This window comes from Nuphar pumila, chromosome 12 (assembly GCF_984573655.1).
Source record: "Nuphar pumila chromosome 12, dmNupPumi1.hap1.1, whole genome shotgun sequence".
Taxonomy (NCBI): Eukaryota; Viridiplantae; Streptophyta; class Magnoliopsida; order Nymphaeales; family Nymphaeaceae; genus Nuphar; species Nuphar pumila.
Genome location: NC_143260.1, coordinates 102,946,701 through 103,018,789, shown reverse-complemented (window position 1 = coordinate 103,018,789; position 72,089 = coordinate 102,946,701). Strand labels below are relative to the sequence as shown.

General features: G+C 39.2%; 2 protein-coding genes and 1 long non-coding RNA gene across 6 annotated transcripts; 1 reads left to right on the top strand and 2 right to left on the bottom strand.

The window, feature by feature from the left end:
• Positions 1–2,045: 2,045 nt before the first annotated feature.
• LOC149821392 (putative transcriptional regulator RABBIT EARS) lies at positions 2,046–2,885 on the bottom strand. Its single transcript, XM_089981946.1, has one exon. The coding sequence runs from the start codon at positions 2,883–2,885 to the stop codon at positions 2,046–2,048; it is 840 nt and encodes a 279-aa protein (XP_089838072.1).
• Positions 2,886–20,164: 17,279 nt separating this feature from the next.
• On the top strand, positions 20,165–27,298 carry LOC149821391 (uncharacterized). The gene is made up of 3 exons (XM_089983393.1): positions 20,165–21,036; positions 24,871–25,413; positions 27,057–27,298. Exons 1-3 carry the CDS (start codon positions 20,218–20,220, stop codon positions 27,159–27,161), a joined length of 1,467 nt encoding a protein of 488 aa, XP_089839519.1. The 5' UTR covers positions 20,165–20,217; the 3' UTR covers positions 27,162–27,298.
• Positions 27,299–37,928: 10,630 nt separating this feature from the next.
• LOC149821390 (uncharacterized) lies at positions 37,929–70,856 on the bottom strand. Of its 4 annotated transcripts, none has more exons than XR_016426575.1 (8): positions 70,689–70,856; positions 70,474–70,608; positions 68,556–68,607; positions 67,979–68,115; positions 67,708–67,780; positions 42,126–42,207; positions 41,204–41,264; positions 37,929–40,232 (listed from the first exon to the last, which is right to left on the bottom strand). It is a non-coding gene; the product is annotated as an uncharacterized LOC149821390 (long non-coding RNA). The 4 variants fall into 4 exon arrangements; XR_016426573.1 differs by lacking the exon at positions 37,929–40,232 and adding an exon at positions 40,454–41,088; XR_016426574.1 differs by lacking the exons at positions 37,929–40,232; positions 68,556–68,607 and adding an exon at positions 40,454–41,088.
• Positions 70,857–72,089: the final 1,233 nt, after the last annotated feature.

Below are 72,089 nucleotides of genomic sequence, written 5' to 3'. Positions count from 1 at the left end.
GAAGGGCATGAAACGGGGATGGAGGTGGGGGTGAAAGTTAAAGTCTATCCCTGTGTGAGGATGGAGGCGGGGATGGACTTACACTTTTCCCCGCCTCGTCCCCGTCTCAATCCCCGCCTAGCCCCGCCCCGTCCTGTCCCGTTCCTAATCCTTTAAGGGATGATTATAAACTAAGGGTAAACGGAGCCCCGCCCTGCCTTGCCCCCTTTTGAACCGGGGATGGAGGACATGAAACGGGGATGGAGGTTAAAATCCATCCCCGTGCGGGGATGGAGGTTCGGATTTTGAAACGGGGCGGGGGTGAAGACCTTGTCCCCCGCCCCGCCCGGGTCCACTGTCATCCCTACTTTGTACCCTATGTTAGGATGGGATCCTTTTTGGGGTGGAACCCAGTTTTGGATTTTCAATAAGCTTTACACTCAGCCACGCCAGGCTCAGCTATAAAGACATGACATCCCCTCTGATTTCATTCAAAGTGGGGGGCAATTTCATCACTTGAATCTTGAACCCCATTAAATGTCCTATTTTGATGATACAACTGTGCAAAAAAAAAAAATAGAATTCAAGCTTCATTGTTAGTACTTTTCAAAACTTAGATCTCTCTCTCTCTCTCTCTCTCGTAGCTTTCCAAAACTTAGATTTCATTACTCACTCTCTCTTAAAACTTTTCAAAACTTAGATTTCATATCTACTCTCTCTCTCTCTCTCTCTCTCTCTCTCTCTCTTTTGTAACTTTCCAAAACTTAGATTTCCTAAGTACTCTCTCTCTCTCTCTCTCCTTTCCAAAACTTAGATTTAATAATTATTCTCTTTCTCTCTCTCTCTCCAACACGAGAGCTATTAATGGCTACAACCACCCCCACTTCCATTCCTTGCATCCTGCTAATGCTTAAAGTCAAAACACAGAGGCAACCAGGCTCAGTTTTAGGTCGTATCAAGAGGCAGGCAGGCATGCAGACGAGCGGTTTTTAAATTTGTAGATACGTGATGGCGTCTAGGGCTTACCGTCAATAATAATACATACACAAGTAGAAACAAAAGGCAGGGAAGGGGAAAAGGCCTTCCGGGTATGATGTAATAATATTCCCTTTGTTGTTTTAATAAAAGGGGTACCATCATACTATATTCAATTGATTCCTCCAAAGGGAATAATTTTATCCCCTTAGCCGGTGGGTGTGATTTACAACTTTTAGGTGTGAAGTGAGATAGAATTTATATATACAAAGATGCCCTTCTGGAATTGAGCATCTGTACATGCTAAAATCCAGAGAAAAGGGAATCCATGTACTGTGTGTGTGTGTGTGTGTGTGTGAACAAACCCATGAAAACACATGTTGGTTTTATACCACTGGAATGTCAGTGTGCTCTTCTCAGAGTAGAAAAGAAAAAGGAAATTAAAAAAGGACAATCTCTGCATGGTTTTTCCTTTTTCACATGCAGTTGGCTAACTATTTTATCATATAACCTCTGCATGGTTATTCCTTTTTCCCATGCAGTTAGTTAACTATTGTGTCATATGCTAGAGTATAGTAACTACTGCCTTTTTTGTGATCCCCCTTTCTGATTTTTTGAGTTTAATGTTAGTACTGTTGTGACTGTGACCACTTGCACTGCAGAAGACCCCAAAGGATTTTCAATTTCATGAATGTGTCTCATCATCCTTCAAAATAAGTAATTTGGTACAGGTTTACTGTACATGTATGAAGGCTACACTGATACAAATATGCAATCAATAATTACACTGGATGCAACTAAGAAAGATTTCATGAGACTACATTACGAAGTGGAAAATAGAGAAAAAAACAACCCCCCAATATTGTTTTAGAGAGGAAACTTAATAGGAAGGAAAATTTTGTGTTGAGAAGATGAGATTTCTTCAAATTATGCCTTGTGGCTCATGAGATTTTTACATACTTTAAGAACATCATCAAAGAGAAACAAAGAAATCCAACTAATAGCACTTTCATTACAGAGATAAGCAAACAAAGGAAGAAATTAAAAATCACAATGTTTTTCAATTGAAACACAAAGAGATCTGTGGATTTTTACTTGACCTTGGGCCTTTGACCAAGCCTGAGCTCAAGATCCAACTCCTCAATGACTGTCTGGGTTCGACCGAGCACCTCGGTTTCAAGATGGTGATGCCCAAGAAGGAAATGATCAGATGGCACACTCTGCCTGATGAACAAAGGCAAGGTACCGCCGTTGCAGTTCCTTGCTCTCTTCCTACTGATAATGCCTTCATCATCACTCTCAAATGTCTCCTTGTCAAATTTCCGGTGCCGAGAGAACGAATCTGACGAACCTGTCACGGCCTCTTGCTTTGAAACATCACAATTCAGATCTCCCTTGAACTTTGCATCATCAGGAATAGCAAGTATTTGAACAGTGAAGGGGTTGGAGATCTTGGTAGAAGGGGGATAAAAGGATCGCTTTTGGCAGGAACCAAGGGTGAGAGTCTGCTCACTGCAATTGTCATTGCAGCAGGAGGCAGTTGGTGCAGAAACCTTAGGGGATGGAACAAGACCAGTGCTAGGGTTAGGGTTAGGGTATACCAGGGAGCAAACTTCAGGTGGGTACTGATGGAGATCCATGAACCCACAAGGGTTTTGATTTCCTTCACTCTTAAAACTGGGTGATTGCCTCAGTCTTGCTCTATCTCTTCTATGAACATTCATGTGACCACCTAAGGCCTGAGCTGACCTGAACTCCCTCCTGCAGAAGGTGCAAGAGTACGACCTAGGAGGCCATACGCACCCCGCAAGCAGTCCTGATGAGTCTTCTGCAAAAGCTTGTTCCTCCCAAGAGCTATGATATGAGGCAGATTGATCCTTTGAAGCACCAAAATTTCTCCTGCTCCACATCCAATACCTAGTGCTCTCCATATCTTCCTCAAACCACAATATCTCCTGAGTTTTTTCTCAGTAAACCATCAGAAATTTGATTACAGATGGAATAAAAAAAATGAAAATATGGATACAGACAGAAGAAGCATCTGCAACCTGGCTGGAGATTGCATAACAGACCACCTATCACAGAAGTACCCAGCAGAACAAAGAAGCCTTCTTTTTGCTAATTTTGTGAGAATGCCAAAATAGAGAGAGACTTTGACACTGGGTGCATTACGAAGCCTTTCCTTCCTTTTTTATTAGTATGGTAGAAAAGACACCACCAGAAGGGATTAACTTGGGTGAAATAATCTAAGACACTGTCATCTATTCACTGTCTGTTGTGGTAGACCCACAAGAGTTAGCACACAAACATTCAATCATTCTCTTTATTCAAACATCATGGCATCAATAAAATAATGCTGATTTATTGGTACAAACTTTGATTAATCTTTTCTTTTTGTCCTCCTAGTGTATGTGTTTGGAATCCTTGCTCATCACTTGGAGAAAAAGTCAAGACCCTGAGTCAAGTAAAGCAATACTTTTGGACACACAGCGCCTTAACATATGTATATAGGTACAATGGTGTCTCAGTGGAAAATGAGAGAATCAACTTTGAGTTGCAGTCGAAATTTTACCTGAAAATGAGAGAAAATTTAACTTGGCAATTGTTTTCTATGAGAAAAACAAACACTTCAGTTAATAAGCCAAATCAACACGCAAGGTACAATTAAAATAAATCACTAAAAACAAATATGAAATTAAATAACAAGAAGTACTAGTTGTTGGGATAGAGAAAAACTAATCAAGTCTCTCAATCAACATGTGATATGGCCTTATTAACCACAAGTAGTGTTAAGGGTTGACAGAACGCTTGTCCTATGAAACCAATAAATTTTTTTTGAAAGAAACATGAAACCAATATCTGGTTGTGGTCATTTAGAGGAAGGAACTAGACAAGGGGGAGGTCTAGAGGCCACCCGACAGTGTTCTTGACTTATGAGTTATCTACTAGGATAGTGACATAGTAGTCTTCATTGTTTGATTTAATAGTAGTGAAATGTCCTTTTTCAAGGAGTTTCTTGCAGGGTTGTCTTGATCTACCACTTGCTGCAAGAAATGCAACAAGACTCTATGAGGAAGTTGATGTGGTTTTATCCTAAATGTGTCATTATTCTTGTTTATTATCCTGGTGGTGTTCTATGAGTAAATAATTGATGTTTCCTAAATTTTTGGTGAGTTATGAAAACATCTAATATGATATTTATGAAGATTAATTAGGTTGAACATGACAACTGCATGTCTAGAGCTTAGTTTTTTGGGGAATTCTGTGCTTTTATCCTAAATATGTTACTTATCGTTGATTATTCTTAGTTGTGTTCTATGAGTTGTGTTTGGCGTTTCCTAAATTTTAAGCTAGTTATGAAAACATCTAATATGATACTTTGAAGATTAATTAGTTTAGATATAACAACTGCATGGCAACAGCTTAGGTTCAAATTTCGAATACCAATACTTGTCTCCTAGTAACAGATCAAAACACAAAGAAGGAAACCATATTGAGGGTTTTTAAAATTTACTTGTGAACCATTAAAAACTCCCTTTTCCTCCAAATACACTAAATATAGCACCACAGAATCTAGTTTCCATTTGTTCAGTCATTCATTATTACCTCAAGATGTTGAAGAAAAATACTAGCAATGTAATTGTCTAGGAAGCATTTCAATTATTAGAATTTTCAGTTTTTCGACAATATCGGAATCAATTGCATTAATTCCAGTTAATGCAACTTGCTTTAAACAATCATGGATGCCTGTTAATACTAGGAACATGAGCAAAGGGCCAAAGAAATCTTCAACTTCCAAGTACCATGAGAAGCAAAGTGAGACTTAAAAACAATATATCTAATGTTGAATATTGAGATAAACATTATCCCTGCTGTAATGAAAGATAATGATAACAAGTCCTTTTGCAAATCAAAGAATCCTCCATATGGCCTTGTAACATGTGTTTATGTCATTATCTTATAAATCATTGATGAAATGAAGGAACAAATAAGAATGGACTTCTCTTTCCCGCGTGGTGGGCGGGATGGTTGTGAGGGTGATGAGTTGAAGGCACCAGATCAAACCTCACTGGCACACCGGGTGTATCCGTAGCTTTCAGAGGTGGGCCATGTAAGGCTTGGGTCCCCACCTAGGGTTTTCCTCGCTTCGGTGAGGGTTCCCTGTCGTAAAAAAAAAATGGACTTCTCTTCTGTTACTGTTCATTAAAATTCTCTTCTAGCTAGTCCTATAAATTTTGCAACCTGGGATACCATCTATGGAGAAAAAATATTGCAAACAAGTGCACGCCCTCCCCCCCGGGAAAGTACAAGTGTAATTTTTGGTAATTTTTTTTTTAGTTTCTCTTTTATTTTAACCATATGATGGTTATTGAAGAAATGAAGATATATACTGATTCAAACGTTGATCTAGCAAAACTTAAAATTTACAGTATGAAATACCATTTTTTTGTTGGTGAGTCAATTCGTATGTGTTGTTTGGAAAGTGGACCCAGTGATTTATTAGATTTTAGATTTAGGAATATTTGCAATAATGTGCGACAGTCCGAATGAGTTGGTGAGATCTGTATCTTCACAACTCAACACCACATTACTGTAATGCATTTAGTGGAAAACAACAGTATATATCAAGATGTTAATCCACTTCAAAGTTTATAAAAATACATTGAAGAAAAAAAAAGAGACTTGAGCTCGTTACTCTATGTTGGAATTGTATATCTAAGACGAGAAGTTGTTAGCAAGAACAATAATTTTTGTTTTTGGAGTAAGTTATATATGACAACTAAGAAAATTCATCAAAGAGAAGGTTATGAATATGTTGTCAAGACTCAACAGGTTAGAATAGTTTGAGAAAGGACACTTACAAATATTATTTTATAAAAAAAAATCCAACAGAGATCTGTTGATTCTGATATCTTTAAAAGTTTAGACATGTGTCAACACCTAACATGAAAAAAATGAATCAAGAGGTCCCATTAGTAATTCCACCATATTTGTAGAAGTAACTTTCAAAGAGGACTTGTATACCAATTTATACAGCACAACTAGATTTATAAAGACTATTATACTTAGAGACAAGCATTATACCTAACTGAAAATATGTAAAATATCCTTATCTACATGATTCCTGAAAAAAACAGACATTACTTAGACTAACACGCGCCCTTTTGTTTTTCAAGTGGAGAAAGGTACATATGAACTGTTCAAAGACAATGACCTTTGGTAGCTGAAAACAAGATGAATATTGAAAGATTCTTCAATTTCAATTTTGTGTGTTTTTGAGAAATAAAATGTTATGGTATTTTCCATTATATATATATATATATATATATATATATATATATATATATATATATATATATATATATATATATATATAGGGAGAAAAGAAACCGCACCCAGCACGAAGACCTGTTCGCACTAGCTCAGCCTGTCATACCTACTGTCGTCGTGCCAGCTGCGTAGAACTCTGAGGCTAGGACCCTGCCCGGGGCTTATGCTGGCGTCGGCTTGCACAAAGAGAAAACCCTTATGAGAATCGAACCTTGACCACCACTCTAGTGGACAAGGCCCCACCCTAATACGCCAACCTCCTTGGGGCTGAGAGAGAGAGAGAGAGGGGGGGGGGGGTCGGGGTTGCTAGGGTTTGTTAACGTCCATTGTTTTTCATGGATACTGAAAAGTCCTCACGCTTTTAATTACAAATTTTTGCATTTCCAGGTTAGGGCTTTGTACAGGATACCACCACCAATGATATTTTCTAAACTTCTAAGAAGAATATATGTCCTCGTAGAGTTATATGTTTCCAAGGCAGGATATCATTGTATAGAAATTATACAAAAACGCCCTTGGTTGTTCATCCAACACAAATCATTTCCATGTAATCCTGTGACTTTCAAGGGTAATAAAGTTTGGCATATAATATAGAATGAGTCCGTGACCAAGGGTAATAAAGTTTGGCGTATATATAGAATGAGTGGTAGCTGTACAACCCTTAAGTGGGCAGCTACCTCCGAGACTCTGCTGGTCGTCCATCATAGCTTGATGGACAGCCAAAAACAACTCAAAAAAAGACTAAAACATGTTTTTTTTGCATTTTTTGCCATCCATCAAGGCCGCAATGGACGGTCACTTTGTTTGCGCTGGTAGCTGCGGAGCTATCACATTATATATATATATATATATATATATAGTGATGGGTAGGTGCTAAACCCATGTTTAATCAGGCTTACCGTTCATCGCTTGCATTGATTGACGGTCAGTGTGTACAAAATAATCGCGTCAAAAAATGCTAAACAGCACCAAATCATGCAAAAATGTGATTTTTAGTGGCGCTTTTAAAGCGCTGCTAAAGGGTCACAGGGATGCATGCAGTATTAAAAATTTATAATACCATGTGCATCCTATGACCCTTTAGCAGCTGTTTTTAGCACCGCTAAAAGGTTTTTTGCATGTTTTAAAGCTTTTTAGCATTTTTTTTCGTTTTTTGCCTGATACCGTCCATCAATGCACACGATGAATGATCAGCACGATTAAGCATGGGTTCGGCACACGACTAAGCACGGATTCAACACCTATGCATTAAGCACCTACCCATTTTCCTATATATATTTATATAAATTAGAATATGTAACCCAACAAAATATGTAAACTAGTGTGAACCATAATTTTTATAAGTTTGTTTTGCAAATGTAACCCTACAGATGCATTCGGCATAGTCCATTTGCTTGAAATTGACTATTAGATCATCATAATCAGATCGAGAAATGTGATTTTGTATACCTAAATATTTATAAAAATTGTGAGCTGTTGATTTTAAGTCTTAAAAGAAACCTCTTATACATCATAATTGGATGATCTAAGAGTCTATTTCTATAAAACCAAGCATCTAGATTGCATCCGGTAAAATAAAAAAAAAAAACTATAAAAATCTCGGTGCATACCAGTTTACATGTTTTGTTGGTTTATATATATATATATATATATATATATATATATATATATATATATATATATATATATACACACCTACTTCCCAGGGATTCTCTAATTTACTCTCCTGTCGTGTCCTCTTAGGTACTATTCTTAACAGAAAATCGCAAAAGAAATGGTGTCTTGTGTTTTTTTACGTGTCCTGATGACAGATGAACACACACAAGTATCGTGGAGAGAGAGAGAGAGAGAGAGATGTGATTAGGAATTGCTATTAGAATGTGGATAAAAGAAATTGAGAAAATATATGGAGGTTCTGTACCATGATGCCATTCAATGGTACTCTCTTGTTTGTATAGATGTATCCACTAATTGTTTTATCATGTCTAACACATTAAAACTCATAATTCATGAAAATAAAAGTAGTTTAAAAATGGTATAATACCATCATTTTCCAGTGAACTTTAACATAAAAAAATAATTAATAAATAAAGCATGTTTAACACGATATAACTATTAGATTTTGCTTTTGGAACTTAGGTTTAGGTCTATGTTGTGTGTACCACCATAGAAGCAAAATTTATGTATGCATCATATCAGTTAGAGAAGGTGGCTTAGTCGGTAAACCCCATACACACACAAAAGTCAGAGAGACAATAGCAACTTGACAATTAACAAAGCTTGGTATAATACATGTTAACTCATAATTCTCAGAGGAGAGAATTGCATAAACAAAGTGAAAATGGGTCAGATAGGGATGGGTCTTTGCTTAGTTCATGTCCCTCCCACATCAACAAGACAGTGACAGTTCGATTATTGCTCGGTTCATCTAGGCTAGCTAGTACTTGCTATGTCACAAGGACACCAACAATGTAACGTGAGACATGCATATGCAATTTTTCCATGTAAATATAAAAAAAAAAGAGTTGTTTGTTACATGCTACCATGCTGGAACACCCTTAATTTGCCTAGAAAGGGACGCACTGGAAGAAAAGTTGTTCTGCAGGGGGAGGTGTGAATCAATTTTGATTGTAAAACAACCCTCCATCATTTAATAAGTGGGTCAAGGCACCTAATTTCCACAGGAGTTTTCATTGCACTCCTGGTGAGAAAGAGGCCGTCTTTCCTATGAAAGATGGCCTCTTTTATAGCATGTGGTGTGAAAGAAACACCCAATTATTCAAGATGCATGCAGTTGTTTTTTTTTTTTGGAGAGAAGATGCATGCAGTTGCTTCGTGATATCTTCTCTGCATCCTGAGAATCTCAAGATTGTGGTCTCTCTAGTTTTTTGCCATGTTGATTGAGTGATTGTTCGCGCCCCCACTATGTTATTATCTTTTTTTTATAAGATTATTTTTTTAGGTAATTCAAGAGAAAAACCTCCTTCACCGACCTCACATTGGCTGGCCTTCGATTGGTAAAGCACTTGAGGTCACTCTAGCTCACTCGGGGTACACCCAGCTTTGACCTTGAGGCAAGGAATGCCATCCGTGGGTTTCGAACTTGTGATGTCCCGTCAACTTGGTCACATTCACAAGTCGCCTCCTACCAGATGAGTAGAGCCCTTGTGGGCTTTTTATAAGATTTTTGTCGATAAGACGCCGACACTAAAAAAAGATAGCCTATCTTATTTGGTTTTTAAAAATTGTCCTCTTATTCTCAAATTTTAGGACCACTCTTGAGCTGTGTGACGTCTAGCAACCCTAAGGATGGTTTGGTCATGATTGGCAAAAAAGGGAGGGGTTGATTTTGAAAAATTGGATAAAGGAAAGATGGTTTTGGGATAGCAAGGTAAGGAAAGATGGTTTTGAAAAAAAAACTCTTTTTTTTTATATATATTAATCTTATGAACAATTAGGGGTGGCAATTGTGTCGGGTTGGCGGGTCAGCATACCTCAACCCGAACCCGACCCGTTTATTAAGCGGGTCGGCTGTGGCAAACACGAACCCGACCCGTTTAATAAACGGGTAACCCGACACGACCCGCCAACCCATTTAATAAATGGGTTGGGTCGGGTAAACGGGTTCTCAGGTTCGCGGGTCAGGTTGACAGGTCAGGTTGATGGGTTGACGGGTCGACGGGTTGGCGGGTTGACAGGTCGGGTTGGCGGGTTGACAGATGGGTTGGCGGGTTGACCCACCCGCCTAACCCGTTTATTAAATGGGTCAGCCGGGTTGGCGGGTTGGCATACCCCCAACCCGAACCCGACCTGTTTAATAAACGGGTTACGCGGGTTGACCTGTTTATTAAACGGGTTGGCTTAAGCCCAACCCGAACCCGCCTAAGAGGCGGGTTGGCGGGTCGGGTTGGTGGGTCGTGTCAGAAATTGCCACCCCTATGAACAATGACGTAGATGCCACTATTTTTTATTGCAAATATCATAACTGATTGCAAACTAGAAAATATAACAAACATGATCATTTTATTGTTTTCTTTAACAGCCCTTTTGTTAATTTGATTGAAATCTTAGCACTTGATTTTTTGAGAGACAACTTACATGATGCCTGTGGTTAATTTTTTTTCAGGTGACAACTTAGACAAGTGGTTCAACAAGGCATCTAACTTTTTAAACAACAAAAGCTAAAACCATCAAGAAAAAAAAATCAAATAGCCACATTTGTCTTATCTTGAATAGTGAATTGGCCATCTTTGACACATTTTCTCTAGTTTTGGCCAAAACACGGAATGGTGCCAAAAGTGAGTGTCATCTACATCGTTGTCAGTAATATTTCATCTTCTTTTTTGAAAAAAAAAATTTGTTTTGAGGTTGAATCACATTTTTTAGATGTAAACTGAAATGAGAACTCATTTCCAACTCAACTTCCAGAAGAATGGAGTTAGTAGCACAACAGTTATGAAAAACGTGCTGCCTTTCTATTTCTTTCTTTCTTATATGCAGCTTTGTTTTTGACAGTCGATTCCTTGAAATTTACATTAATGGTTTTACAATGAGGACTACAGATATTTTCAGTTTTGCTTAGGACTGTTGTTATCTTGCTGATGGGTAGATTGATTAGGCCTAACCCAGATCAAGCAATGGCTCAAGTTTGTAATGAGCCCATAAAACTATGCTAAACATCATTCAATGGCTAGTGCTCACCTTAATCCAGTGAAAGTCCGGTCAAGTTGTGCAGTGCCCACCCTGACCCGACTGCCCACCCAATGAGATATCTGGTTAGGGTGGACACCACCCGACCTGACTTCTTTTCATGCCAGAATAACATAACGAGTGGGAGTGGAAGGGTTTTGATTTAGTTTTTTTTTATAATGACATAAATATTTAATTATAATTTTAGGGGTTTTTGTATTTTTTAATTACTATTAGGATGAATTCATGAATAATGAATGCTTGATTTTTAGTAGAATATTAGGGGTTTTATTTTTTTTATCAATTACCATAAATGCATAAATTATGATGTTTATAGGAATTAGGGTTTTGATTTGATTTTTATAAATTTTTATGAATACTTAATTATGGTTTTATGGTTTTTATGTGTTTTTTTTAATTAACATTAAACATGAATCCGGTTAGAATATTAAGGATTTCATTTTTTATCAATTAGCAAAGATGAGACCTCTATGATTTTTATCAATTGCTATTTTTTTAATGAATTAGCAATGTATCAATTATGAATTGTTTTTTAATTAGTAAAAATCATTGTTGTCAATTGTAAAAGGTACACTTTAGATAACTATTTATTTTTTAACATATTATTAGTATAGTTTATTAATAATTATTGTTTTTCTTTTTTACTATATATTTGTGCCCACCTTAGTTTAGATTCTTGGCCCCCATCTCCTTGAATGACACGATAAATGATGACTTCTTAGTTAAATTTAGTGATATAAAAATACATGCTTTTATACAATTACATTGTACATGATTGGCTCATGGTTCAATACAACTATATATAGGTAAATATTGTTTACTAACGAAGGCAAGACTCTAATGAGTAGAAATTACTCTTCAAAAATTTCTAATTTTTTGTCCCTCAAATGTTGGATGTGATCTATATGGTTTGTTTAGTAGGAAACTCATTTTGAATCATGTGATTATAACAAGTGTTTAGGTTTTTAAAGAGGTCCAACAATCAATGGCCCACATTGTGCCAAAATTTCATAACTCAAAATATCATATATTTTCATTAGAAAAGCACCAACAAAGGCTTGATCCTTAGCTAACAAACCATGTTGAATACATCTATATGGTTAGATTGAGTCATATAACTTGCACCTATAATTTCTAGCTCATTAGTTTAATAGCAAATATTTTTCCATATATGTCTTTGTGTGTCCGCTACAAACAAAAATCGTACAAACTGTAGGGCAAACTAAAATTATTCTTTTAAATCACTACAAGAAATAAGGCATTTACTGGCGCTAATTAAGCCCCAGTAAAAGCCGGTAAAGGTTTTTATTGGTGCAAATTTAGCTCCGATAGTTTTGCCTATAAAAGTCTGGCGCTAATACATATACTAGTACTAATAATTTGAGCCAATAAATATCCTTTTTACTAGCCTTAAAATAGAAACGCACATAGAGAGAGAGGATGTTTGCTGTGGTGTCTCGTGAACACAGAGAGACATAAAGAGAGAAGGAGAGAGCGGACATTTTTCGAGAGAGAGAGAGACCATGAAAGAGTAGGGATGGCAGTGGATCGGGGGAAAGCGGAGCCCCGCCCTGCCTCGCCCCGTTTGGACCGGGGATGAAGGGTATGAAACGGGGATGGAGGCGGGGACGAAGGTTAAAATCCATCCCCGTCCGGGGGTGGAGGCGGGGATGGACATGCACTTTTCCCCGCCCCGCCCCGTCCCCGCCACGATCCCCGCCCCGCCCCGCCTCATCCCCGTTTGAACCGGGGATGGAGGACATGAAACAAGGATGAAGGCGGGGATGGAGGATAAAATCCATTCCCCGCCGGGGATGGAGGCGGGGGTGGAGGATAAAATCTTGAGGCGGGGCGGGGGTGGAGACCTTGTCCTCCGCCCCGCCCCTTCCCGCCCCACTGCCATCCCTACTAAAGAGTGAAAAGACAATTGCTTTTTGAAATCTGTCTTTTTACTGTCGCGCCTTTTTTGTGCACCAAGAAAAAATGACTTTTACTGGTGCATTTCTATTGTGTGCCAAAAAAAAATTAGTATACTGGCACAGTACATCACCTGAAAGTATAACTCATTTTTTTTACTGGTGCTAAATAAAATAGCGCTAGTCAAAATGCTCTTTTATTAGCACACACCAAGGGAGACACGTCAGTAAAAGAGCTTTTTCTTATAGTGAATCTCAGTATATATGCATTCTACATGATTGATCTTGTACAAATCAGCTCTTGAATCATCCTGATCATGACATATGAGCACGTCTTTAGAGCTTCAAATTAAATCAACAGTATCAAATTTTCACAAATATTCAAACTCAAAAAAATCATATTTTTTTTCATAAAAACAAAATCCATGTTAAATTAAGAAAGTCTGAATTGGTTAACAGTGAAGAGGAGGTATATGATCTCATTCTCAACTATGGAAAGAGATATTTCCCTCCACTATGGAAAGCACCTTCTTCTGTGGAAAGACTTCATTCAAGGAATGGTGATGAAGCTGTGCCTCATGAGGAAGATCTCAACGTTCTTCATATCTCACCTTTCCTTCATTCATTCCTTCTTCTCCAACAATTTTCTACTTCATATTCCATTTTTCATTGGTTTTTTCTGTTTCATCTTTCTTGATTTTAGCATCTTATCTGATTGACCTTTCCATTGTTTTCTCATGCATTTTCCTACAGTTTTCTTTCTTTACTTTTTTTTTTTATCCTTCTTTTGTGGTTGATGTTCTTGTATTTTATATACTTCATTGTGTAGTTTGAATTGTAATGAGATGTCTCAGTTACTTCACATGGTATCAGAGCAAGGGTTTCGTGATTGAGCTCATTCTTTAGTTTTCGCAAGGAGCAAAGCAATGCCAACCTTCAAGGTGGATCCGAAAACCTCTCTTGTTTGGAGTCCATCGAGAATCTCTTATACTTACACCACTCGACTATCTGGGCCAATCGTTGGTGCCAAGTGTGCTCACCAGAAATAACTATCCATAGTGGAGTCGTGCCTTGACAATTGCCCTTTCAGCCAAAAATAAGATGGGATTTGTCGATGGGTTTGTGCTCAAACCAGAATCGGCATCTCTCAGTTTTGACGCATGGATTTAGTGCAATATATATATATATATATATATATATATATATATATATATATATATATATATATATATATATATATAGAGAGAGAGAGAGAGAGAGAGAGAGAGAGAGAGAGAGACTGCCATGAAAGGTTTTTCCAAACCAATTGACCACTGATTTTTCAAATCCAGCAAGCCATTGTGACTCTACGACAAGAAAATCTCTCGGTAAACTACTCTATTATTGATATAAAATAACGGTAAAAAATATCTGCCATTTTTCAAAATCTCATGATTTTATTGTGAGATTTTGAAAGACTGATATAATCCCAAAAGAACACTATATTTTTCAAATATCATGTTTTTATCATATTACCAATGCGAGATTTGTACTTCTATATATTTGTATATTTTATTTCTTTATTCATATTTGATATATTTTAAAATTAAATATAATGAGATTTTTCAAACAACATAAATTTTTTAACTTATCTTGAGATTTTCCTTTGTCCAGAAAATCCCAATAACGAGATTTGTGGCTATGTATAAAATAAATAAAAAATAAAGAAAAACATGATGAGAGGCCACCACAAAAACAACCAAAGCAGCATTGGGCATTAACCAAAGTCAAATTAGCCACAATCTCAATTTGCCGAGAGGAGATCCAGCGGTCGCACCGACTACCTTGCAAAGTACTTGTTAGATAGGTGATGGCGAATGAGTACATTAATTTATAAGTAGGGATGGCAGTGGACCGGGGGAAAGCGGGGCCCCGCCTCGCCCCGTTTGGACCGGGGATGAAGGGTATGAAACGGGGAGGGAGGCGGGGACGAAGGTTAAAATTCATCCCCGTCCGGGGGTGGAGGCGGGGATGGACGTGCACTTTTCCCCGCCCCGCCCCGTCCCCGCCTCATCCCCGCCCCGACCACTTTTCCCCGCAATATCTCCTCCCCGCCCCGCCTCCATCCCCGTTTGAACCGGGGATGGAGGACATGAAACGGGGATGAAGGCGGGGATGGAGGATAAAATCCATTCCCCGCCGGGTATGGAGGTGGGGGTGGAGGATAAAATCTTGAGGCGGGGCGGGGGTGGAGACCTTGTCCCCCGCCCCGCCCCGCCCCACTGCCATCCCTATTTATAAGGTACTTAGCCGATAACTGGATCTACTCTCCAATTTGATGATCCATGATATATAGGAACTGCACCGTTTAGTTGATGCTCCTAGAGACTAATCTCTGCTTACTGTTAGTTTTAAGTGAACAAAGTGAGGGTTTTTGCAAGTTGACCATGCACACCTGCATGCATCAAGTGAGATGTACGGTGGTGATGGAATATAACCAGTGTTTGGTTGTATACAATATGACCCTAACTTGTCTCGATCACAAAACTTGGTGGAGCCCACGGAAGGACATGGGTTGAGCAGCCAGACAGGGCAGCACCATTTTTTTTGTGCATCGTGATTGCACCTGATCGGCTATCTAGCTAATCGTGCATGATGCCAAACTCGTCAAGATTCAAGAAAAGCAATGGTGGTGGCGTGAGGGTGGTCAATCTATTAACAGCAAGGAAAGCAACAAAATAGCAGCATTAAATACATTTTAAATCAAGTAAAAACGGTTTTGCCCTATGAAACCCTACGATCATGACTTTGAGCTCTACAGCCCTACAACCCTCTTGTAACCCTCTCCATTGATAACCTTCTTTAACATAGATGCAGATAAAAAGCACATCTCTCTCTCTCTCTCTCTCTCTCTCTCTCTCTCTCTCAAGGATGGAGAACAAACCAGCTAAGGAATCCCAATGCAGTGATGCCCAAGAAGACTCGAGCTCAGACGACATAGGCCAGAGCCATACTAGACCTTATGGGTGCACCTTTTGCAACAGAGACTTCTCAAGTGCTCAGGCTTTAGGTTTCCATTTCTCCATCCTTCTAACCGGAGCATCATTAGGCCTTCGCCGAATATGCTCAAACCATCATAAACGATTCTCACTTATCTTATTTTCAATGGATGCAACGTCGACCTTCTTACGTATTTCCTCGTTCCGAATCTTATCTTTTAGTATATGTTCACACATCCATCGAAGCATACGCATCTCAGTTACACTCATTTTTTTGAAAATGATGTCTCTTGGCAGCCCAACATTCCGTACCATATAGTAAAGCGGGTCTAATTGTCGTCTTATAGAACTTCTCCTTCAACCACAATGGCATTCTACGATCGCGCAACACTCCAGTTGCACTTTTCCATTTCATCCACCCAACCTTAATCCTCTACGAGCAAGGAAAAACCCCGGGTCAGGCCCCACGACCACCCTACCTTACTTAGCCCGCCTTCAAAAGTTATAAACACACCCATACGCCAGTGTATCGAGTACCAATGCAACTATGGTTCCAGTTCAGTTGCCATTTGATGAACCAACTAGAAGGCACTCAAAATCTAGACAGAAAGTCACTCCATTCTACTGGTTCTGCTCACCTGTTGTTCCAGTTGGCATTCTTAGAGTTTTTCATTTAGACCTTTTAAGGATAGGATGAATTAAAGGGGATCAAATGATCCTATACTCCCATGTCTTATAGGGTTTTTTTTTTTTTTAATATTTCCACGGAGAAACCACTCCCAGGATCAGAGACCTAGCTGTGCTAGCTTGCCTGCCATACTTATGGTGGCTGTCCTAGCAGCATAAATTAAACTCTGCAAGTTTATCCCTTGCCCTTAGAGATTCTCCACGCTTTTGTTTGCGCAAGGGGTGATGTCTATGGGATTTGAACCTAGACCACCTGCCTAGCGGCCTAGGTCCCATCCACTGCACCAAACCCCTTTGGGGAGGAACCTATGTCAGTTGGATGTAGGTCCTACTCAAAATGGTGCCACATTATTGGTCCTGTGACCTGAGTTAATTATGAGACATGAGAACAATTGGATCCTAAATCCTTTTTCTATTTTTTTTTTGTAAGAACACGTAAACCAGGAAAATTTTCTGGTTAAATGCCATCCTATTCTGATCTTATCATCCAAATTTTGGCATTATTTTTTACATCTTTCATATCGAGACCTGGTAGAAAATACTCACCACATCTGAAAGAAATCGAAACTAGAATTCCGTGCCCTTTTCTTTTAAATAAATGCATGTTGCCTTAGAGTTCATGATTTCTTGGCGCTCATATAGAAATTTCTCAATTTCATTTCATAGGATGTCATGTTAACAACTTCAGATGTACCCCTCTTTAGCCAATGCAGATCTCAAATCAGTGTTAGACCGGACGATATCTTTGTAATGCAAGTTTTCAAGCTTCATGGACTCCAAGGGGTTGCCCACATGGTTTCAGGCTTATGGACAGGGAGACATCCCCCTACCCTAAGTTATAATACCCATGGTTTTTTTTTTTATGACGAAAGAAAACCCTCATCGAGAACCTGGTCGCTTAATGGGCATGTTTCCCTGTAAGAATGGCAGTGGACCGGGGCGGGCCGGGGGACAAAGTCTCCACCCCGCCCCGTTTCAAAATCCGAACCTCCATCCCCGCCTCCATGCCCGCCCGGGATGGATTTTAACCTCCATCCCCGTTTCATGTCCTACATCCCCGGTCCAAACGGGGGCGAGGCGGGACGGGGCCCGTTTCCCCTTGGTCTATAGTCATCCCTTAAAGGATTGGGGACGGGGCGAGGCAGGGAGGGGCCCCGTTTCCTCTTGGTCTATAGTCATCCCTTAAAGGATTGGGGATGGGGCGGGGCAAGGCGGGGATGAGGCGGGGTGGGGGAAAGTGTAAGTCAATCCCCGCATCCACCCCGGCACGGGGATAGATTTTAACCTTCATCCCCGCCTCCATCCCCGTTTCATGCACTTCATCCCTGGTCCAAATGGGGCGGGGCGGGGCCCTGTTGTCCCCCGATCCACTGCCATCCCTACTTCTCTGTGAGGTAAAACCGGCATTGAGGACACAACCACTCAACCTTAGGTGCCTCAACCATGAAAAAGCAACAACAGCCTTCATGCGGCAGCGGGATTCGATCCTGGGCCTTCAGCTTGACATCACGGTGGTAATCCAATCACATTTGTATATAACTGATCTTTCAGTTATGCTCATTCCTCACCAAACGACTCAACTTGTATGAGATGTGGCATTGGCCACACTTCCAGACTTTTCAAATAAGATGCAGGGTTCCCTAGTGAGATGTATGGTGGGGACTAGGAGTGTAATCAGGTTGGGTTCGGGTCGGTTTATTCAGACCCGACTTTGAATCGAGTTTTAAAGTAACATGCAAACCCGACCCAATCTAATTTTGGTTCCGGTACCCCCAGAAACTGTAGACACATATGGGTTAACGAGTTCAGAGATCCATTGGGTCAGGTATTTAGTAGACCCATTTTGATTTGGATCGGGTTCAAATATGAGTATGGCATATAAGTCAACGGGATTGGGTATCAACAGCTCGGTTCTTAACAGGTTTGGGTTTCAGCTTGGGTCTTGATATGATCCCTATTCTAAACTTAATTATCCACAATAAAAAATTTGTAAATTAATAGAATAAACTGTTTATTAAGAAGATTATATGCTAATAAAAATAGAAGCTTAATGACAATTTTAAATAATGTCAAAATCTGAATATAAAAAAATATATCTATGTCAAACAAACATTTTAAGTTAAAAAAATAATAATAATATATCATATTCAAAATGTATCAAATTCAATTAGTTATCAAGTATTATTTTGGGATTCACTTCAATCTGACAATTTACATGACAAAAGAGCAATAAGAAGTATATGAAAAAAAATGAATGAAAGTTTGATTACTAAAATGCAATGCATATTAATTTTAAGTTTATCCACACCTTTAAATGTTTAATTGAATCTATAATATTTATCAATTGGAAACTTTCATATGGTTTGGGTATGGGTTTGTTCAGTTATATAGTCGGGTGGGGTACAGGTAAGTTCGGGTATGGGTGTATGGTCAGTTCAGGTACAAAGCGGGTTTAGGAAAGTAATTGGGTCGGTTTCGCCTTTAAAATATAGAGAACCATTTGAGTTCGGGTGCATAATGGGGTTGGGTCTGTTTGGATTCGTGTCTTCATTTACAATACCCAAGAGCCAACCTGTTTTTACAACGGGCCTATATTTTGGACCCAACCCAAAGACATGGTCCACTAATATTTGTTTGGGTCGGGTATACCCGACCCAGTTACGCCCCTAATGGGGACTCAACATAACCGCACCTCAGTTATATACTATATGACAATATGCTCTCAGCCTCCCACTTAGGGGTGTGAATGGGTCTGGTTAGACCCAAACTCAACCTGTAGCAAACCCTATAGGGTCAGGGTTTGGTAATAAATAAAAAGGTTCAATTAAAATCTGGGCCGGACCTGAAGGATCTGATTAATATGTAAAGACGGGTATGGCTTGTAAAATTTTATGTCAGACTTAGGCGCGACCCGAGTTCCGACTAAGATTCACAAATTTTCAATGTAAAAAAAGACAAAAAAATTATTATTTTACCAGATATGGTCCCTGTATGATTCATATAATCCTTATAGGATCCGGGTATGGTTCCTCTTATGCTGGGCCCAATCAAACCCGAGTCAGGACCAGTACGGCAGTACCATCATCTCAAATCAAGTTTGGGTCTGATTTCACTTGAGTCCGAACTAAACCCGACCCGTTGGCACCCTAGTCCCACTACCAAGTCCATTCATGGCAATTCGGTAAATAAACAAATACCAGAGCCTGTTTTGGCAAACTAATGCACGACAAACCTGAAGCAGCGGCAGGGGCAGAGCTACCCATAGAAAACATGGACCTCATCTTTGGCATCGCGTCCCGGTTTTTACCACGAATACCATGGTTAGGTATTTGGTTGGATCCAATTTGGTTTTAATTTCTTTTATCCAAATCCGGATCCGAATGTATGAAATCTGATTATGTTAGATCTGGTCCGAATCCGACCCGTTTCAGATCCCTGTCAATGCAGATGGGTAAATAAGCCAATCTTTGAGCCCGTTTTCTCAAACGAAACATATAACAAAAGATGGAAATGCTAACGAGAAGGGAGTCTATTTTTAGCTTTGTGCACCGATTTCCCAGGAGTTCCCAATTCCTCCCGTTTTCTACGCGACCGATCGGGGAATTCAGATTCCCCCGTTTGGGTTTCCGATCGCCGGAGAAATGTTCAGGAATCGGGAGGTAATCGCAACGCCGGTGGTGGCGTGGGCGCTCGGCATCTTCTGGGAGAAGATCGTCGGCTTCTTCTGGCGCGGCCTCAAGATCGCCGCCTCCGTCTTCCTCTTCCTCTCCTTCCTCTACATCTTCTACTCCTCCCTCACGCCGGCCCGCCGCTACGCCGGCTGCGTCGACTTCGTGGCGGGGCCGGCGGCCCCGGCAGACGCCGCCGAGCAGGACGTGCTGAACGTGAGCCACATCGTGTTCGGCATCGGCGCGTCGGTGGAGACGTGGGAGAGGCGACGGCAGTATGCGGAGCTTTGGTGGAGACCCGGAGAGACTCGCGGGTTCGTCTGGCTGGACCTCCGGCCCGAATCGTGGGCGGATCGGGGCCCGCCGTACCGGGTCTCGGAGAACGTCTCGGGCAGGGGGTTCTCCGGATCGGCGTCGGCGGTGAGGATAGCGAGGATCGCTGCGGAGAGCTTCCGACAGGGGTTGGCCGGGGCACGGTGGTTCGTGATGGGGGACGATGACACGGTGTTCGTGCCGGAGAACGTGGTGGCGGCGCTGGCGCGGCTCGACCACCGGGCGATGTGGTACGTCGGCTCGCCGTCGGAGAGCGTCGAGCAGGACGTGGTGCACTCGTACGGGATGGCCTTTGGTGGCGGCGGCTTCGCGCTGAGTATCGGCGCGGCCGCGGCGCTCTCGGCGGCCATCGACGGCTGCCTGGAGAGGTACGGCGCGTTCTACGGCAGCGACCAGCGCGTCCAGGCATGCATGAGCGAGCTCGGCGTGCCCCTCACCCGGCACTCGGGGTTCCACCAGGTCCGTACCAAATCCTTCTCTCTCTCTCTCGTGGTAAATGACCGCTGGGTCCTTTTCGTTTGTGATCCCAAAAGGACTATTGGGTCCTTTTCTTGGACCAGGTAGGATAACGCAATATCCTGAATTATCCTAGTTTTTTCGTAAATAGGTTATTCCGAGGTACATTTTGGTTATTGATCACTCATGTGGTTACACGGTCAGAGCTCCTTTGGATGCCGTCGATCTCAAGATGAACGGCATCCAGAGACCTGTACGAAAGAGATGCCTATTTCATGGATGGCCCCACCCTTTTTCCCGATGTCGTTCATATTTTGGATGGTCATCATCTTAATGGTTTAAAAATGAACGAGCCCTGTTCACCATTCATTGGGTGGTGTTCATGATCCTCTCTCAATTTTGGTTATAGTTTGAGTTTGCAAGCAGGCTTGAGAAACAAGACGATCTGCTCGTGATTCGGCTTATGATCAATTCCTAAAAGAGGCCTTCTGACCTGTAAAATAGGTGGGGGCCAAGCCGAATACGAACAACCGTTGTTTTGCTTTGAGTCTGAGTTTGTACGGTAGTGTTAAGATATATTTTATATCGCATAATATAGTATAAAATAAACAATCAAAATGTCGTTAAGTAATGTTTTAGTCAAAGATATATTTTATATCACATAATATAGTGTAAAATAAATAATCAAAGTGTTTGAGTTGAAAGCTTAAAAGCCTCATTCTTCCAATCTTTGAAACAATGTATTTTTTACATAAAAAAGTAATCTGTTTGAGCTTGACTCGAAAATTTTAAAACATTTTTGTTTAGATAATCCAAATAAAAAATCCCTTGTCACTCGCTGCACATTGGTTGGCCACCAGTTGGTATAACCCTTGAGGTCCCTCTGCCCACTGGGGAGTACACCCAGCTTCTACTCGCGTCACACGAGTCAAGGAACGCTACCTTGGGTTTTGAACTTGCGACATTCTGTCAACGACGACATTCACAAGTCATTCCTATTAGGGAAGGGAGCTCTTGTTATGAGATTGTCATGATATTGATCACTTAGTGGATTGTGTGATCAGATAAAGTATTCGGGGCCAGTTGAATGGTGCCATTTGTTTTGGGTCCTCACTCTTTGGCTTTTAGCAAGAAGGATATAGTACCCATGGCATTGGATAGAAATGAATGTAGGAGAAGGATTCATGTGGAAGACCCATAATGATTTTCTTTGTTGGTTCATATCGCCGACCCCAATTGTTTTGGGATGAAGGCGTAGTTGATTTTCTTTGTTGGTTCATATCACCGACTCCAATTGTTTTGGGATGAAGGCGTAGTTGTTGTTGTTGTAGAATCGAACCCTAACTCTGTCTGACAGCTTAGGCCCGTTCCAACTAAGCTAACCCATCGGGTCGATGGTTAACCAGCAAGAAATTAGTTTTGATCCTTTTCTGGCTGACAACTGTCCTCATGTAGATTGAGCTCGAGGGCAAATGGTGGCATTTGAATGGGTCGAGTATTTAACTAAAGTGTTAGCCCTGAGTACCGGGTCGGGTTGGTTCATCATACATGGGGCGGGTTCAGTAGTCAGTGGGCTGCCAGCAAGGATGCTATGGACCGAACTGAACAAAAACTTTACTGAGCTCAAGGGCAGACCCTGTTGGACTTGTTGGGGTTGGGTGAATTTCAAGTAAAGTTACTGGTCCCCATGGTTAGTACCTATTAGGCAGTACTAGTACATAAGGTGGATGAAGCCCACGGTAACCGCTAGCATCTATTTTGTGAAAGCCGCTATTGCCTAGAGGAACCTTGCAGTAACAGGTGGTGCTATCCATGGTGGCTTTGCATGTTACCAAACTGAAGAGAATTTAAGGGTCTTCTAAGTCTGATCCATTGTTATCAGTATCGGTGCGTATCGGCCGATACGCATTGGATCTTCAGAATTTCGATAGGCTGAAGGCCTGAATCGGTTATTTTTTAATAAAATATAAAAAATACTAAAACATTTTTAATATTATTTAAATTTTATTTTAATGGTTTTAACACGTGTCATGTTATGATTGATATGTTATAATTTTTTTTATTATTTTGGGGCCTATGCAGAACGATTCAATATGGTCCGATACAGCTGAATCGGTGGCCTAATTAACCATTCAGGGCCGATACCGATACTGACAACATTGGTCTGATCTGTTTCTGTTAGAAATTTAATCAAGTAACCGACTTACCTAGCACCCTACCAAACCATGAATAGGGAAAGGTCTCAACTTGACCAATGCTGGCAGTATCAGTATCGGCCCTGAATCGACTTTGGGCCACTGATTCTGCTGTAACGGCCGATACCGATGCTCAAGTGAATTGTTTTGTACATGCCAAAAATAAAAAATAAAATATTATGTGTCAATCAAAATGTGGCATGTGTTAAAATTATTAAAATGATATTAAAAATTTTATTTTTAAATATTTTTATATTTATTAAAAATAACCGATTCAGGGGTGATGTGTATCGATTTTCTGCTGATACGGCCGATACACACCATACTGACCATTGTCAGAGACCGAGAGGCAGTTTGGTATGAAAAGAACGCACTTTAAAATTAATAATAAATAACACCCGCTGGGTGGCAGCGGGTTCGAGGAGAAGGTGCTGACCCTTTAGGCCCAAGTTCATGCCTTAAATTGGTGGGCTCCTCATGGATTTGGTTATCAGTGACCCTACCCGGGATTTACCTAGCAGGGAGGTGGGCTCATTAAGTGACTTAGTTGTCACCAGGGGTGTCAATGGGTCGGATTTGGTTCGGACCCAGTTAGTACCAGACTTGAACTTGATTTTTTTAGTATAGTATCGGGGCTGGACTAGGGTCTAATCAGGACTATTATAAGAAAAACCATAACCACATCAGATAAGAATTACATGAACCAGACCCGAACCATACCGGGTAAAACCATATTTTTTATCATTTTTACATTGAAAATTTATGGGTCTTAATCGGAACTCGAGTTGGGTACGGGTCTGGTATAAAATTTCACAAACCATACCCAGGTGCATGTATTAATCGGACCTTTGGGTCTGAACTCGGGTCTTAATCAGGTCTTATTTATCACCATACAGGGATCCTATAGGGTTTGGTTTGGGTCAGGTTCGGGTAAACCAGGTCCGATGACACTCACTTGTGTCGATGATGGTTATTTGTTGTTTATAATAATAATAATAATAATAATAAAGAACGTGAACTTTGAAAAGACAGTTGCTCGTCAATGATTTACTTACTTTTTATTCAAATGCTGATTAGATATTTGGTTTGAAAAGAGTGTGGGAGACTGAGTTTTAATTTTAGGTTTCAAATAATTAAAAGATTGTAACGGTAATTTACATAAAATCGTTTATTGTATGGCAGAATTAAGTTTTGCCACTCAGTTTCAATTTTTTTAAGATGAAGGACTAACTTTTTGATAAATTGCTCAAATGATTGTTTAAGTCACCCAACTTAACATACTAAAATAAGTGTTTAAACCTTTTCTTTCTTTTAATGACTTTCGTAGGTGTCTAATTTTGTTAGCAAATAAGAAATTTTAGAGTAAATATAACACATGAAACCAACTAAACAATTTCTAAAAAGGCTAAGCATTTTTTAAAATATTAAAAAAATATTTCATGTTAATCATAACGTGACATGCATTAAAACCATTAAAATAATATAAAAAAATAAAATTAAACTTTTTTTGCATTTATTAAAAAATAGCTGATTGAGGTCAGTATTGTATCGTATCGGCCGATACTAACAACATTGTACGAATCACCTGGTTCACCGCTGAAAGAATGTACTGACTTGAAAATGCCTAAATTGTGATATGCAGGTCGACCTGCATGGCGACGCCTACGGGCTGCTGGCGGCGCATCCAGTGGCGCCGCTGGTCTCGCTGCACCACCTCGACGCAGTGCAGCCGCTCATCCCGTACAAGACCCAGCTGGACTCTCTAGCATCACTGATGGGCGCAGCCAGGCTCGACCCGGCTCGGGCCCTGCAGCAGGCCTTCTGTTATGACCAGGTTCGCCGGTGGACCGTCTCGGTCTCGTGGGGCTACACGGCCCAGATATACCCTTCGCTGTTGGCTCCCTACGAGCTGGAGACATCCCTCAGGACGTTCCGGACGTGGCGGAGCAGCCAGAACGGGCCCTTCACCTTCAACACCCGGCCGGTGCCGGACGAGCCCTGCACCCAGCCGGTGATCTTCTTTCTGGACCGAGTCGAAAACGTCACGGGCAATGCAAGCATCACGACGTATCGGAGGTACGTACCGGATCTGGATAAGGTGTGCCGAGACAAGAAGTACCCTTCCTTGGCCATACAGAACGTTCAGGTCTTCTCTGCCAAGATGCCACCCTCAGCTTGGACCAAGGTGAGTGGTGATAGAATGGTTTTTGGTTTGAAATTGAATTCCAATCTGTGCGTAGTGTGTTGGGAATCTGGCGTGGGGCCCACATTGATTGGTCTGGTTTGTGTTGGATACCTGGCCTGACCCGAACTTGAAGTTCGAGTGTAAGTCATAGGGGTTGGGTTTTGGATCCCATTTCTTCACCCGACATGACTCGGGTATGATACCCAATCCCGGTTTATTATTCGGGCAGGTTTGAGCGAATCATGATGGTTAGGGTATCCGAAGTTTAACAGCCCTAAATTGTGGTGTCAACGGGTTGGGCTCGACTGGACCACGATAAAAATAAGTAATGTGCAAAATGTAGCCCACAAGGGCTATACCTTCTTAGCTAGGGGTGAGTGTGGGTTTGTCACTTGAAATAGAGAGACAAAGGCATTCTTTCTTTCTTTTCTTAAGTCTCATGTGGCAGAGGGATTCGAACCTGGGCCTTCAGCTTTGCACAGGACCTCGCGATCAAGGCATCCCTTGGTGTAAGGTTAAAGCTGGGTGTACTTGCAGAGGTTTAAACTTGGTCAAGTTCAATGTTGTCAGTATCGGAATTGGACATGTATCGTTTGGCCAATTATTCAGGTGTATCGGCCGAATACTCAAGTGTATCGTTCTGAATCTGCTAAAAATAATTAAAAATTATTACGTGTCAATCAGAACGTGACATGTGTTAAAACCATTAAAATAATATTAAAATTTTAATTTTAAACAATTTTTTACATTTATTAAAAGATAGATCTATCGAATTTCTGGTGATATGATACGTATCAGCCGATACATGCCACACCCGATACTGACAACATTGGTTAAACTAGAAAAAGAAAAACTATTTTAATTTATATTCCAGAGGAAAAAAGTTCTGGTGAATAATAAAAAATTAACATAAATGCCCCTCATGAGGCAGTTTCCGCATATGCAGCTCAGGCTGCAAACAGGTCAGATATGGTCAGATGTCGGATCTGAATCTAACATGTTTTTTGGGGGGACATGGATCCTTTAAGTAAGATCTAGGGCTGGACATAGGGCTGCATTGGGCCCGACATGCCTGACTACGGCTTGACTCAGTTATAATTGGGCTCAGGTCAGGCCGGGCCCTTACGCCTGGTCCAGTTAATCAGTCGGGCCCTGTTCATTTTGCACATGGGTCCGGCCCGACTTTATTCAGGCATGGGCTGCAAAGTGCAGTATGAGCCCCACCTGATTCGGGCCAGGTACCCAAAGCCCGATGAGCAGCCCGGCCCAATGGCCACCCTTAGTAAGATCCGAATGTGCATTCAGATTCTATTCAGATCTGTTCAATCAGATTACTTTTGGATTTGGGTCAGATTGTGATCAAGAATGGATCTGATTCAAAATTCAACCTGATTACAATTTTTTTACATGTAAATAGCTTGTTTTTGTTCTTTTTTTTTTTTTTTTGATCCAGTGTTAGGATCACATGCATTCATATTAGGATTCAACCTTACCAATTTTGGGATCTGATATAGGATTTGGATTCAGAATAGTATTTCAGATTCGGATTTGAATCTGGCAAGGGTGTTTTATTTCGTTTATGTTGTTAAAATTCTCTCTTTTTATTACATATATTTAGTCTGACAAAGGAAGAATAACCACAGGCCAAGAGAAGACAGTGCTGCGATGTAAAGTGGGGCACATGGAAAGGCACAATTGATGTTCGATTGAGGAACTGTGGACCACGTGAAACGATAACTCCACCCTGAGACTAGCTAAATTTTGCCTGCAAGACTGTACATAGAGAGGATGGATTATAGGATTTTTTTTTTTTTATGAGGAAAGAAGGTTATAGGAAATTGTCATTCTTGCAGTTTAAAGTGCGTGTTACATGTTGAAAATAAGAATATTTTTTTCTCATATTTTTCATTATCTGCTGTGCGGTTTGTGTACACATATATTTGCATAGTGTTTATTTATTTATTATAACAAAGGAACCCTCAACGAGAACCGGGTCACTTAATGAGCCTTCCTAAACTCTGGGTTGAGGGAGGACACGACACGACCACTCAGTTTTACGTACTCCAACCACTGGTTGCTCTCCAAGATGAGGAGTGTACCCTCAGCGAAGTTCTCGCTGGCATTAAACTAAATTTGGGCAGCTTCCTCTCGTGTGCTTCAGTTATTTTGGATTTGCGGGCAGCAAGGATCGAGGGTCCTCTCTAGGGGTGGCAAAACCTGACACGACCCGCCAACCCGCCTCTTAGGCGGGTTCGGGTTGGGCTTAAGCCAACCCGTTTAATAAACGGGTCGACCTGCCTAACCCGTTTATTAAACGGGTCGGGATCGGGTTGGGGGTATGCCAACCCGCCAACCCGGCTGACCCGTTTAATAAACGGGTTAGTCGGGCGGGTCAACCCGTCAACCCGACCTGCGAACCTGAGAACCTGTTTACCCGACCCAACCCATTTATTAAATGGGTTGGCGGGTCGTGTCGGGTTATCCGTTAAACGGGCCGGGTTCGTGTTTGCCACAGCCGACCCGTTTAATAAACGGATCGGGTTCGGGTTGAGGTATGCTGACCCACCAACCCGTCGGGTCGACCCGCCAACCCGACACGATTGCCACCCCTAGTCCTCTCCTCACTAGGTCCATGGACCATGACTAGATCTTTAGCCCGCAAGTGAAGTGAGGCGTATTTCATATCGATGGGGATGATTGTCAAGATTCGGTTTTGATGAAAGTCGTGATATAGAATGTCCACGGGTTGGGCAGAAACGTCTCACTCTAGCTAGGCAATGTTATTAGAAAGAATAGGTTGGAGGTTATTTGTATCCAAGAAAGAAACAAAGATGTAAGACTTTGATAGTTCTTTTGTAGAGGAATTTTGGTGGGATGCATGCTCCTATGCAGTGTTGTGAGAGGCGTACGCCTCAGTACCTGAAGCGTACGCCTCAGAGGCGAGGCGCACGCTCAAGGTACTGAGGCGTTGCTGTGATGCGCCCCTCATCAACCTCCGACCAGTTGTGACCACCGACCACCGGAGTTGCTGTGCTGCAGCTGCTGCTCAGTCTTCTCCGACCACCGGACGACCGGCATATCCCTCGCTTCCGTACCAGCTGGGCGGTGGTCCTTCTCTTACTGCCTCCCCTCCCACCGCTTCACTTCCATTCCAGTTGTGAGAGGCGTACGCCTCAGTACCTGAGGCGTACGCCTCAGAGGCGAAGCGCAGGCTCAACGCCTCGCTTCGCCTCATCGCATTTAACAACCTTGCTCCTATGCGGTTCTCCCATCGTCAGGCTATTCCAAAGGAATTTTGGTAGCTTGGAGGGACGGTTTGGATGGGGTTGTCATCAATGTCTGTAATTACTTTGTTTCAGCTTTTCTTTTCCGGGGGGAGATTGCCTACCATATAAATTTCTTCTCACTTTGGTAATATGGTCCTTGCACCAGCACGCTTAAGAAAAGGTTTTGGAATGAATTGCACGATCAAAGAGTCTCTTTGACTTATCTATATCCATCAATTGGTGGAGATTTCAACTCCATTCTTCATTTGGCTGACTCTAACGTCATGCAATTGCTCACTTTGCCTTCATTGATGTACATTTATCGGATATCTCAATGCAAGATCTGAAATTCACATAATCCAACAAACGTAAGGTCATGAGGAAGTTGAATCGTTTCTTGGTCTCTAACAACATGGTGCAACGATTTCATGATATGAAAGCTTGGGCCAACCCTATTGAAGTATCAAATCATTCTATGATTTGTCTTTCTTGGGGAGAGGGGATCAACAGGAGGGAATGAGAATTCAAATTAGAAATGTGGTGGTTTAGGGAGAGGGGATCAACCGGAGGGGACGGGAATTCAAATTAGAAATGTGGTGGTTTAAGGTGTCGGGATTCCTAGACCTATTATGTGAATGGTGGAATTCAGCCCCCTTGATAGGTGCTTGGGCCGCTCAAAGAATCAATGCTAAATTGGGTTTTATGAAAGAGAAGCTTATTGAATGGAATAAAACAAAGTGCATTGTGAAATTTAAAGACTTAGAAGCTTGGGGATCAGAGTTACTTCATCTACAAAATTGTGAGGAAGCATCCAATGATTTGGTGGAGGCATATACTTGAAAGTGAATGACAAAAGCTTGTGAACATATAAGTGAATGGTGAATGCATGATTGTCTGCGGTGAAAGCAATGTGCCATTGGCTCACTTCGAAAGAAATGAATTCTCACAACTTCCACCTATGTGCTTAAACACGTAGGAGAGTAAATGATATCGCATCTTTAGTCATTAATGGAGTAAGGAAGGAGGGTTCTCAAATCTTGCCAAGTGCAACCGATTACTTCAAGGTGTGTTTTGCTCATGTTGTTTATGCAAATTATGATATTTTTTTATTGGGTTTTAATTCTCTTAATCATGAGGATATAGTGGGCATTTCTTGTACATTCTTCTTGGAGGAAATCAAAATTCCATTTGGTCCCTCCCTCATGGTAAGACCTCGGTCATTGATGGCTTTCCTATCGAGTTTTATAAGTTTATATGAGATTTTCCAAAAAGAGATTTGCTTCAAATGATGATGGATTTCTATGCTCACGCTCGCCTACTCGGAACCTTGGGCAAGTCTCTGCTAATTCTCATTCCTAAGAACTTAAAATCGAAGGAAATTGGTAGATACAGAGCAATTTCGTTGGTGGGTACTCTTTTCAAAATCATTTAAAAGATATTGGCATCTAGGATGAAGGGGGTTATTGGTCGCCTTATATCGGAGTCTCAAAGAGCATTCATTCTGGGTCGGCGACTTCATGACGCATGTGTCATTGCCCATGAGAAGATCCACTTCATTAAGTTTCAAGGTACGCACTCTTTTATCTTGAAAATTGACTTAGAAAAAGCCTTTGACTCTCTTGATTGAAGGTTTTTATTGGGGTGTTTGCAACAAATGGGGTTTGACGATAGTTGGTCTAAATGGATGAAGGGAATGCTCTCCGCAACCTCTATTGCAATGTCAATTAATGGGAAGAATGGTGAGTTCTTCATTTATTAATTTTTAGGGAAGTATCATAATCTAATATGTGGACCTTGTGGATGACTCTCAATTGTTTTTCAAAAATCTTCGGTCTTCGAATAAACGAAGGAAAGAGTTAAATTATGTTATTCAATGACTCATCGAGGGCGGTCATCTTTTGGCCACTTCTATTTTTAATTGTGAAGAGAGGACACTAGCAATAAAATACTTAGGCCTACCACTTCACTTGAGGGTCTCCAGGGAATCTCATTTGAATGTGGTGGAAGACAAGATACGTCAAAAAATCTAATTGAATGTCTTCCGCTTGTTCTCTAGAATGGGTAGACTTAGTCTTGTTCGCTTTAATATATCTTGCTCAGTCTTGCACTTTCTCCAAGTGTTTAAAATCTCAAAGAAAATGAAGAAGTGATTGAATTCTCTATTTCAAAACTTTATTTGGCATGGATCTTTGGAAGGAAAGTCTAAAGCTATAATTAATTGGACTTCTATCTCTTAACCTGTGGATATAGGCGGGTTGGGAATTCATAACTTGGAAAGATTCAATAAAGCTTCACTAAAGCTTTACTAGCCAAATGGATTTGAAGAATTTGTAAGAAAAAAAATTCTCTTAGTATTGTTTTTTTGAACAGTTTGGTAGGGTGTTCTTCGCGATGAGTGGAGAACAATAGGTGAGTTAAAGGTTCCGGCATTTGAAAGGGATGGATCTCGGTTTTGGATTCATTCAATGAGATGGTGAGTGTGAAAAGTTGAAAATAACGAAAATACTTTGTTTTGGCAAGATGTATGGTGCGGTGACATAAAGCTAAGAAACTCTTATCCCTTAGTGGATGCTCCTGCTAAAGGCAAATATGAAAATGTTTGTGACTTTTAATATATCACGGGAGGGCATGTAAGACATTGTTTTGCTTAGAGAGCCATTTAAACAATAGACTGCACTCATGGCTTCTTTTTCAAGTATCCCTATCTCACACCGTGAGGGCTGAGATATCTCATCACCTCCCAACTCAATGCTCAGTTGATGTAATCTTATACCACTATATTCAATACATATTTATCTTTCTTTAAAAAAAAAAAAAGCAACTTTCACTCTCATGCACCAGCGAGATTCGATACTGGACCTTAATAGGACCCCGCTGATCACATGGGTAACCCACCACCATGGTGGTGCAAAGTGTTTATGATGCCTAATGATAGACCAATTGAACCTAGAATTAATTTGGTACCCATTAAGAAAGGTTACGAAAGGCACGATCTAGCGAGAACTTTTCTAAGTGCAAACACAACGCCCTATGATGGTTAGGAGATTCTAAATCTTTGATTAGTAGCCAAAAGATTTTTGTTTTATTATTATTATTATTTTTTGAAAGGCAAGCTGAGGTTAGGCAGACTCCTAACAGTTATACAAAGATACCATTGAGATTTGAACTTGCAGTGTCCCAACGCAAGGTGACGTGCACTAGCTCCTACCAGACAAGCAGAGCCCCCGTTAGTTTTTTTTTTTTATTACCTCTTACCTAATGAAGCAGCATAAAAAATGTTTTTCTAAAAATATAAGATAAAAATTAATGTCATAAAACTCTCTCTCTCTCTCTCTCTCTCTCTCTCTCTCTCTCTCTATATATATATATATATATATATATATATATATATATATATATATATATAGAGAGAGAGAGAGAGAGAGAGATGTGTTTGTAGACCATTTATCTCCCAGACTGTCCTAGACTCTTTTAAAAAATATATTAAAATATATTTGCATGTATTTTTGTTTAATCTAAACTCATGGATGTGATCTCTAACACTTTCTTTTGTAGAAAATATGTATTAGTTTAAGCATTTTTTATGTTTAGATATTTTTTTAGCTCAATGAAAAAAAATCAATGGTATATATTCTATCAAAAATTTAATTAACTGAAAATCAATAATTTTTGTATAATTGATTCAATCCAAAGCATAGTTTGAGAGATAAATGGTAAAACACATCTAGCACACAACTTGAGCAAATATGTTTTTTAAAGAGGTCTACGGTTTGAGAGATAAATGGTACGAAAGCTACACATTTTTTCTCTGTTTATATATATATATATATATATATATATATATATATATATAGAGAGAGAGAGAGAGAGAGAGAATCCTTGGTTAATGTATTTTATAATGAAAATGCATGATTTTGTTATTTCCGACCTACAATATAATATATCCATGTAAAAAAAATCTCATCCATGAATTGGTCAGGAATCACTTGGATGCAAACCAAGAAAAAATGATTAGTTACATCAAACTTGAAGTTTCTTGTTGGTACTAATATCACCCATCACCAAAACAAGCAACTTGGCTAAAATTCAACAATGCATCTTTGTTCATTGGTTGAAAATTAAAAAGAGCCCCATCAACTAGTTGGGGGGATCATTTCCTCCTTTGATTTGAGAGGGTGGAATTTCTTTTGTCCATTTCAGCCTCAGTGAATAATTTTAACCTTGTGGTGAAATTGGGGGTCCTAGCAACTTTTGATGGGACCACTGTCCCTTCTGTCATTCAGTGGTGCAGCTTTTCAAATTCGATTAAGTATGCCTAGATCCGACCCATTGACATCACTGCAGAGAAGACAATTTAGTGAATTCAAAGAGGTACATACGACAAAAATAAGCCTTGTAGCTTAAGAAGGGAGCCACCTGTCAGCTTTCTATCAATTATTATTATTATTAGTATTATCATTATCATTATTAGTATTATTACTATTATTAACTTGGTTTCTACATTAGGCAGAGAAGTAGGGATGTCAAGGGGTCGGATGTAACCCAATATTCAACCCCGATTAGTTGGATTCGGTATTAATTTTTCATTGAAATCCACATGTGACTAAAGATCCGAATTTGAACCTAGGCTGCCCATCAAAAGGTCTAGGCCCCATCACACTAAGCCAAACCCCTTGAGTCTTGCTTGGAGCCTTCTATTTGTAGGATATGTTAATTTCTGTCTCCCAGTAAAAATGAAAGGGATATGTTTTTTGTCATGTTTCGTTGTAGAAAGTTGGGATGGCAATAAGATCTGTCTACTCTTTCTAAATAAGAGAAAAACAGCTGCCAATAGGGACAAAACGTTTCTTTCTTTAAATATCAGCAGCCAATTTCTCGTGATAAAGTGTTTTTTTTTTAATTTCTCTCACGTTTTTTGGCAAAAAGGCCAAAAATTAAATTAAGATTAAAAACACAAAATTTTATTATTTTATTAAAAAAAACATTAAATCAATTTAAATTTAAATATAAATATTCTGGTGTTTTTATCACAAAAAACAGCTATCCAAATTATCGAATTTTTTGAAAAAAAAAAAACACGCACCAAAATTTGTGAGTACGATTATGCCACATGTGAAGCATATAAATTGATGTCACACTTAATGATGAAAATGGTTATGTTTACGTGATATCTGATCACTCTTTTTTTTTTAAACTAAAGTTGGGGTTGACACGGAGACTTTTCTTGTTGTTATTGCCCTATTTATCACTATTATAGGTCTATAAGGGCGACAAAAAATAATCATTAATTTTTTTGCTTCAATTGAATAATAATGGTGACATTTATAAGTCACTGTTAATGTGTGACCCAACACTGATGAAAAATCTTGCAGGAACTCGAAACACCAATAGTGGTGACCCACCCTATAACAGTGATATTTTTGTGTTGCGTTTACAGCCTGTAACGAAAAAAATTAACTCACCGTTATAGTCGATAACGGCGAGAAGTAAGTCATCAATTTAGGTTATGAAGGCAACAATTAAGTCAATGTTATAGGTTCTAACGACGACATAAGGTTAAGGCCGATAACAACAATACAAGAATGTCGCCGTTATAGGCTTTAAACCTGCAAAAATAAATTTTGCCTTTGGGTGGAATGACAAATGCACTCATCACTCTTAGATGTTCAGACTGCTCTCCAATGATTTTGGCAAAGATGTCTCGTTGCGACATCGATGAGCTTCCTTGTGAAGAACATGTTTCATCACTTTCAATCTTCACATAGTGCAGCTTGTTCTGCACGACATTAATATTTGGTTATTAATAACTAATGATAATGTACAAAATAGAATGAATGAATGTGACTTCTGTTTCGCTGCTACAAAGTGTGGGTTACTTATAAATGTGTCTTTTGCTTAGCTGCAGATGAATATCGTGTGATCTAAATTGGTGTGCGTCTCTTTGTAGAACTCACTCACTGTCGGTCCGTGCCCTTCCAATTCAGTATAAAATAATAAATTTGGAATTTATTAAATCAAACATAGTTAGCACCATACTACTATATGAAAAGAAAAACTTAGAGAATAAGAAATTTACCCTCTTATGAAACCTCTGGATGTACAAAGATGATCCATTGGTATGTTGGATTGTCTGTTTTGCTCTATTCGCAAAATTTTTCTTTGACGTCCGCTATTAACCAAAGAAAGATCAATTAGTTTATGAAAATCTAAAAATTTAAACATTTATTTACTTATGAATATATATTTAATATTTATCATCCAATAGTCTTTGATAAAAAGTTGTGAAGTCTTTCCATACTTCAGAATTGACTTCCTCAATAGGATGTTTTGCTACTTTATTGTGGGTTTTAAACATCTTATAATGCTTGTAAAAACTTTCTCGCACCCTTGAGTATAATAGTTAAAGTTGCTTATCTAGGGTAGCACAATGTTTAGTTATATCCTTGTCTAAATCAAACTCGGCCTGCACTAAATTATCAAAATATAATTAATAACATTTTTTATGAATTAATCTTTTTATCAAACTATAATTAGATAATATATTTATATAAAATACCTCACGCAACACCATCTTCTCATCCTCTGAGATCTTTATCTATGACTTGTGAGTGATGTTGGCGATGATACATGAAAGCTTCCTATATAATAAGGAGGCACTCTTGCCCACGACTCTTTGTGTCCCAATAAATTAGCAAATGAATATTAATAGGAATGACAGTAATAAATTTTTAATTGTAATAAAAAATACTGGATTAATATTTACCTGAGGTCACCGTAGACGACTCTCGAGCAGTGATCTGAAGGCCATATCATTATACCATTGGGTTTTGAATATGCAACATTCCAACTCAAGGAGACGTACACTGGCTGCTCCTACTAGACAAGTGAAGACCCCCTTATTTATCGGTAAGCAAAGTAATTCATGAATGCTATGATTGCACAAATATTTGTGCATTAAGCACCTGATCCCCCTCCAACTTGGGGACAGGCCTGTCAGTTGTGGAGCCCAAGGCCTGATGGAGGGCATCAGGTGCTTAATGCACAAATTTGTGCTATGTGATTGCACCCAATTCGGACTCAGTTTATTTAAGCGATCACCTAGATGGATCTGAGTGTTTTTTTTTTGTTCATTTAAAGAAAAACACAAAGTTAAGATTATAAAAAGTAAAGGATATTGTGGATACACAGATGCCCGGATCTATTGCATTCAAAATCGATCTGTGTTAAAGAGAACCGTATTAGTGACGCATAGAGGTATCAACTACATATAGGGCTGGTAAACGAGCTTGAATTGTTCAACTTGGTTCACTCTTGTGGCGATCCAAGCAGACTTCAAGCTCATAATCAGCCCGAGTTAAACGAGATGAGTTTGATCTGGCTTGTTTATAGAAAAAATACACTGTTTTCTAGCAGGAAGAAATTGGATTACCAAAATATATCTAAAATATATTTTATACTACCTAATGAGCTTATATGAGTCAAGTCGGGCCGAGTACCTATTCTTCATATTCAGCTTGCTGAGCCTATTTTACGAGTTTGAGCAAGCTGTTTACGAGCAGAACATGAGCTGAGCCACGAGCAGCTCGGCTTGTTTTTCAGCACTAATTGCAGCGTAATGATATAATCTGCCCGGACTAATGAAGCATAGAGACCGAGTAGTGATATAATCTGCAAATTAAACAAGATTATCGCTATTCAAAAACTACAAATAAATAAGGGATGATTGTATTACAAGCTACCTTAGGTGGTATCAATCAATACAATGCACGAGTGGGTGGTAGCTGCCTAAACCCCCTATGGGTGAACAAGGATGCATGCAAGAGCAAAAGCACTTTAGCGGCAGTCATGAATCATCATCACCAATGTTGTCAGTATCGGTATCAGCCCTGAATCATCTGGCCAAAGATTTAGGTGAATACGGCTACCGATTCTCAAGTGAATCGTTTGAATTGGCCAAAAAATAATTAAAAATTATTTTGTGTGAATCAGAACTTGACAAGTGTTAAAACCATTGAAATAATATTAAAATATTAATTTAAGCATTTTTTATATTTATTAAAAAATAACCGGTTCGGGTTAGTATCATATCGAGATACAATACCTATCGGGCAATACAGACCGATACTGACACCATTTGTCATGACCGCCACAAAAGCACTTAAGGGTAAACCACGTGATGAAATCCAGGTTCTTTGGTGAGGGGGACTCCAATTCAACCTCAGCTACACACCATTGCATTATGGTCACTACGATCCATTGTCTGGTGTCTTCTATAGAGTCATAAAGAATCCTTGAACATGCCTCGGCAAGATGAAAGATAATTACTTTTACCCTCAGAAAAAAAAGAAAAAAATTACTATTCCTCCACCAAACGCACTTGCATATGATGGGACAATTCTTTTGTGTTGCACACTTTTGAGTTTCCACTAATGTAGAAAAAAGCTGGTTGTGGTTTTACTGCCTCAGGTCCTCCACTACCTTTTTCAGTGAAAAGGACAGTATCATCATCAAGTAGAACAAATCATCCAACTAGGACAAGCCTAAACAGCAAACGGCTTTATGTGTTTGTCATAATCTCTCCACCTTTAGAGGGTTTTGGCTCTCTTTGTGGAGCTACTTTCACTTATTGAAACAGAGGATGAGTGAAACTGTAGTATGTAAAACACTGTAGTATTGCAGCTTCGATGGTTTGCACAGGCAATGATGCTTAGCGTGTTTTGGCATGCCAGACAAATCCCCTCGCCGGGACAAAGCAGCCTCAGCAGCAGGTGTCCTGTGTTTGATACGCACAGGACAAAAACTGGGGCATGGAACAAACAGCATCCCGTGCAACACTTTCTAACACATCACAGCATGGGGCGTACCAATCATACCCTTGAGGGCATGTTTGATGGTTTATCCAGGATTGGATGAAATGAACAAAAAGGATGGGACACCACAGGTTCTGTTCGTTTAGTAACAACTGTACCAAGTTCAACGTTTGGACCATACGTGTTTCAAATGTCCATTGGTTGATGATGTGCAAACAACTTGGACAAAAAAATTTAAAATTCAATGCAAACTAATGAAGACCCCACATAATCAATTTCTATGCTTATCCTGATAATGACTTCGTTTAAAACACAAAAAGAACAATACAAAGATTCTTAATATCTGGAAGCAAAATTACTGCAATTTACAACACAAGAAAAAGAACAAACTTCAACCAGAAGCTTAGACTTCAGAAGTGGCAAACGCATGCACGATTCTTCTTCATTCGACTCAAAAAGTTAATAAAAAAAAAAGTGAAAACGGTAACATCAACAATAATTAATCGAATAATGTTTTACACAGAAAATGAACTTCATGATAAAACTCAGACCGATCTAATTTGCAATGCATTGAATGACTACTACATACATCAAACACTGAAAATTGGACCATAAAATTATCAAAAAATCACTCTATTCCAGAAAGCATAAACAAAACACTTAGAAAACTCAAAATATGCTCAGACATAGCAAAAATGCAGGACTTCCCTGAATATCAATCCTCAAAACACCACCAGATCTCATTCAAAATGCACAAACTCGTCTCCAGTCGAAGAAAACAAAACAGAAAGGGATGTGAGAGCCTCCTCTCTGAGCGATTCTTCGCCTCCAAAGAAAGAATCACTTTGTTCTGCTCCTCCAGTGAGAACTTGATTCTGCCCCTTCGGTGAAAACCCGTTTCTAAACAGAAAGAATCACTTTATTCCACCCCTCTGGCTGCTGCACAGGAGAGAGAGAGAGGATCGGGCGCTCCCGGGCAATATTTTTTTTCAACTTTGTTCCCCTTTTCCTGTTCATTTTGTAACAGGAGTAGAATGAAAATAACATATATGGATGTGGCAGATGGTGTTTTGCGCATCCATCGCATCCTGTTAAAAACGCCACGCCCTGAGGGTGCGACTGGTCAGTTATGGACAACGGGGCCTGTTCGGTGATGAGAGTGGAGTTAACATCCTTTTTAAAATGTAAATGAAATGGGGGAGATGGGAGGCTGTCTTGACTCTCAACAACACTCCCATCTCCCAACTCCTAGCTTCCAAACAACAGCTTGGATAGGCGTGTTAGGTGGGCTTTACTAAATCCTCTTCTCCCCTCCCATCTCCAGTTCAAAATTAGATCGGTCTTTGTTTTGTCGCACTTTGGGTAACCCTATTTTTTTATTTTTACTCAGAACAATCGCTTCAGGCGCAGAAACCTAGCCGTGCTAGCTCAGCTTGCCGCAATTACGGTCTCTGTCCATGTCAAACTCTGAGGGCTTACTCCTCGACCCCAGGGAATCGCCAAGCTTCAGCTTATGCAGGGGGGTGATGCCCATGGGATTTGAACCTAGACTGCCTGTCAAACGGTCTAGGCCCCATCCCACTACGCCAAACCCCTTGGTCTCACTTTGGGTCAGGCTATGATTCAAACCAACATTCTTATGTGCAGATACTAAAACCTAACCAGTAATTCAACTTGACCTTTTCTACTTAATCTAACTAAATGGACTGACTTGGTCAGACATCTGACTCAAACCCAGACAGATTGCATCCCTTTACACATGGACGCACACCTGAACCAAACTAAAGTTAAGAACGCTTGGACAGGTTTAACTAGCAGCAGCTACAGAGAAATCCAACCACATCATATACCTGAGAAAATGGCAAAAAGCCCTTGGTAACTCACCTTGCATCAGTATCTAACATCTTTAAAAGATTTTCATGGGAAATTTTCTAAAAAGCACCTAATAAAAATGACACCTAGCCCCAAAGGGGTTTGACGTATTGGGATGGGGCCTAGGTCGCTAGGCAGGCGGTTTAGGTTCAAATCCCATGGGCATCATCCCTTGCGCAAGCCGAAGCATGACGACTCTGTGAGAGCAAGTGGTAAGCCCACAGAGTTTTATGCTGCCAGGACACTGATGGTACGGCAGGCAAAGTCAATGTGGCTAGGTCTTTGATACTAAGGGTGGTTTTCCCATGTAAATATAAAAAAAAGACACTTAAGTTTTGAAAATTTTAAAAAAAAAAGTGCACCTAAAAATATCTTGGTTAACTAAAAAGGCCCAGGAGTTTTACCAACACCAAGTTTGCTGATAAATGTGATGTGGAATTATCACTTTACCCTCAACATATTTCAAAAATGCACTTAAAAAAGAGGAAAGGAGTCTTTGAAGGATTAACTAGTAAATTAACTCTGTTAATTTATCTTGGGTTAGTGAAACCTAGGTTAAATGAACGGAAATTTGTTTTTGATTAACAGTGCATTTTTGGAAATTTGTTTTTAGTATTTTTCAAAAATTAGGTGCGGTATTTATTAATGCCCAAACTTTAGTGTTTTTTAAAATTTCCCTATTTTCGTCATCTAAAACAATGCGGCAGATTCTTTAAGAAAAGTCAGATGCCTTTCTTTCAAGTTGGTCTGGCCTTGTGTCTTAGAAATTATGAAAATTCAACACCCAAGGATATAAACGGGTCAGCTCCCATTCAGATGCAGGTATTACTGAATCCAACCTAATCCGAAATTGCAGAGTTACAGCCTGGATCTGACCAAATCATAAATAGTTAATCAGATATATAATTTGGGTTTGAGTGTAAAACTCTAGAAAACCTGAATCCGATAATTATTCAGATATTGTTCACCCTACGAAACCCGACTACAGATTCAGATTTCGTTGGACATCTGACCAAACTAGAAATAATTGACACCCCTAGATAGAAAGCTATAACATGGAAGTGAAAACTCAATGGTGCTAACCATATGGTGAAACAGGCATCTGCATCCTGCACCATAAAAAGGGTTCAACTTTCTGGTTTTTGGAGAATGCCTGCTTTTCCACAGATAGGGATGTTACAATCAGTGTTATTAAAAATGTGCCTTGAGGAGCAAAAGGTGTGCCTCACCTTGAGGCAAGGCCTTCTGCGCCTCAAGGCGTCAGCCTGAGGCATGAAGAAGAAGATACTTTTTATATGTTAATCTCATATTTTTTAGTACTTATTTGAGATTTTCTATTTTTTATTGGTTGTTACTTCATCAATAAAGCATTTCTTTATTTATTTGTATTTTTAGATATTTTTTATAATTTTTTTAAAGTTTTCCAACAAAAATTGAGGCTTATGCTTCACGCCTCGCCTCAGTTTTTGGTGGAACGCCTCTCTAAGCCTCAACGCTCTTCACAACACTGGTTACAATATATGATTTTTCACAATTATAGATTATTAGAATACAAGAAACAAGGAGTAGGAACGATAGATAAATTTGACAAAAGAATGCTCAGCCAAGCTCTGCTAAGAACTCATGTCAAGGATACAGACAAAGCTCCCTCATGGAAAAGTGGAAAATCAGTAAACTATTCGCATAACAATGTCTCTCTTGTTGAATTCCCAGTGGTGGGGTTGACACTGCGATTGGGGGGCAGGGAATAAAACAAACAAAAAGAAAACCAATTAAGGCTCAAAAGATCCTAACAATCGCAGGAATAACAATAAGATCCCAATGAGTATATAAAGGTTTTACCCGTCAGCAACTTTGCAAAGATATGCCCGCTGATCATCTCTCAGAGGAACATCTGTGAAGTCTAAAACATCCCAAAAGATGGATATCCGTCAAGCATAAGAGTGATAATAGTTCATCCCCAAAAAAGTATGACAGTAAAATGTTACAACTTCCGTCATCATTCACACATATTTTGTGATCTCAATTATTACCAGGTAACTGCATTTACATGGTACACTACCAACAAAATGTTATATATATATATAATGGTTAAAAAAAGAAAAAAGTGGATGCAACGACTTTGAATTAGTGACCCATGAATACTTCATTTAGTCCTCAGCCAAGGGTTGGCAATACATGATACTGACTAACATGTAGAACGGTTTGGGCAGCACAACTAAGTTAAAAGAAAATAATTCCTATGATTATGTATATTACATTTAAAAGTAAATAACTTACAACAGTATTCCAAGTTTCAGAAGAGAGAGACTAATCAATCTCTGGTCAAAAGAGTCTGAATTGCAAACCACAACAAACAGAATATAACAAGATGATGGCCATTGCAGTAATATTACAAACTTTAGAATCTTTTTAAACAAGATAATGGCCGCTAGTTTGATATCCTACATAAACAGTACTAGCTTTCTCATTTTAGTAGAACCCTAGAGAATATCCACATCTTGCAAAAAAACTTGCATGGTAAGCATTTGCTTTGCATCAAGAAGCAAAATTCACACATCAGAAAAACAAATCTATTGTTCCTTCTTCCAGGAAGGAAACATGTGGTCAGAGCCTGAGATATCTCAAGATGATGTTCTAGATTGATCCAACAGATCTAAGCAGTTCACAATTTCACGTCTATTGATGTGATGTACACCACATCATGCTCAATCGTGCAAACAGATCAGGAAACCACTTATGAGAATTTGAAGAGAAGCCTCACCTGAACCAGTTATTATTGATCCCCTGAATGAAGTGTTGCCTGTGGCAAGGGCACCTTCCAAGTTTGCATTGGTCAAGTTAGCCTGAATAGAGAAATCACCAATATAGAGAACATCAGATGACAAATCACTAAGATATAGTTCAATGCCGATTAAGTTGGATATCATGCACATTGAAATCCAACCAAATTATACTTCAAAGATGATTGGTCTCAACTTTCTCATGAACAACAAGATTCAGCAAAGCTGAATCTGCAATATGTTAAAGATTATTGGTTTTCTTAACGAATTATGGATGTAAACAAACTATATAAATCACTTATACATTGATATATAAATATCATCAATTATTCTAGTTAATCTTATTAAATAATATCAAATGCATTTATTTCTCAAGACTTCCTGTTTTAGTCTTGTAATGATTGAATTCTTTGACAATTACATCTTCATCACTTTAAGACCCTGCCCAAGCACTGAAGGCCTAAATCCCTAGAATATACTCTTTTGCCTTCCAAACCTAATATTTTGCAGAATGCATCATGTTATTTTCCCTTGAATGATGCCCTTGAAAATAATACTTTACATTGAGGTGGAGAGAGAGCGATGCTCACAAAAATAAGGCAATAATAGCTTCCCCACAACAGCTGTCATGAACACAATATTTGTCTTCCATCCCCACCAGGAGCTGAAAAGACATTCTCTGCAGTTTAAGTTTCTCAACTAATCACATCCTTCTATCATATTGTTGAAGTCAATCAAGATGTTTCTCCTCTTTTAGTATTAAGCCCCAGAGTGAATTAACAAATAAACCTTGCCTTTGATGCTTGCAACTACATGTCATGAAACACTTCTCAAAAGTCCATGGTAGAACCACTTCTTCAATATCATGGAATTACGAATAGAAGTAGGATCATACTCGGTTGAAGACATAGTGCATATTTAGGATTACAACCAAGCTTCTTGGATGTGTCATTGCTCAACCAACCAAGAACATCCAGCCAGTGGCATACAAATGTCTAGTGACCCAGCCTGTAGTTGCCAAAGAGGGAGGTTACACAGGAATAGAAGCTGGAGTCATTGCACAAACAATATGTACCCAAGATTTTTTTCTGAAGCGCCAACCGACCATTTTGGCCTGTACCGAGGGTGCTGACAAGAATGAGGGGAGTGTTGAAGAGAAGTGGCTGGAGAACGATAAGTCCCGCGGGGCTCGGCCACTGGCCTAGAGCATGCCGGAAGCACGCTCCGGGGATGGCCGCAACCCTCGACGCAGGAGCCTTACGGCCAGAGAATAAAGGAATCGGTGGCCGAACTGCATTGGAATCAGGGGCTGTCAAGCAACTGGGCCACATGCTCTCTTCGTGAGGTATCTCCACCGACTGGAGTAAGCCAACGGGCCTCGAGGCCCTCTTCCTGAAGCTGTCTAGAGCAATGAAAGATTGTCTGGAGGCTAAGATGTTGCACATGGAAGACAATTGCAGGTTCATATGGAATATACCAACCATTGCTATGTATGACTTACGCAAGACGACGGGCTTTCCCTTCTTCTACATGGACCCCGACCTGATCGACCGTTCCCGGGATGAGAGGCCAGCACCTTACCATTACCATAAAGAAAATGGAGAAAGCACAACACAGGAAGACTCAGGATGGATTGATGCAAGGTCTAGGAAGTTCCTAAAAGTAAGAAGGATCCTCAAGCGCATGGCTGAAAAGGGTGCGAGGGAAGGAGATTGGGTTTGTGAGAAATGCCTATACAGTAACTTCAAGTATAGGGTCTGCTGCAGGAGGTGTGGAAAAGCATAAAGTTCGAATGACCAGAGCTTCATCCTATGTAGATTTAGAAGGGGACAGCAGGCTGGTGCTGCCGAGGGGATGCGAGCAGGGCCTGTAGCAACCTGTGCTACGAGTGGTGGATTCAGTGATGGTGAAATGAATTGCTCTTACAAAGACCCCCTGCTGACAAATAATGGGCCAAAATCTGTGAAGGGGAACGATGAGGTACTTCGTGTACCAAACCACTGCGTGATCTTGTAAAATAGGATCCCACATGGAACCAGTCAGCACTCCTACATGAACCGGGTATTGCCTGACGAAATTCAGTTAGAGAATGATCGGTGGATCTGCCTCAAGGCCTAGTTCGTTAACGGCCTGATAACAAGTTCACTCGAACAGCTGCTAGGTCCACTATGCTCCGGGGACGTGCAGGACCTAATCGGAATTCAGAATATAGGGATGATAGCCATATCAGACCTGTGGACAGATCTTGTTGAAGCCAGGGTTATAAGCAAGCAAGTATGGGGCGTAGTGTTAAAAATTGTAAATATATATATATATATATATATATATATATATATATTATGTATATATATTATGTATATTTATTTATATAGATATATTTTTCTTGTAACTAGATTACTAACTAGGTAAGAATAGTTAGGTTAGTTTTTATTTTTTCCCAACGGTTCTATTGAGAGCTCCCAACGACTCTCTTGGAGCCTCTCATGTTTGTGTATATATAGGGGTTGAAGCCCCTCTCAAATGTAATGCTTCTTGCATGAAGGTTATCAACAAAATATTATTTATTTTTAAACTTCTTGTCTTGCCCCTTGTGTGGGTTTTGTGAGAAAGCCTATTTGTGGCTTTTTGGTGTGTTTTGTGAGTAAGCCCATTTGTAGTTTTTTGTGTTCACTTTAGCATTGTGGTGGATCTTGTTGGTGGCTTGCATTTTCTTTACATGGTATCAGAGCAAGGTTCACTCTTGACTCTTGAGGATTGTGTATTGTCTCGTTTTTCGTGCTCATGAGAGAAAAAAAGATTTTTTTGGTGATTCAAGTGCTCGTGTGTTCGTGGTGGTGGTGCTCATGCTACTGCTCTCCTTTCTCACCTACTATAGTTCTTTTTTCTTTTCTTTTCTTCTCTTTCTCTACTTTGTAAGGATGGATGGCAATGAGAAAGTCACCATCGTACCCATGAAACTCAATGATACTAATTTTGTAATGTGGTCTTCAATAATGAAGCACCATATATGAGAAAGATGATTGTGAGGATTAATTGATGGTTTAGATCTGGAGCTTAAACTAATCCTCACAAAGGTAGAGAACGAAAAAGAGGTGCTTCTTGCAGATGGGGAGAAGACCAAGGCTCTGTTAAGACATATGTAATAATACATCTATATATATATATATATAAATATAGATGTATTCACCATAATACCCGATAGGGGTATTATGGTCTTTTCACAAGTATCCAATAGGGGTACTTGTTTTATTCCTTTTATTTTTCTGTTTTTTATTTTTTGTTTTTTTATTTTCTAGAGTGTTTATTGGGATACCAAAGGGGCCCCACAATGGAGTCGTTGGGGCCCCCAACGGTCACAATTGTGACCGTTGGGGGCTCCCAACGACTCTATTGGGAGCCCCCTTTGGTCTCCCTTTGCTTATAAATAGGGGGAACCCCCTTGTATCTTGTATTGCTTTTAGAGAGCTCCTCTCCAATAAAAGGGATATTATTTTTATGTGTGTAGCCTTGTTATAAGGCCCTTCGTATATCCCTTGGTGGATTTCCTCTCTTATGCTTGTTTCGTTTGTCGACATAGTGAATGCATTGGCATTCTTGGATTCTTCCGCATACTTCATTACAGGCTCTAGCCACTTATAAAAAAAGGTAGAAAGAGTAGAAAATGGGGCATGTCAAGATCATGTATTGGTTAATCAATAGCGATGATATTAAAAAATGCTCTATTATCGCAAAATTTGAGCATGCTAACAAAGCTTGAGAATACCTTAAGAATATGTAAAATCTTAAGGATATTTTTCATATGTGCAATCTTAAAAATAAAGTTCAGACAATGACTCAAAAAGACAAAAGTATTAGGGAATACTACAATGAATTGTCAGAACTTTGAGAAGAATTATCTATTCTTGAACCTAAGTGGAATTGTGCGAAAGATATAGAGCTCAGACAAAAGCAACTTGATGTGAAACATTTCTATCTATTTATAAATGGCTTGAGACCAGAGTTTGAAAGCACCAAATCCGCTCTTCTTCATAGAGGAAAAGTACCCTCTATTATTGACACTATTGAAAATTTGAGTATGGAAGAGAATAGGTTAAAGGGACACTCTTTGAAAAATGAAGATGACTCGGTTTTGACCTTCTCTAGACTAGGAAACTACATGTGCCCCTACAAACCACCTCACTGAAAGCAAGAAAATGAACATGATAACAAACCTTATTGGAAACAAGGCAATGATTATGACAAAAGAAATTATTTGTTATAACTATCATGAACCCAAGTATACTAAGCCTCAATGTCCAAAGTTTAAAAGAAGGTGGCTTCAGTTGGCTCTTCACAAGAAACTAATGATGCACCTATACTAATGACACAACTTATGGAGATTCTCCAACCACTTCTCAAAGGGGTATCTTCTTCAAATGAAGCCTCAACTAGAGCAGCAGTTTCATCTTTCTCCGATCTCAGTAAAACTATTTGGCTTCTTGATTCTGGTACTTCCTTTCATATGACCCCTAATAGTAAAATTCTATCTGAATGTCATACAAACTCAAGCATGTCAAATGTTTTTACAGCTGATGGTATATCTCTTGAAATAGAAGGAATAAGAAATTTTGAATTTTTTTTACAAAACTCTAAAAATTTACTATTCCAAAAGTTAGATATATTTTCAAATTAAGTTTAAATTTCTTATCAGTTTCACAAATATCTGACTATGGATATAATGTCGCATCTTCTGATGGATGTTGGGTACAAGATCGCCAATCAGGGAAGCTGATTGGGAAAGGTCATAGAGAAAGAGGTCTCTTTTACATAGATTTTTTGGAAATACCCAAGGATGCCTTTTGTTATAATGTTAAGAAATTAGAATTGGATATATGCCATGGTCGTCCTAATGTATCCAAAATTCAACATTTTCCAAATTTGAAAAAAAATTGTAACTGTGAAAATTTTATGTGTAAAGATTGTATTCTAGGAAAAATGAAGAAATTACCATTTCATGAAAGAACTTTCTTATCTTATAGACCGCTTGAGCTAATACATTCAGATGTTTGGGGGTCAGCACCAGTTATATCAAACGGTGGATATGCATATTATGTGATTTTTGTAGATGATTTTTCTAGGTATACTTGATCTACTTTCTCAAACATAAATATGAAGTCTTCTCACATTTTCAAATATTTAACAACTTGGTCAAAAATAAGTTTGAAAAGGATAGTATATTTTTTTGCACAGATTCAGGGAGAAATTTTTTATCAAAAGAATTTAAAGATTATCTAAATTTGCATGATATCACATATCAAAGATCTTGCACTCATGCACCACAACAAAATGGTTTGGCTGAACGAAAATACAAACATATTATGGAAACAACTAGAACTCTACTAATAACAAATCAAGTGCCAAAAGAATTTTGGGTTGAAGCAATCCAAACTGCTATGTATCTCATTAACAGAATGCCTTCTTCTTTACAAAATATAACAGCAGTTGAAAAACTCTTAAAAGTATCTCTTGATTATGCTAGACTAAGAATTTTTTGGAGCAAATGTTTTGTTTTTACTAACAAAAATGATAAACTCTCCCTTCGTGTTATTCCTTGTGCCTTCTTGGGTTATGCAGATAACCAAAAAGGCTACAAGTACTTTGTGATAGAAATCATGGGTTCCTTTCTTCATCCACAAGCAACAGCACAGCAAGGGGAGAGAGAACGTGGCTACAGCAAAAATCCCTAATCAAGGTATTCAGTTTTTCTTCTCTGATTAAATACACACAGATACAATAGCTAGGGTACGAAAATACCCATTATATGATATGATAAAATTATAACATGCCATTAATGAAACATTAATGAGCATGTGTTTAAATGAAAGGAATTGGGTTTGGATCCTGAGATCCAGACCCTATACTGAATGACAGTATCTTTTCACCCTCCCTCAAGTTGTACATGGTTTTGGACCATGAACAACTTGCCTTTTAACATCCAAAATATGTCTTTGATAAGTCCTTTTGTAAACAAGTCAGCAACATGATCAGCAGTCTGCACGTATTCTCGTTCAATTTCCTTCTCTTCGACCTTTTGTCTTACAAAATGTTGATCAATTTCAATATGTTTGGCACGACTATGGTAGATAGAATTGAATGACATGTTGATAGCACTTTGATTGTCACACAAGATAATGCTTTTAGAAATCGATTCTCCTACTTCTGTCAACAGGTGTCTGATCCATGTTACTTCAGCTGTAGTAGTTGTCATTGATCTATATTCAGCTTCTGTGCTCGACCTGGCTATGGATTTTTGTTTTCCACTGCTCCAGGAGATAAGATTTAGCCCAATGAAAACACAGTATCCTGAGACAGACCTACGTTCATCTGATCTCCTGCCCAATCTGCATCTGTGTAAGTAAAGAGTTCATGCATGTGATGACCAGGCATACTCTTTTTGTACAAAAGACCATCTCTAATAGTACCCTTCAAATATCAAAGAATGCGTTTAACGACTTCCATATGCCCAATATGTGGTTCATGCATGAACTGAGATACCTGATTGACAGAATAGACAATGTCAAGCCGAGTGAAGGTAAGATATTAAAGCATTCCTACTATCCTGCGATATCCTATAGGATCCTCATACAATCTCCATCTTGGCAACTGAGTTTCTGATGAAGTACACTAGGTGTGCTTAGGGGCTTGCAAATTATCATATCTGCCTTGCTAAGAACATCAATGGTATACTTATATTGAGTAAGCGTCATGCCTTCAGGAGTTCTGTCAATTTCTACTCCAAGAAAGTATCACGGTTTACCAAGATCCTTCATCTTGAATCTATGGTTCAAAAGTTCTTTAACCTGTTCAATATGTTCATTAGAGTTACTTGTAATGATAATGTCATCAACATATATCAATAACAGGGTAACTATATCTTTGCATTTGAATATAAAAAGAGAATGGTCAAGAAGAAACTGACTAAACCCATATTTTTCTACTTCAAGAGAGAAACTGTCAAACCAAGATCGAGATGCCTGCTTCAGACCATATATAGCTCTCTTTAACCTACACATGTATTCTTTAGAGTTCCCTTCTGCAAACCCAGTGGGCTACTCCATGTATACTTATTCCTTCAGAGTTTCATGTAGAAACGCATTTTTCACATCCAGTTGGCTGAGAGTCCACTGGTGCTCAACAACCAATGATAGTACGATGCGGATAGTTCCCATTTTCACGACTGAACTAAAGGTCTCATCATAGTCTTATCCTTGCTCCTGTGTGAATCCTTTGGCAATCAGCCTTGCCTTATATCGCTCGATAGTACCATCTGGCTTATACTTTATCTTATACACCCACTTTGACCCAATCACATTTCGATTGTATGGTCTAGGAACAATATCCCAAGTGTCATACTCATGAAGAGCCTCCATTTCGTCGTTCATAGCTTCAATCTATCTCTTAGAATTTATTGTTTGATAAAATGTTGTGGGTTGATCTTCCTTTCCCAAAGAGGTTAAGAAAAGTTGAAAATCTATCATGAAGTTCTCATAACTAACCCACCTATCAATAGGATGTTGAGGTCGGGTAGACCTTCTGTGAGCAGTTGATTGAGTGAAAACAGAAGGAGAATTATGCTCCTGATTAAGGCTGGGAGGTATCTCCTTCTCATGTCGAGAGTAAACAATGCCTTTATACCTTTCGGGGGGCAAAAGTGATTCAGACATTACACTTTCTTGAGTCCTTTGTGCAGCAGTAGATACGTTTCCCTCGTCTCTTTGATTACATTCAGAAGAACATACATTATCAATGCTAGAAAAGAGATCTGAGTTCAACCAAGGGTGATAAACTTCAATTTCAGGAGGAGTGCTAGCATTATGACCAAAATTTGATTCGTCAAACACAACATTTTTGGATATTTTGATGCGCTTGCTCACAGGATCATAGCATCTGTAGCCTTTGTAATCATCAACATATCCCACAAATCTGCACTTTAAGGCCTTATCCTGAAACTTGTGTCGTATTGAACTGTCAACATGAACATAACATACACACCCAAATACACGCAAATCGTGATAATTTGGATACACACCATGCAAAGAGAAATAGGGTGATTTGTTTTCTAAGATGTTCATAGGCAATCGATGTATGACATAGACCGTTGTGTGAAAAGCCTCCGCCCAGAAGGTAACTGGAAGGTTACTATCATGCATCATGCTCATTGCACTCTCAACAAGGCGATGCTTCCCTTCAGCAATCCCATTTTTTTGAGTTGTATGAGGGCAAGACACATGTCTACTTATTTCATTTGTCTGGAGGAAATTAATAAAGTCATTTGAAGAGAATTCACCCCTTCCATCACATTGGAAACAAATAATATTCTTAGAGAATTGGTTTTGAACAAAAGAATGAAAATTCTGAAATAACTTGAAGGTTTCAGATTTACTTTTCATAAAGAAGATCCATGTATATCGAGAATAGCTGTCAACAAATATGAGATAATATCTAGTGCCAGACATGGAAGGAACTGGAGTCGGACCCCAAACATCAGAACATATAATTTCAAATGGTCTTGAAGCTCTTTTATTAATGGAATGAAAAGGAAGAACATGACTCTTACACTAAAGACAACTAGAACATTTTTTATTATCGACACTTAAGTCTAGACTTGACTTGGGAATAAGACTACTTGAAACAAGCTTATCAATAAAGCGACTACTACAATTACCCAGACGACCATGCCAAAGATTCGGCTCAATACATTCAGAAAGATTAAAGACACTCTCAGGAGAAACTGAAGATGATGATGTGAGCTTGAAGATGGAATCAACAGGTTGAACACGAGAGGAAAGATTCTCTTGGAACACATACATATTTCCTTGACGTTTTTCTTCAGCGAATGTTTTCCTTGTTTGAAGGTCCTTAACACAAATAGAAAAAAAACTAAACTCAACTGAAGCATTAATGTCATCTACAAGTTTAGAGACAGAGACAATATTTTTCTTGATATTAGGAGCATGAATGACATTTGAAAAAGCAAGAGAAGAGTTGGACATGGGAATTACAGAATTTTCAATGTGCGAAATATGGTGATGAGACCCATCTCCAGTGACTATACTATTTCTACCAATATAAGGAACAAGATTTAGGAGCTTACCAGCATCACCAGTGACATGAGTGGCTGCACCAGAATCAACATACCAAGTACCTTGATTATTCTATTTGATATTCAATTCAGCCAAGGCAGATAATAGCAACTCTTTGACTTCTCCATTATTCTTCAATGTATTTGTTCCCTTTCTTGTCTCCAATTGCTTTCCTCTATTTTGCGGGTTAAACCAGCAATTTGCTTTTATATGCCCATTTTTGTTGCAGAGAAAGCAGGTAGGTATTGTCCTTTGCCTTTGCCCATTGGGAGGAATATTGGGTGTAGGTAGTATTCCACGACTTCCTTGTCCATTTCTTTCTTGACCCCCTTTGTCTCGAAAATCATACCTACCACGTCCTCGCCCATAGGCAACTCCTGTGGCAAGAACATTGTGTGCTCCAACATAAGCATGAATATCTTTAAAAAATCCTTTCAACGCTATCTCATACTGTAAAAGCTTGGCACGAAGATCTTCAAATGTAGGTAAATCTGGCAAACACAATAAGGAAATAACCATCATATGATAGTCCGATCCCAGCCCACTCAAAGTTTGTTGCACCATATCTTTGTCACTAACAGGGCATCCCACAATGGCCAATTGATCTGTAATAGTCTTCATTTGTTCAAATACTCCATAATAGTCATGGAATCCTTCCTCACCATTTGAAACTCTTTCTTTAAAAATAATACTCTGGCCTGAGAAACTTGAGAATATGTCTGAACCAGTCGATGCCATAACTGCATTGCTGAGCAGTCATCTGGAATTGCCACAAGCACTTAATGTGACAATGTAGAAGTGATATAGGCAACCAATGCCTGATCTCGCTTTATCCAGGATACATACTCAGGATTTCTAACATAGGTAATAAAAAGATCTCCCTCACCATTCTTTTCTTCTTGTGGTATGAATTCTGGAGGAACAACAACAGAACCATCTAGATGTCCAGAAAGGCCCTGACTTCTTATGAATGGTATGATTTGTCGATTCCAAGTTAGGAAATTGGAATTGTTCAGTTGCTCAGACACGAGTTGGCTGAGAAAGTTTGAGGAAAGACCAGACTGAGAATGAGAGAATGAGTCCATATTCTTTTGAAGCCAAAAACAAGAGAGAATAAGAAATAAGGAAATGGCCTTACGACAAAGACCCAATCACAATTGAATTCTAGTATAATTCAGAACAGAAATTTTAATATCAGAGAAGTCTAAAGTCTGCGGACACCTTTTTTTTTTAATTGATGAACCCGAGGCAGAAAAACGGAACTACGCAGTAAAGGATCTGCTCTGAATAAAATTGAATCAGTAATAGGTACGTTATTTTGAAAATAACGTGTTTTCCTTTTAGAATAATGAGAAAAGAGGCAAAACAGTACAAAACAGAGATGAAAATGAGTTCGAAGATGAAATTATTTTAATCAAGACAGATCTGGGTGTGCAGATCACAATTTGATCTAACGTCAATATGCGAATGAGTTTGGCGTGATCCTTTTCAACTCTTGTAATCATGCATAGATCAAAAATTGATCTTGTGTGATTATTTTAGTTATGGATGGGTAAGATCACATGCAATAATGTGAAAGAAGTAGCAGGTATGACAGAAGATGACAGAAGAACAACATGCAATGAAAGGAGGAGGAAATATGACAACGTGACCAAATTTAAGTTTTGGATTTTGGAAATAAGAGAAACACGTTGGCTTAAATAAAAAAGGGGGAAATCAAAAAGAGGTACTTGAAGGAGACAATAAGCAGATTAATGAGGTATTTCAAAAGAACAAAAAGAAAGGGGACAGTACGAAGAAGAGATTTCAGATGGACTGCAGATTTGAATGCAAAGAGAAATCGATAGGGGCAAGGAGGAAACAGGTACCTTAGAAGGAGACAAATCAGTCATAGGAGGAACCGATCTTCAATATTGAACCTGTCGCTCTGATACCATGATAGAAATCATGGGTTCCTTTCTTCATCCACAAGCAACAGCACAGCAAAGAGAGAGAGAACGTGGCTGCAGCAAAAATCCCTAATCAGGGTATTCAGTTTTCTTCTTTGATTAAATACACACAGATACAATAGCTAGGGTACGAAAATACCCATTATATGATATGATAAAATTACAACATGCCATTAATGAAACATTAATGAGCATGTGTTTAAATGAAAGGAATTGGGTCTAGATCTTGAGATCCAGACCCTATACTGAATGACAGTATCTTTTCACTTTGATCCTAAAAATAAAAAATTATGTCTCACGTAATGTGACCTTAGAAAAAGAAAGTTTATTTGACTTTGAAAAAGGGAAGGAAGTAGATGGGTACAACAACAACAACAACTACGCCTTCATCCCAAAACAATTGGGGTCGGCGATATGAACCAAAAAAGAAAATCATTCTGGGTCTTCCACATGAATCCTTCTCCTCCAATCATTTCTATCCAATGCCATGTCCTCGGTGAGGTTCAAAGCATTCATATCCTTTCCTATCATCTCCATCCATGTCTTCCTAGGCCTACCCCGACCTCTTTTAACTAATATATTTTCCCATTTCTCCATCCTTCTAACTTGAGCATCATTAGGCCTTCGCCGAATATGTCCAAACCACCGTAAATGATTCTCTCTCATCTTATTTTCAATGGGTGCAATGCCTACCTTCTTTCGTATCTCCTCGTTCCAAATCTTATCTTTTATAATTGATGAATATGATCTTGATAATGGTCATGATGATATAATTACCGAAGAGAAACCTCATAGGAACAAAAATTATTTACAATATTTTAGGTGTAAAGACCTTAACCAACCATGTGCACCGGAGAAATATACTGAACAACCTAAAGTTCATACTAGACGGTCATCCAGGATTTCCAAACCACCTAGAAAGTTTATATCTTATGATTCTTTTTCTCCAAAATACAAGGCATTTATTACATTAATCTATTCATATGTATAACCTCCAACCTATACTCAAGCTAAATAACATTTTGAATGGGTAAAGGCCATGAGAATAGAGTTAGAAGCTTTAGAAAAGGCCAATACTTGGACCATTCAAGATATTCCAAAAGAGAAGAAACCTATAGGTTGTAGGTGAGTATACAAAATTAAAACAAAGAGTGATAGAACTCTTGAAAGATATAAAGCCAGATTAGTTGTCAAAAGATATTCTCAAGAATATGACATAGATTACGAGAAAACCTTTGCCCCAATCGCTAGAATGACCCTTGTTCAAACTCTAGTAGCATTAAACTCCGTTTGAAAATGGCCTATATTTCAAATGGATGTTAAAAATGTTTTTCTTAATGTAAACCTAGTTAAAGAAGTTTATATGGAGGCACCACTAGGTATAAGTGTTCCTAAGGGTAAAGCTCTTCGTTTGGAAAAAGTTCTCTATGGACTTAAACATGCCCTAAAGGCTTGATATGACCGATTTAAGCGAGTTATGCTTGATATTGGATTTAGAACTTGTTTGACTGATATTGCACTGTTTGTTAAGATTTCTGATGTAGGCATTATTATTCTTCTTCTCTATGTAGATGACATGATCATCACCAGAGGAGATAAACAGGGAGTTGAAAATATTAAAAAACTTCTCAAAAAACATTTTGAAATGATTGATTTAGGTTTCTTAAAATATTTCTTAGGAATCGAAGTTGCTTACTCTCCTAAAAGATATTTATTATCTTAGTCTTAATTTGTTTTTGACATTGCCTCCAGATCTGGTATCACAGATGATACAAAAGTTGACACCCCTGAGATTGCCAACATTAAGATGCGAATTGATGATGGAAAACTTCTTGAAGATCCTACCCCTTATAGATAGCTTATTGGAGCACTTTCTTACCTTTCAATTACTAGACCTAACATAACACACATTATACACACAACTAGTGAATTTCAGCACGTCCCCGCTTATGTTCACATGAGAACTGTTTTATGTATTATTAGATATATTAAGACATCTCTTTCTCGAAGCCTCTTTTTGTTTGCTTCATCTTTTTTAGATTTAATTGCTTATATTGATGCTAACTGAGGAGGTGATCAAAATAACAGACACTCAACCGTGGGTTTTTGTGTTTTCTTAGGTGAATCTCTGATTTCATGGCGGTGCAAGAAGCAGCAGAAGGTTTCACTTAAATCAGCTGAGGCTGAATATCGAGTCATGGCAACTAAAACGATAGAGGTAGTCTAGTTCAAAAGGTTGTTGGCTGATGTGGGAACTCAAGTGATAGGAGTCTCCTGCAAGTATTGTGACAACAAGAGTGCGATCTACATTGTCAGTAATCGTACTTTTCATGAACGTACTAAACATATCGAAATGGATCGTCACTATGTTTGAGAGGAGTATCTACATGGGACCATTGATCTGCCTTATATTACATCAGAATACTAGTTAGCAGATTTTTTCACCAAACCACTTGTTGCGCCCTGTTTCCACTTCCCAGTAGACAAACTTTGAGTTATTGTACCGTAAGTTTGAGGGAGAGTGTTAAAAAATGTAAATATATATATTTATATATATTATTATGTATATTTATTTATATAAATATATTTTTCTTATAACTAGGTTAGAAGAGTTAGGTTAGTTTTTATTTTTTGGTCTTGTTTGAACTAGTCAATGACCCTCCCAACAACTCTCTTGGAGTCTCTCATGTTTGTGTATATATAGGGGTTAAAACCCCTCTCAAATGTAATGCTTCTTGCATGAAGGTTATCAATAAAATATTATTTATTTTTAAACTTCTTGTCTTGTCCCTTATGTGGGTTTTATGAAAAAGCCCATTTGTGGCTTTTTGGTGTGTTTTGTGAGTGAGCCCATTTGTGGCTTTTTGTGTTCACTTTAGCATTGTGGTGGATCTTGTTGGTGGCTTCCATTTTCTTTACACAAAGGACGTTGCCAACTGATTGCGATCAGTTTTTATTCGAGGACAACATGACGCTTGTGAAGATACTATCAAAGCTAAAGATTAAAGTTGTCGGTGGACCAAAGTGGCAGATAGAGAGGGAGATCACGCGCCTTGGGGATCCGTTAGCTCATGAAGGGGCAACGAATTGTCCATATGATGCGACCCACACGTGGTGCTGCTAAGGTAACTCTTAAAACTTCATTCAATGTGTGTTGTTGCTTGGAACATAAGGGGTTTGAGGGGGAAATAAACAACTTTTTTGGCAAACCTTATAAAACAACAAAAGGCCGACATTGTATGCATATTGGAGACAAAATTTGAGGTAGTTGACGCGAAGCTACTTGCTCAAATATGGCAAGGGTGTTTGTTCGATTATGTACCTTCAAATGGAAGATCAAGGGGCATTTTAGTAGCTTGGAAAGGGGGCTTAAAAAGCACGATGGTGGATCGAAGACAATACTCTATCACTATATCATTTGAGAAACCGAATTCAAGGGAACTTATGACACTCACTTCGGTCTATGGCTCAATCACATCAGCACTAAAACAGTCATTTTGGGAAGAATTTGATGCACTTGGTTAATTGGTGTCTCCACCTATGTAGTCAAAAGCCCCAACTAGGCACCGACTAGTCCGCCAAGTCGGTCTAGACGTAAGTTAAATGCTTAGGCTTTGCAATTCCTAGGTGGGTACCTTAAAAGGTACCAATTTTTCTGACTAGGCACCAACTAAGGCGCCTAGTCTATGACTAAGCTGCCTCCGCCTAGGTGCGAGGACAGTTTAGTCATTTATTATTCTTATATATATTTTCTTATTTTTTATATATATAATTATATATGTGCATGTGTTTATGTGATTTGTTATGTGAAATCATGAAAACATGCTTAGTTATTATATTTAAACATTTATGTTTGTGTGTGTGTGCTACTTTGGTGTGTGTGCTACTTTGCTTTTGGGATTTTTTCTGTGAAACATTGATAGAATGCACAATTAATTTTAATTGATTATGTTTTTTTATATATGTGTATGTTACTTTGTTTCTGATGATTTTTTCTATAAAAGCCTGAAAGCATGTTCAGTATTATGAATTATGTAATATGTTATTTATATATGTATATGTGTTATTGTGTTTCTGTGAAAGGTTGAAAGCATATTTTGTTGATTATACTAAATATGTTATGAATAATTGAATATATATATATATTGTACAATTACATATATGTATATTCTTTTTATCTATATTAATTTATTTTGTGAAAGCATGTGTAATTTTGTACTTGTGTAATGAAAACATCTTATTAGTAAAAGAATTAAACATATTTTTATGTATATTTTGTGTATTTTTTTATATTTTAATTGGGGTACCGACTAGTCTGACTAGTCCCGCCTAGTCCTCGCTAATCTTTTTAGGGGTCTACCGACCAGGCACCGCCTATTGCTTTTGACTAGATAGGTCTCCACACCTATGAATCCAATCGGGAGCAAAGATACACTAGTATGTGAAGGTTCACAAATTTCATAGAGACATGGAACTTGGTAGACGTGCACATATCAAGTGGCCTCTTCACATGGTTGGTCAAGCAGGCAAAGTGATCCTTGATTGTGTAAGCTCGATAGGTTTCTTGTGAGAAGAGAGTGGTGGGAGAACATGCATGATGGGCGGGCAGCCATAGGACCAATATCCATCTATGATCATGCACTAATCAAGCTTGAATGGGGGCTTAAATGGTCGAAGATTTAGGTTCAAACTAAGTTGGTTGAGAGATTCAAGTTTTGTTGAAAATATTAAGTTATGGTGGTCCCACCCATAGGAAGGTGCATGGGCTGCTCTAAGGGTGGTGAAGAAGACGGACTACATTCGTAGTCGGCTAATCGAGCGGTCCAACGAAGAGGGGAAAGTAAGGTTCCAACAAATAGAAGCATGGGAAGAAGAGCTACTACGCCTTTTGCAGACGGGCATGATATCACCGGAGGATGATGCGTGGGAGGTGGATGGGGAGGGTGTCAGGAAAACATTTTAATCGATAATATCACATAATGGAGAGCGCGGGAAGAGATAAATTGGAAGCAAAGGTCCAAGGTGCATTGGATGAAATGCGGTGACAAGAACACCAAGTTCTTCCACCTATACATGCCTTCTCAAAGGAGGGAAAAATACCATCCGGTCATGTCTATAAGGGGACGTGCATTTGAGTATGATGATATTACACGTGAGGTCACGCAATATTTTTGGGATTTTTTCACATACTGTGGTAGAGGACTCTCTAGACATTCAAGAAGCTTCCATAGGCAGTTTTGATTGTACGACACAAGCATCTTTGGAAGGGGTCTTTTTAATGGATGAGATTAAACAAGCCATTTGGGAACTTCCAAATAATAAGGCACTAGGGGTTGACGGGTTCCCAATTGAATTTTTCAAAGCGGTATGGACAACATATCGGGATGATTTTAAGGCAGTTTTCAATGACTTCTATCGAAATTCATGCCTAATGGAAGATGGGGGGGAATCTCTCCTTGTGCTTGTCCCTAAGGAAGCGGGGGCAAGCGAGATTGATAAGTTTAGACCAATATCCCTGTTGGGCACCCCACTTAAAGTGATTACAAGGGTGTTGGAAGTTCACCTAAAATAGATGATTCATCAGGTGGTTGGGCTGGGCCCTCACAATATGCATTTGTACCTAAGAAAAGAATTAATGAGGGATGTCTTCTCGTGCATGAAACAATCCATACAATACATACCTAAAAAATGAGTTTTCTACTCAAATTGGCCAAAAGTGGGTGCAGGGGAGAGATGAATAAGGTGGGTAAAAGAGATACTTGAATCCGTGTCTATTTTTGTTTGCATAAATGGCCAAGAGGGGGTTCTTCCAAACCAAGGAAAGGGCTAAGGCAAGGGGATCCCCTATCCCCCCTTCTCTTCATCATAGCTATGGAGTTTCTAAGTTATTTGCTTAAGCAGGCTAGCGAGAGTGGGATGTACAAAGAGGTCGACCTACCAGGTACTATGTAATTGTGACACGGATACACAGTAGCCATACCCATGTCGACACGGGTCGACACAGGCGCAAGTATCGGGTGTAGTGTGGCTACGGGGCGGGGCGGGTCCCGCACTACACCTCGTTTCAAGTATACCAAAGACCCCAAACGACGTGGTCCAAACATTGGTCAAAGGAGCAGGGTCATTTTGGTCCCACCCCACCTGAATCTTAAAACCCTCTTCAGCCCTCCCTCTCGACCCTCCCTCTCGACCCAAACCCTAACCCCTCTATCTCCCTCCCTCTGTCTCCCTCCCTTTCTCGCTTCCTCTCTCTCTCGTTTCACTCCTCCCCTTCTGTCTCTTTCTCTCTCATTTCAATCCTCCCCTTCTCTGTCTCCCTCTCTCTTTCGTTTCCCTTCTCTCCCTGTGTCTCTCTCAATGATTGCAACTCGAAGACTTGAAGCTGTTAAAATATTATTGTATATACTCACTGATATACGTATATTTATAAATATATGTATATCAAGGGTATTATGGTCATTTCATGTAAAGTATTTTTAGCACAGTCCATTAGGGACTGAAAAGTTTTTTTTTTCCTTTTTTTGAAATTGTAATTCTTGTAGTAGTTGGGGGCAGTCAGTCCAACGACTGTTGGACTGCCCCCTTTAGGCTCAAGTGAGGCTCTATAAATAGAGCCTCGTTCCCTCTTGTAATAGTATGCTTTTCTAAAGCATTTTGTGAGAATATAAATCCTCTTTTATTCTTTTAGGCGTTGTGCCTCTTGTTCTATTGTAAAAGTGATATTTTTTGTCTCTTTTGTGAGATTGTTGTTGGTACATTAGAGACCATTTTATATTTGTGCACTTGTATAGCCTCTCATTGGCATTGTAATTGTGCTCTATCATTTTATTATATGGTATCAGAGCTAAACTCTTGAAAAAGTAGAAGCTTTCTTGGGATCCTACTTGTGGTGGTGCTCTTTACACTCGTGGTCATCCTTCTAACTCCTCTACTCAAAAAATTCTTGTAACCATTATGGGAGAAAGAGATTCCTCCTTTGTCATCTCCTGCAAGCTCAATGAGAACAATTATTTGATGTGGGCGACGACAATGGAGAATCACATCAAGGAAAAAAGACTATGGGGCCTTATTAATGGCACCACTAATGAACCGCAACTCAAATTGACTAGAAGAGAATGAGATCAAGTCAAAGTTTTGTCTGAAAAAGAAAAAGAAAAAGCTTTACAAGAATATCAAAACAAATTGAAAGATTAGAAAGCGAGCAATGCTTAAATTCTTTCATGGTTTATGAATACCATGGAGTTCAATATCGCCATCAACATCATCAAGTTTAAGAAGGCATGTGATGCATGGATCTTTTTAAAGAATACCTTCATCCAAAAAGATATGGCTAGGCTATACTATCTTCAAGATAAGGTACATGATGCAAAACAAGGAGATAAAAGTATAAGAGACTTTTACAGTATTTTATCTCCTATTTGGGATGAACTAGCCGTGTTAGAACCAAAATGGAAAGGTTTGGCTATTGAAATGAGAAGATCTCAAATAGAAAGATAAAATCTTTTTCCTTTTGTTTATGGCCTCCGGCCGAAATTTGAGCAAGTTAGGTCATCTTTACTTGATAGGACCTTAACTCCTACAAGTGAGGCCCTTGCTCAAATTTGTCAATAGGAAACAAGACTTGAGACCCACAAGTCTAATGATAAGGTCCTTGCCACGGCAAGACTCAAATTTTTTGTAAAAACATATAAACCACCTCACTTTGAGAGGAAATTCAATGGGAAAGGACATAATGGAGGAGGATACAAAGGCAAAATCATTTGTCATCATTATAAGGAACTGGGACATATAAGATCGGATTGTCCCAAATTTAAAAAGGTAGCCACCTTAAGTGAAGAACCTCAAGAAACCAAGAAAGGGAGCAACTTCAATGATTTGACAATTGCCCAAATAGCGAAGGTCGTCTCACAGATTCTTAAAGCCACTCCTTCTACATTCGGTGTTGCCATCTCCTGCTCTTCTCCTCTGGGTAAGTCTTCTTGGATTTTGGATTCGGGAGCTTCTTTTCACATGACTTATGATGAATCTCTATTATCCAATTGCATTAATTCATACTTTTCATGTGTATCAACCGCCAATGGTACTTCTTTAAAAGTCAAAATCATAAGAAACCTCAACAATATTTCAAAAAACTTTTTTGTTCCAAATGTGAAGGTTATTCCAAAATTAGGCTTAAATCTTTTTTCAGTTTCTCAAAATTTCGATTATGGGTGTAAAGTCTTCTTCTCATTTAAGGCTTGTTGGGTGTAGGATCTCCAATCAGGGAAGCTGATTGGGCAAGGCCATAGAAGAGGAGATATTTACTATATGGATTTTTTATGTTTACCTAAAAACTCATTTTGTAATCATGTCAAATATATTAATTTAGACCTTTGGCATAAAAGATTAGGACACCCAAGTATTGTCACGAAATATAAAAGAGTCACAAAGTGACTAACACATGCACAAGCACTCAAGCAAAGAGCCACTAATGGGCAAAAATACAATAAGCCACTAACTGCAAAAAATACAAAGTGAGAGAGAAAAAAAAAATATTGATCTTCTATTGAGAATAGCTTCAAAGAAGCTTAAGAATACATGGGGCATGCCCCTTTATTTATAGACAAAATGGGACCCAAGGAGGGGCGCTTATAGAGTCGAGAGAGACTCCAAACACAATGATAATATACCCAAGGATTCTTGTTCATATGACCCTGTAACATCTATATTCTGATTTTGCAATAATTAACAAAGGAAAACAGTTTTTTAAGCATAACATATCATCAAACTTAAACTAAAATGAAACATACGTACAACGATGGTGGTTGGCTGGACAGGTTTGAGTCATACTTTCCCTTTGCTCTGATACCATGTTTGTAACGCCTCAAATTTTTAAGTCCCAAAAAGCGTGAATTTTTTTTATAAAATTACAACGGGGTAAAATCAATCGGGAGTAAAACTTGGCAGGCTACTTTTCCTTCACATTTACATTTGGACAAGCATTAAATCTTAAAATTTTAAACATCCCTAATAGAAATAACGATTTTACATATTCTTTATTAATAATAAAAAACAAGAATTTAATCAGAGTCCTGAGCAAATAATAAGCTCTTATTCATGAACTTTAGCGAGTTTGGAAAAGGTGTGACTCAGCCCATGTCGCAACCTCTAGTTATCGTATGTAAATTCAATCACCTCCTGAAAAATATTGAATATTCATAGGGTCAGACAAACATATCTCAGTAGAGTAGAGCTATACTAAGCAAGTAATCTAGAATTCATAAGTAGGAATCTCTTCAACTTTTATGCACTTATATTTCAATTTTTGGCAATATTCAACAAGTATTGCAAGTATATCGAATAAGCAGAAAATCACAACAGATAATCATTATTCATCATTCACTTGAGTTAAATATGTATGAACTTACCAATGCAGAAGCCCTTCTTATGCATGAATAAATTCTTATCTTTGATTATCTTTCTTTCTTATATGATGCATGTCATCCCCACATGATGCACGTACAATTAGGTTTCACTTGTTAGTCCTGTTGGTACCACGCAGGCAAAAACCTGATGAAGGACCACGACTCAGGCATAATTTCATGTAAGGGTGACTTTGGCCTGGCCGAGTACACTTCACCAGTCTATGTGCAGGACGCCAAGAGCGAGAGAGACTCCAAACACAATGATAATATACCTGATGCATCAGATTTTCCTCATAAGTTATGTATTCTCTGTGTTGCAGACTATGCAGAGGTTTCCCTTCTCTTCGTGGGTGGGGAAAGGAGCAACCTTTTGTGCTCAAACAATATCCACGAAGTCAATATGTACCGCTTACCCTCTCTTAATAAGCCAATGCTTTAGTGTTATGGTTTTATTTATTTGTATTAGTATTTTTTATGCAATACCATAACCAGATTTATGAAAGCTAATTCGACTGCTTTAGGACTCCAAATTTGCAAGTTTGAATAGGCATTAAATCATTCATTCATACATCTTACTCATTAAGCATGTGCACATATCAATAACTATCATGATAAGCTTTCATATTTTTGCATGCATAGCAAAAATTTCAATACATATCACAATTCATAATTTTGGGATTCTGTCAGCCTGATTTTAGAAAAATTACCAAAATTTACAGATTACAAATCACATTTTCTTAATTTTTCTGCAAATACGTGTTTCAGGAAAACAACTCAAGAAACAAAACTAAAAAATTCGTCATAGATAAATCGAAAAAATTCTGGGACTAAACTCTGTTCTGGATAAATATAAGACAGTTCCTGTTTCTACAGAAATAATTTTTCGGTTTGGAAAATTTCTCCAGACTTCCAGATAAATCTTTTCATAAAACCCTTTTTACAGGATCATCTTATATATGTTAGGATTCACCTAGATTTTTCTTGATTTATTTTGATCAGCCTTGAGTAGGTATTTAAGGTCCTCAAAATCGTGGGTCAGAACAGTCTTGCAGACAGAGCAGAAAATATGTACTATGTTGCAAGAAACGTTTCGACCTCAATACGAACTCAAACGAAACAAATTAAAATTTAAGTTCAAGCCCTTGATGTGTAGAACACTCCAATATTTTTATTTGAATTTATTGGACTCGTTATTGAAGAGATATTGATTTATTTCTAAAACAAGTCGAGATTAAAAACGAGGACAAGAATAACAAGATTCAAGGTCATGCAAGATTCATCAAGAAAGAGCAACCTCAAGGCAAATGTAAATACTCTATATAAATCATGATTTTTTGATAGTCTAAACATATTTTCATCATCATCATCAAATAAAGATTTGCTCATGTCCAGGCTTAGCTTGCTAAAACATTAACAAACATCATCGAAGAATCGTAAAACTATCGAGAAATAACTCGAATAAGATTTTCGCTAAGCAAGAATCATAACAAACCATAAACAATCATGGAACATGAATTATTTACACAACAATGTAATGTTTAATCATGCTAAACATAAAATACTCTACCCTAGATGTTCAGATTATCTTTTTTTATCAAGAACAAGCATAAACCCGATATCAAGAGTCATTCTTAAACAAACTCTTAGATTCTGAGAAAACCCCAACTTTGTCTAACTGTTACAGAGGCTGTAAAAAAAATTTGTACGGTGGACAGACCTGATTTTTTCATAGAACGTAGAAAACTTCACCAGCTTTCTGATGCCTCAAACCGTTTATAAAAACTCCTCCATATGAGAGAAATATGAATGTTCGGTGCAGACCTGCACTTTTTTTGTTCCGACAATCATCGATTCGTGTTGAGTCTGTGAAAAGAGCCCAAAATTTTACAGTAGATACGAAATTTTGTTAGCTTTCCAACGCAACAAACCGCTCATTAAAACTCCTCCGGACGAGGTAGATATGAACGATTTACCGGTCGAGTGTCAGGCCGGAAAATGAAACGTTTTCTGAAGAACCTGGATGACAGGCAGTCGGTATCAGGGTATTGTGTTTTCATTGATGGGAACCTAATAGCCTGGAGCAGCAAGAAACAGTGTGTCGTTGCACGGTCTAGCACTGAGACTGAATATCGATCTATGGCAGCAACCACAGCAGAGGCTAGGTGGTTAAGACATCTTCTAACTGAATTAGGCGAGAATGTTCTGCCCACCACTCTCTTGTGTGACAACCAGAGTGCTATACAAATAGCCTTCAATCCCATTCATCACAATCACACGAAGCATATAGAAATTGATCAACACTTCATTCGGCAGAAAATTGAAGACAAAGAGGTTGAACCCGCTTACACCCCAATCGCAGATCAAGTAGCTGATTTGTTAAGTGTAAAATTTTGGTTCTTAAAAAGCAAGTTGTCCATGGTGCAACACCATGCAGAACTTGAGGGTTGCATCATGCACAACTTGAGGGAGGGTATTGAGATTGGGTATTGCTTCTATATCAGTATAGTTTTCATACGGGTCTGGGACCCAATCCATATCATGTAAATGTTCTTTGGGTCTGATGTAGCATACCAGACCCGACCCACATTGTACATTAGGTATTATATATTGAGGCTATAGGGCACGACGTGCAGTGGTGAATAGAATCATCAGTCGGCGCCCCCCTTTCACAACGATTCTTCTCTCTCCACTGCAGCAATATATTCTGGTACGATTTCTCACAAACCCACTTGTGGTTCTTTGTGTGTTCTTGTTAGTATTTTGGTGGAACTCTTTTGAGTGTCCACTTTTTGGTGATTTGAGTGAATATCTTCGGAAGAACTCATTTCTTTACAAGGAGGTCTTTAAAACCCAAAATTAAAAAAGTCGAGTTTCGGCCCTTTTAAAGTGTGCCAAACAAGTATCGTATGATACACCCTGTATCACACGATATGGTACGATACAGCTGATATGAATACGATACACATCGAGTTAGACCATAGTTACGATACGTATCATACCGTATCGTACGATACAACATTGATTACAGCTACAGCCACCAAGTTCAAAAAAAGAAAAAACATGAGGAAAGGAAGCATGTGTCCTATCTAAGAAAGTACAGCATGCAATTCAAGAAAGATGATAATGATACAAACAAACAGTGAATGAAATTTATTCACTCAACTGATATAGTTTCCATCTTATGATCAAACTGATTGCGCAAACCTATAATATACCCTATCCAGTTACAGATCAACCTATGCATATGCATGTGGCAGACACTTTTCTTCGCCTGTGTTCTATGTCATGAATGAGAATATATTTGTGCAATAGGTAGGGATGTAAAATCAGAGTACTTGAAAAACACTGTCACCACAAGCTGCACAACCCATATCAGCAGCAAAGTATCACTGTCACACTTAAAGAACTATAAGCTTAATCTCAATGTCCAACAAGGTTGGTGCCATAAAATAATGAGCCGTGCTCAACAATAGCATACTCTTGATGCTGTAATCAATCTCTTTAAGCAAATGACTTCTAACTTGATACCTCACAAACCAAGGCATCAAATAACTGGTCAGAATTTTCATCTTTTGTTGGCATTAGCTGTACCTATACTATAAACAAAAGAACAGTGGTTTTCACCTTGCAGGTTGCAGATCACCAGTTGACTAGAGACCCCATTATCCCAGAGTAGGATCATTTAGGCTATTTAGTCCCTGACATGTTATAGCCTTCTAGTATCCAGCTATCCCATCAAAAGTTTCATTCTTGACACTGGAGGCAACGGCGATCAAGGAATTTTCTAGCACTACTCTACATAGGAATGGCAGTGGACTGGGGCGGGAGCGGGGCACAAGGCCTCCACCCCCGCCCTGTCTCAAAATTTTGCCCTTCATCCCCGTCTTCATCCCCGCACAGGTTTTGATTTTAACCTCCATCCCTGGTCCATTCCCCATTTCATGTCCTCCATCCCCGATCCAAACGGGGCGAAGCGGGGACCCCGGTCCTTCCACCGCTGCTGTCTTCCGTCGTTAGAGGAAGGAGAAGAGAGAAATGGGAGCTCGTGCGGCTCGTTAGAGGAAGGAGCGAGGAGAGATTCGAGAAAGGGTTTTACGTTAGGGTTAGGAATATATATATATAGGATTTTATAATATGTATATAATAGTAATTTCCTTAACGGAGATCTGGGATGGGACGGGCGGGGTGGGGGCAAGAGTAAGCCCATCCCTGCCTCCATCCCTGCACATGTTTTGATTTTAACCTTCATCTCCGGTCCATTCCCCTTTTTATGTCCTCCATCTCCAATCCAAATGGGGCAAAGCAGGGCGGGGCCCCGTTTCCCCCTGGTCCACTGACATCCCTAACTCTACAAAACATCCCATCATGAAATTCTGGTTGCTATGCTCAATCAAGAAACCAAGTCATGAATATTTCTCATCAATCTCAATGATTCTAAGAACATGCATCTCAGGCTCTCAGCTTTATTTTCAAGCCCTTCCTATGTCACATGGGTGCGGGTGCGGGGATGCGGCACTTCCAAAAAACCCGGGTGCGGGGGTGCGGCAAAAATATAAAAAATTGTATATATATATATATATATATATATATAAAGTCCAAAAGTTGGACATAAATGACCCTGGGTGCATTGACTGCACCTAGGGTCAGGTTGACCGCATCGGGTGCGGGTGCGGCACCTAGTTGGAGAATCCCTGTGACATATACGGCAAAAAAAAATTCTTGGCAAAATTTTTTTTTAAGTCCGAAAAAATGGACCAAAATGACCCTGGGTGCGTTGACCGCACCCAGGGTCGGGTTGACCGCACCCGCGTCGCGTTGACGCAGGTGTGGCACCCTGCTAGCCGAATCCCTGTGACATAGAGCCCTTCTATTGCCCCTGACAACCTGATAATATGCAACCCTATACTCTAAGATGAGGGGAACTTTTCAGATGTCTCCAGCTACAACATCAGACCCAACATAAGCTCACTTCAGACAAATAACAATTTTAAAATGTACAAAATTCTGCATTTATCTATAAACATAAAACAAAAAGAAATAAAATCAAACATTTCCAGTTTAAAAGGCAAATTGAGGAAATATAGACACCTGTCAAATCTGCATCAAAGAAACTGGCACCCAATAACTTTGCACCTTTGAAGTTGACTTGCCGCAGAATTGACTGAGATGAGGAAGCAGAAAACGATAGGTCAAACAGGACAAGCAACAGAAAACATGAAAACAAGCTCCTCTTACTTAATTGACTTAATGAAGCCGGTGCTGCTAAAAACAATATGGTTTGCTCTGGCACAAGCTTCATGAGTATAGAGAGAGAGAGAGATCAAACTAAAGTTTAAAACAATCCAAAATGGAAGTTTACCATCTTGAAGTCTTGTTTAATCAGAGTCTTCCCACTAAAATCTTTGCCAGAAAGATCCTGTCCCCAAGTAACTTCACCACCATAGGGACCACCACCCTTTCATACCGTCATTTCAGATACTAAATTTTGGAGTGCTTCTATACCAAGAAATGATTGGCAAATTGATTCACATCAAATACTGATTAGAATACAGTTCAGAGGTGCATATCACTGAAGATAACGTTAAACTAAACTCTTTCATGAAATACATGCATCTATCATATGACATATGATGGTATTTTGATAGGTCATTTAACTAAATTGGCAAACACACACACAGGTCAGATCCAACAAGAGAACTGATCATCATATCGGACCTGTTCTGGACAAGTCAATTTGGATCTCAAGGTAGCATTCTAGAAGTGATAAATTTAATGACAGCACAACTCGTATGGTTAAAACACAGGAAGAAAAGGCAAGTTCTGATATTCCTGCATAGGCATTGGGCAGGACTCGATGGTTGCCAAAGCCACCAAGCACTGCACACATGCACACACACACAAATGGTATATAGTAAAAATTTGGCTCAGATTCTCACTTGTCTATAGCAGCTACCATGTTGCCCATGTTACTCATATAGTTGATATATCCTGCAACAGTTGATAAAACAGCCATTTTACACACTTGTACACAGGGGCGTAGCTAGGATTCATGTGAGGGGGGGGGGGGGGGGCAAACAGGGGTGTAGGAAAAAAAAAATTATTTGTGCCATAGTCGGGGGGGGTTCGGGGGCAGCGCCCCGAAAATTTTTTTTTTTTGAAATAAAATAAAAAATGGCTACAATTATTAATAAAAATCTATTTCATATGGACAAATCAAACTATTTGCTGCAGTCAGGGCTGGGCTAGGACTGGGCTGGGCTACAAAAATGGATAAAAATCTATTTCATATGGAATCGGGGCTGGGCAAGGACTGGGCTTTAAAAAAAAAAAAAAATTTAACTGTTTCGGGAGTCAGGACTGGGCTACAGCCCAGTCCTGCCCCCCCCTAGCTACGCCCCTGCTTGTACAATATGTTTGCTCTGTACATGCAGAGCAGTGCCTTTGTCATCCCTAACAAATTGTTCAATGCATGAATAGAAACACAAAAAACACAGTGTCATTCTCTTCAGTGGAACTAGAATACAAGTACATGATTATTAGCAAATCTGAGGTTGTCAGTGGATCAACCTTGTTTGAGCTCAACTACAACTTTCTAAATAGGTTTATTCATATCCTTATCCAATTAGATGCGCATGGATTTACACATTTGTCTATATGTTCACACAAAAACTTCATAAAACAGGCATACATATTGCAAACTGCAAACTATATATCTGGTACTAAAGACAGTGTTGTACTATCCAGTAGAACCAATTGATTTTCTATCAATCTATTGGATATTCCAAGGTTTGGACCAAAAGACGCCATCTCTAAAATTAATTTAGTAAAAAAATGCTTAGATTATAATATTTGACATTTAGACAGGTAACAATTCAATGGCCACAATGTACCAGAATTACACAATATGGAAGTGTTGTTTCATCCCAAAACAACTTGACCCAAAGCATGTTTTCTATTAAAAGAAAAAACCCTGAAAAACACATCCTCAGGGTCCGATTAAGCAGATGAAACTTGCAATTATGAATTTTTACTATGTTACTGTCCTTGGTACCAAACAGTCTTTTAATTTTATCGTCAACAGTAGCATGAATATGAAGTTTCTGAGAAACCATATGGATATTCGAATGCTACTGAGTGACAAATATACCTGAATGCACGAGATCATATGCCCACATCTCCACAAACAAGCCTAAAAACTTTCCAAATTGTGCATTCATCGAGAAAACAAGACGCATGACACAAAAAACACCGAAAATGAATAGCAGAGTATGTCTTGGACTCGGCTTTCATATTCCAAGAAGTTTCAACGGACACCTACTTCACATTTTGTCGGAGAAAGTGTTTGAATTTACAACGGACAGCATCCTTGTCAGGAAACTCCTCCCGCATACAAACACAAGGAGTTAGGACTTAGGAGTCGCAATTCAAGCCTATCGAAGCTATAGTACTAAGAACTGAGCAAGCAAAAACCTCCAAAAGGACCAAAACCCTTCGAGATATAACGATCACGTTATTCATTCGAGCATATTCAACGAGTCAAGAGTTTGCAACACCTGGCTTGACGACTCTGAACCCTACCCAAACCACAACACTAGGAATCAAGAAAGCAAAAGTTCCTCTAAAATTTTATTATATATGATGATGATCAAATTCCTCGTTCGAGCAAAATTCAACGAAATAAATCGAAAACTAGGGCGAAAGAAAAAATTCCTCGTTAAACAATCGAAGGGATGCGGTTGATCGAAGAGAAAGAAATCGAAGAAACGATTCATTATCAACAAAAACGATCCAACCCATTTCATAAATTCTCATCCAAAAGAGCATGGGAGCGAAGGAATTGAAGAATCGATTCACCTTATACGCCGACGCCGGATCGGCGAAGCAGAACGCAGACGCAGCGACGAGAGCCACAACGCCAGCCCTAGCGACGGACTCGCCGATAGCGGAGACGAGATCGAACGGGATCTCGATCCTCCGCGACTCCGTTTCCTGCCAAACAAAGAAACCCTCAATGAGGGAAACTGTGGAATGCGGGAACCGAGAAAAGAAGGGAAAGGAAAGTAATTCACCGGAAAAGGTTTCCTCCGGGCCAGAAAATCCACGGAAACGATCGTCCGGAGCTTCGAGTTCCGTGAATCGATGGAAAGAAAGGATTTTGACGTCGACGTCGAGCAGAGGGAGACGGTGAGGGCAGCCATGGCCGTCTCTGTGTGGAAGCGTGCGATGGAAGCGTAGGGAAGCGTAACTGTACATCTGAGCGGGGGCCTTATCCCGATGTTCTTTTGAATTATCGGATTCGGATGAGGATGATGAATCGGGAACCGGTATACCGAATCGAAACGAACGAGAGTCGGGTTTGTAGACCCTTTAGCAGCTTTGGATCCCTGCCATTGCCGGATCCAAATTGGCATGGCATGTCAAAGCCAAACTTATCTTGAAGATATCGTGATTTTGGTCATGATATTTGCACACGAGATTTGACTATGTTGATGTATCAGGTATGACCCGATCTCGATCCGTACCAGATCCTACAGGGTCATGGTTTGGTTAGAAAGAAGGGGTCTGATTAAGTATCCAGGTTAGACCAATGAGGCCCGATTATTGAAAGGGACGGGTATGATTTATGAAATTGTATACCAAATCGGTGCCCCACATGACTTCTGATTAAGATCCACAATTTCTCAATGTAAAGAACTTAAAAAATATTATTTGACCCGGTCTGGTTTATGTAATTCTTATCTGATCCAGGTATGGTTTTCTTTATAATAAAAAAACAGTCGGATCTGAATCTGGATCCAATACCGCATCACTTAGTTGGATCCAGGTTTGGACCCACCTATTTTAGCAGGGGTTCAACCAGTTGACACCCCTAGATGTGGCACTTTATAATGCAAAATATTAACAAATTATAAGTTTTACCCTGTCTGGCTCTTCTTATCCAAAACCAGAACCGGGTCTGGTACTTCATAAGCCATATCTGGTTTGATTCGGATCAATATCAGCACACTTCCTTGATGTTGGGTCGAGTTCTGTTTCAGGTCCTGCCCGTTGGCAGTTCTATGTCAAACAAGCTATTTGAATTTGGATCTTCGACGAACTAACTATTGGATTTGGATTTTCGTAAACCATTCTGCACCTGGACATCTTTTGTGATTAAATGCTCGGGTTGCAATAGAGATGAAAATGGTTCGGATATGGTCGGTTCATTCTTGACCCAATACACTACCCTAATTTTGAAGATGGGTCTGACTTTTTATCCAAATTCCACTTATTAGTTAAGTCCAATATCCGGGTCTTTTCTAAAGTCTATGTGATAGTGGATCTGATGAGAATGGGTAAAAAGTATACTTGTTTCTTTGAAATGGTTAAACGGGATGAGTTAGAGTAGGCACAATCTGACCCAGTTAGAGTAGGCCCAAACAGATATCTTCCAAATCCAACCGGGTTAAGATGTACACCCTTCTTCAGAT

What these genes read in the sequence shown, in the direction of transcription:
- LOC149821392 (XM_089981946.1), bottom strand. Translation starts at nt 2,885, where the DNA reads ATGGAGAGCACTAGGTATTGGATGTGGAGCAGGAGAAATTTTGGTGCT.
- LOC149821391 (XM_089983393.1), top strand. Translation starts at nt 20,218, where the DNA reads ATGTTCAGGAATCGGGAGGTAATCGCAACGCCGGTGGTGGCGTGGGCG. An exon ending in GGCACTCGGGGTTCCACCAG is followed by an intron (nt 21,037 to 24,870) that starts GTCCGTACCAAA and finishes TGTGATATGCAG; the next exon opens with GTCGACCTGCATGGCGACGC. An exon ending in CACCCTCAGCTTGGACCAAG is followed by an intron (nt 25,414 to 27,056) that starts GTGAGTGGTGAT and finishes GAATAACCACAG; the next exon opens with GCCAAGAGAAGACAGTGCTG.